This window comes from Electrona antarctica (assembly GCF_951216825.1).
Source record: "Electrona antarctica genome assembly, chromosome: 2".
Taxonomy (NCBI): domain Eukaryota; kingdom Metazoa; phylum Chordata; class Actinopteri; order Myctophiformes; family Myctophidae; genus Electrona; species Electrona antarctica.
The window spans coordinates 16,066,439-16,138,527 of NC_136807.1; the positions used below are offsets into that span (position 1 = coordinate 16,066,439).

General features: G+C 41.8%; 2 protein-coding genes across 4 annotated transcripts; both read right to left on the minus strand.

Annotated features, from left to right (window-relative positions):
• Positions 1-3,120: 3,120 nt before the first annotated feature.
• Positions 3,121-37,660, minus strand: LOC306942453 (acetyl-coenzyme A synthetase, cytoplasmic-like). Of its 3 annotated transcripts, XR_013792299.1 has the most exons (21): positions 37,493-37,660; positions 36,842-37,021; positions 33,200-33,395; positions 25,548-25,639; positions 25,226-25,329; positions 24,710-24,782; positions 20,309-20,384; positions 16,096-16,207; positions 14,795-14,836; positions 12,509-12,646; positions 11,501-11,671; positions 9,433-9,566; positions 9,065-9,197; positions 8,857-8,913; positions 8,342-8,422; positions 8,005-8,113; positions 7,312-7,380; positions 6,613-6,789; positions 6,424-6,498; positions 5,098-6,326; positions 3,121-4,986 (listed from the first exon to the last, which is right to left on the minus strand). XR_013792299.1 is itself a non-coding variant. In XM_079528347.1 (20 exons), exons 1-20 carry the CDS (start codon positions 37,527-37,529, stop codon positions 6,211-6,213), a joined length of 2,172 nt encoding a protein of 723 aa, XP_079384473.1. In that variant the 5' UTR covers positions 37,530-37,660; the 3' UTR covers positions 3,121-6,210. The 3 variants fall into 3 exon arrangements, 2 of the variants coding, with proteins under 2 accessions (XP_079384473.1, XP_079384474.1); XM_079528347.1 differs by having other exon boundaries at positions 3,121-6,326; XM_079528348.1 differs by lacking the exon at positions 14,795-14,836 and having other exon boundaries at positions 3,121-6,326.
• A 10,633-nt stretch (positions 37,661-48,293) lies between these two features.
• LOC306942484 (microtubule-associated protein RP/EB family member 1-like) lies at positions 48,294-65,576 on the minus strand. The gene is made up of 7 exons (XM_079528396.1): positions 65,350-65,576; positions 61,550-61,680; positions 58,517-58,662; positions 55,301-55,499; positions 55,044-55,153; positions 53,774-53,926; positions 48,294-50,813 (listed from the first exon to the last, which is right to left on the minus strand). The coding sequence occupies exons 2-7, from the start codon at positions 61,668-61,670 to the stop codon at positions 50,763-50,765; spliced, it is 780 nt and encodes a 259-aa protein (XP_079384522.1). The 5' UTR covers positions 61,671-61,680; positions 65,350-65,576; the 3' UTR covers positions 48,294-50,762.
• Positions 65,577-72,089: the final 6,513 nt, after the last annotated feature.

The following is a 72,089-nucleotide window of genomic DNA, read 5'->3' on the forward strand; positions in this document are numbered from 1 at the left end:
TTAGTACCGGTTGATGGCATAGTACTTATGCTGCGCACCTCTGGAACTGGAAGAGCTGCTGCTAGGAAACCCTGTCTTAGATCTAATGTCCACTTAGATTTACAACACTGTTATTTTATGTCCTCACGTTTTCATATTGCCCGTCTTAAAGCACTAGGAGTTGGAATTAAGATGGAAGTTAAATGTGTTGAAAACTGAATTCAACTATAGGAATAAATGTGGTCAACAATGTACTGTATGTGATTCATATCTGACAGTTGTTATTTTATTATGTTGGATAGTATAGCTTTTGAGGGTTTATTTTCACAGGGATAAGAGTTCGGATATGTTATAGGTTATAGACCTATAGACAACACAAAAAGATGTGGCTCTCTTTTGTCTGGTTAGTTCATACTGATGTTGACAACGTTCTGGGTGAAGACAATGAATACATGTGAGATGCAACGTGTTGTGGACGTGAGGCCGTAAGCAATGTTTTTATTCCTCACATCGTTTTCCATGGAAGGGGAAACAGATTGGGCTCTTGGTTCGAGTGGGAGATAAACTGGACATACAGTCTAAGTGCCTCTTAACCAAGGGTTGATTTATACTTTGTTGTGCGCAAGGAATAGCTCATCTGCAAGCTCACAGCATATTGTAGATGTGTACAAGGAATAGCTCATCTGAAGCTCACAACATATTGTAGATGTGTACAAGGAATCGCTCATCTGAAGCTCACAGCATATTGTAGATGTGTACATTGGCTATGTTTGGTGAGCGACTCCGCTGCGTGACCACTAGGTACAAATCAGGGCCAATAGCATGATGATGTCGCTTGCCAAAAATAACTGAAGATTATTTTCAGCAAGCCACACCATTGTACGATACATCATGAATTAAGCTTTAGAGACGAAAAGACAGGAGACACAAAACATTCCTACGTCAAAGCTGAACAATTTAAAACATTTTTGAGATGACTCCCCAAAACAAATCTACATAAAAAAATATAATAATAATAAGTCAAACTAAAAGCTTTGTCAGGCTGTAACTAATGGTCAGTGAACTATGGCATAGCAGCAGTGTCCAGCCATGTGCCATCATGGACGGCTGAGTGCAGGCAAGGTTTCATTCCAACCAGGGGCTTCACCAGGATCATTTCACATTGGTCTAATTAACCATTTAAGCCCTGTTACTTTGTCATACGATGGTGTCACGCAAAAATAATGAAAATTGTCAATCTACAAACTGTTTTAGCTTGTATATTGGCTATTTTTTTCCCATTAAATCAATTTAATATGGTACCAATGGAATTTCAAAATTTCCCCACAAAATAGATTAAAATCTAACTGTTGCATCCCTACTTGTTTGTCTCATTCTGGCTGAAGGAGCGTAATAACACCTGGTGTAGTCCCTTTAGTACAACTAATTATTAATACAATGAAACTACCTAAACTGCAATCTGGGAACACATCGGGGGGGGGGGGGGGGGGAGAAAGGGGATTACGCTAAACTGTAATGTAAAGTAGGGTTGTCACGATACCAGCATTTTAAACTTAAAAAAACTAAACTAAAAATACTTTCGATACCACGTAAAAAAAAAAGGTCCTAAGCACACAAAATATGATGATTCTTTTTCTTTTCATTTACATGAGAAAGTCAATAATTTGACTTGATGGAATACATCCTGAACTTATTTCAATTGTATATTTTGTCAGATTGGGTACTACTGTATTATTTTAATACTTTACTTTGAAGCAAACCATATTCCAATTCATACATAGGAATGGATGGACATAAAATTAACTGAGGTCAGACTGCTCCAAAAAGGAAGAAAGAAATGGTGCACAGATAAGCTACAGTACATAACATCCACAGATTGAGGACCAGGTGTTTTTCTTCACCGTTTCATCTGTGCAGCCATGGGTTGAACAATTTATTGTAGGTCTTTTTCTGTGTTATTTTTTTGTAGCTTAGGACTTATGATAATATATCTATTATTAACGGAATCGAATAATTTTAAACGCATAGTATTGCCTTTTGACAACCCTAACGGTCACAAAGTAATTTCAATCCAATATCGGCAGTGTAATGCTCGGTTGGAATCAATTCAAATAAAATGCACTCAGCCCTCCATGAGCCATGATTGGCCACCACAGGCATCGAGCAAAGAGGGAAGTAGGTAGAGTAGGAAGTAAATTAACGGTTGTATAAGTAAGAGAGAGAGAGAGCGAGAGACTGTAGTGTTTGTTATTGTGAGATATTAGTTGTACTGTTAAACATCTAAATCTTAGAAGAGAACCACTGTCTGGGACTGTCTTCATGAGGAAGAGTGAGGTGGTCGCGGCAGAGTCCGTGGGCTGCATGAATGAAGAGAGAAACTCACTGCATGAGTGAAAGCCAGGGCAGGATGACTATCCTCCAGAAAGACAAGGACAGGGTGAAGGTGAAAGCCAGGGCGGGATGACTATCCTCCAGAAAGAGAAGGACAGGGTGAAGGTGAAAGCCAGGGCAGGATGACTATCCTCCAGAAAGAGAAGGACAGGGTGAAGGTGAAAGCCAGGGCGGGATGACTATCCTCCAGAAAGAGAAGGACAGGGTGAAGGTGAAAGCCAGGGCAGGATGACTATCCTCCAGAAAGAGAAGGACAGGGTGAAGGTGAAAGCCAGGGCGGGATGACTATCCTCCAGAAAGAGAAGGACAGGGTGAAGGTGAAAGCCAGGGCGGGATGACTATCCTCCAGAAAGAGAAGGACAGGGTGAAGGAGAGAAGCCAGGGCAGGATGACTATCCTCCAGAAAGAGAAGGACAGGGTGAAGGTGAAAGCCAGGGCGGGATGACTATCCTCCAGAAAGAGAAGGACAGGGTGAAGGTGAAAGCCAGGGCAGGATGACTATCCTCCAGAAAGAGAAGGACAGGGTGAAGGTGAAAGCCAGGGCGGGATGACTATCCTCCAGAAAGAGAAGGACAGGGTGAAGGTGAAAGCCAGGGCGGGATGACTATCCTCCAGAAAGAGAAGGACAGGGTGAAGGTGAAGGCCAGGGCAGGATGACTATCCTCCAGAAAGAGGAGGACAGGGTGAAGGTGAAAGCCAGGGCGGGATGACTATCCTCCAGAAAGAGAAGGACAGGGTGAAGGTGAAAGCCAGGGCGGGATGACTATCCTCCAGAAAGAGAAGGGCAGGGTGAAGGTGAAAGCCAGGGCGGGATGACTATCCTCCAGAAAGAGAAGGACAGGGTGAAGGTGAAAGCCAGGGCGGGATGACTATCCTCCAGAAAGAGAAGGACAGGGTTAAGGAGAGAAGCCAGGGCAGGATGACTATCCTCCAGAAAGAGAAGGACAGGGTTAAGGTGAAAGCCAGGGCGGGATGACTATCCTCCAGAAAGAGAAGGGCAGGGTGAAGGAGAGAAGCCAGGGCAGGATGACTATCCTCCAGAAAGAGAAGGACAGGGTGAAGGTGAAAGCCAGGGCGGGATGACTATCCTCCAGAAAGAGAAGGACAGGGTGAAGGAGAGAAGCCAGGGCAGGATGACTATCCTCCAGAAAGAGAAGGACAGGGTGAAGGTGAAAGCCAGGGCGGGATGACTATCCTCCAGAAAGAGAAGGACAGGGTGAAGGAGAGAAGCCAGGGCAGGATGACTATCCTCCAGAAAGAGAAGGACAGGGTGAAGGTGAAAGCCAGGGCGGGATGACTATCCTCCAGAAAGAGAAGGACAGGGTGAAGGTGAAAGCCAGGGCGGGATGACTATCCTCCAGAAAGAGAAGGACATGGTGAAGGAGAGAAGCCAGGGCGGGAGGACTATCCTCCAGAAAGAGAAGGACATGGTTAAGGAGAGAAGCCAGATGCTGCAGCAGCTCAAAGCTCTTCTGGAGGAGGAGCTGCTCTGTGAAATCCTGTGTTCAGAACCCTACTCCATCGACGAGTCCTCCGTGCCCTCACTGGAGTAACTACAGGCCTTCCGCCGTCACATCGCAAGCCAGGCGGCAGAGAAGGAACGAAGGCAGGAAGAGTTTGTCGACCTCAAGATTCGACGGGAGGACAACTGGAGACTCTTCCTGGAGCTGGAGAAAAAAACCACTGATCCAGCGAGGTTTAACAACAAAGGAGGGAATCTGTACGTGAACGTGAATGAACACCGGTGTGTCCTACCCCGTCCATTTGAACTTCTGGAGCATTCTATGGATGACCTTTTAAGGCTCTACTACAATACCTTCTCCAGCGAGGTTTAACAACAAAGGAGGGAATCTGCTCAAGGAGGAGAAACAGAGGACAGAACTGCATAAAAGCCTGATCAAGCTGGAGAAAAAACTGAAAGCTGAGATCGACGCCTGGGAAAGCGTGCAGGGGCGTAAGTTCAGTCAGATGTTTCTCCAGTACGTGGCAGAGCAGTGGGAGCTCCACTGCATGGAGAAAGAGAAGGTAGAATGGCAACTGAAGAAAAACAAGCAGATGAAGATGGAGATGCTCTACAGGACGATGAAGCCGACGCCCACCAAGAGGAGACCGCTCAACAGCTTCACTCCCAATAAAACACGGAGACTTTTCCAAGCACCAACAGCAAGCCAGCTGTCCTGAACTCCACCATTAGCGACCATTGAGTCTACTTTTTTCCCTTTGAATTAAATAAAGGCATTTTTAACAAAAGTAAAGCCAAGGTCATCTCCTTCCTCGGTACCGCAACGTGTCCACAACCTTAACTGATACCATGTTTGAATTCATATTCATATTTAACTAACACTAAATCTACACCTCTCCTGTTGCAAATGCCTTATTGTAATGTTTGTCTGCATCTTCCACTGCAAACAATGTAAATGGGGAGAGGAGGGAGGGGGACTACAATTGATTCCATCAGCTTTTCTGTATATACCGTATGCTATGTGGGGTCATGGGCTGAGTATTTTGCACTTTGTATTTTACTGTATGGTTTTATTTACACTCACGCTGTTCCAGTCTTGACTGTTTGTATGCATGTGTATATAATGTAAATGTTTGAGTCTGAACAAGCAGTTTCTAAACTGTTTCTGAACTTGTTTTGTTTTTCTTCCAAGGGCTACCAGTCAGCCGTTTATCTATTTCTGCAGCCTCTTCCGAGTGACAGCATTATTAAAGACTTTATTAAACAAGCAGTTTTATGTTGTTTTTTTGTCGCTTTGATTGCAAATCTTTCTACACAATAAACCAGTTATTTTAACATTGAAAAAAAAGGGAAGGAAGTAAATTAACTACAGGGTAATTTCCTTAATACAAGTGGGCCGGTTGAGCTACTGTACGTGACATCCCTATTCAGAAACAACCCTCTGATCCTCTCTAGAGCACTGCATTTAATGAGGGCACAGGGGTCACAGCACGGCACTAAACTGAAACAGAGAGGTCAGTGTCCATGAGTGACACACTGAACCGTCTGCCACGGTTGGCCATGAACGAGAACTTCCTTCCGATAAATGAAAAGGCAGTGAAATGAAAACACAGTGAATTGTAACTGATTCTGCATCAGCTCTTTTTCCCACCACCAAAATAGTCGATCTACGAGATCACAACGCGGCGTGATGGGACGCGTTGTTGTGAGCTTGTAGATCGGCTAATTTTGAAATATTTGATGGTTTATATTTTATTTTTTCGGGTTAAAGTGGTTAACTTTTGGCCCTGTCTCTGTGGTCAGGAAATATCTGCGTTTGATCTCCATTTATTGGATTTGGATGGAATTGTATGGCAGTGGCTTACAGGTTTGAAATGTCTGACCTCATGACCTTCAAATCCTGAACTGTGAAATTCTGTGAAAGAGGAAACGTGAATGAACACCGGTGTGTCCCACCCCGTCCATTTAAACTTCTGGAGCATTCTATGGATGACCTTTTAAGGCTCTACTACAATACCTTCTCCAGCACAGCAAGACCTACAAGCAGTTGGTCTTGAACTCCTGGTGGATAACCAGAGTACTGCTGATCTTCTATACTACCAGCTGAAATCAGTGGCTGATGTAGACCTGGTGGTACACCAGGTGAATGTCATTAAATCCCTGATGGAATAGGAGACCAGCAGTAATACCCAGGACCAGAGCTAAGGGCTGCTTTCTGTACCCAACGCCTGAACCCCCCAAAGTTTGTTTAACACTCATCCTGCCTTTCTACCCATTCCTCATCTTCTTCCCTGCCTGCGTGAGTGCGTGTGCGTGGCCACTGGTTTGCAACTTCAGTCGGTTGTGTGGCTGTGGCGCCCTCCGGTGGTGTGACCAGGTCAACAGCGGTTCTGGAAGAGCTGCTCTACGACAGAGTCGTCGGCCAGTGTGGAGATGTCGCCAAGGTCCCGCTCCCCGCACGCGATCTTACGCAGCACCCTGCGCATGATTTTACCTGGAGGAGGCAGGGCGGGAGAGAGACAGAGAGAGTTATTCGATTTGTATAATTTGCACGGGAATGTTCCCGATGTGCTGACAGACTGTAATCTGACCTGATCTGGTTTTGGGGAGGTTCGGTGCATTCTGGATGTAGTCTGGTGTGGCAATGGCTCCGATCTTTTCCCTCACTGGAAAAGACCATGAAAAATGGTTTGATCAAACACATTTTACCAACCTCATGCAGTGGTTTGGTTTTTGCTATGCTCATTGTGTGTAAACAGACTACATTCACACACACGCACCTTGTCTCTTTAGCTCTGCCTCCAGTTGAATGTTGTAGGTGACTCCGGCAGTGAGCGTTACAAAGCAGTACAGACTCTCTCCTTTGACCGGGTGAGGTCTGCCCACCACCGCTGCTTCTGCTACAGCCTCGTGTTCTACCAGCGACGACTCTACCTCCGCTGTACTCAACAAATGACCTGAGAGAGAGAGAGAGAGAGACACAGAGTATACAGAGAGAACAGAGAGAGAGAGAGAATACAGAGTACACTATGAAATCCTCAGTGTTAACGCCGAGACAAATTTAACCAAATTAACCCGTACCTTTAGTCAATTTGAGTACATTTGTACACTCTCAAGTTACAAAATGGATACATTAATAACACTAGGAAGAACTGTCACTTACTATCCTTAATGCTTGTTAACCTAACAAAAACACTGTATATGCTTGTTAACCTAACAAAAACACTGTATAAGTTGATGTGGGAATGCCATTTAAAAAACCCTTTCTCAACCTAGTTTTTTAATTATTAGGAATTATGTTGATGAAAACATTACACTCATTAGAAATAAACGTTCTATCCTGCAGGAAGGGAGTGACACGGCCAGTTCCTATGGCTTTTTGGGGGTGCATGGCGTGGAAAGGTGTGGGAACCCTTGGTCCAGAGTCCAGACAAACGCATACAGTATGTAGGTCCGGTCTGTCCAATCAGGAAGCTTACCTGAGACGTTCAACATGTCGTCAATCCTCCCTGTGATCCAATAATAGCCATCCTTGTCTCTACGGCAACCTGCAGGATCAAAGAAGCAACAGTTACTATAACTAGACATTAATCATCAATAGACACAAGGATTCACTTCCATTCTGTCCTAAAACGGTTTCCATGACAAAGTGCGTTGTGTTGTTCTTGGATGAGAATGGACAGATTGAATTAGATCGGGTACAGGCTTTAGTTCCGACACTATTATTGGTCCGACAGTCATTAGACCGACAACCTACCTCCAACCCTAACCTAACCGCAAGCACTGGAGCAGTGCATGTTGGAGCGGTAGTCCGACTGTTGTTCCTGCATGTCGGAGTGACCTATAGCTAAGCCCCTCCCCAAACTGCTATGGTCCAATCTTTTTCCAGTGCATATGGCAGGCCTTGTTGACAGATACTGGTTCCAAATATGAACCAGTATTTAATGTGTAAAATCCATGATATTTACATTGGAATGAATGAGCCCGGCTGGAAAGTGTCTAAGTGGGAGTGTCTAAGTGGGAGAGGGCGGGGCTTAGCTAAAGGTGAAACCAGTAAAGAAAATCTCGATTTTCGTTTAAAAAATGTAAAAATAAGATAGAAGAGCGGCTCACATGTACGCAAATGTTTAATTTGGGAGCCTATCTTTTCTCATAGTCAGTGTTTCCCTCACCGTCTCCAGTGACGTAGTAACCAGGAAACTTCTTGAAGTACGTGGTCTCAAACCTGGCATGGTCCCCGTACACCGTCCTCATTATACCAGGCCAAGGCTGCTTAAATACCTGGACAAACACATACAGTAGTCACATTCTGGAAACAATTATTCTACATGGATTACACACCTGGATCTGCACTGCTTTGGCACAAAGTTGTATATACTGTATGCGTATGGACTAGTTGTGAGCTTGTAGATCTGCTATTTTCTGTGCGCACCAAATTATAACTCTAATTAACACGCCAAGAGATATAGACAAACATAATGCTGAGGTTTACAACACAATTGTCCTCACCAGGTATCCTTCGCTTGGTCCCTCCAGCTCCTCCCCCGACTCATTCAAGATGGCGGGCACCACGCCAAAGAAAGGGAAGGTCTGGCGCAGAAGAGGAAGAAACGGTTCCATCATTTATGGTTCATTCATCGCTGTCGGATCCTTTATGACATGTTCTGATCCTAAGACTTCTTGTTAGATTGGTTGAGGTGAGATGTTATCTTTCTGTGCTTTTGCCGTTTTACAGCATCACTTTAGCATTGTGTAAATAAAGCTAACCATAAAGAAACTGATAGTAGCAGACAAACTCTGAATGAATCATTATTCAAAGTGGCTCAATGGGTATAGTGGCCCAGGCCACTAACATTGCCAGGGTTGGGGCTTCTATTCCCAGCGTAGATCAATGGTTAGAGCAAGGCACTAACATCAAAGTCAGGTTGAGGGTTCTATTCAAATTGGAACAGCCTGTAGTAAAATGCAGTCGCTTCGCTGTGTACCGCAAGGCATTAGTGTACCAATAAACAGAATACACTTACAGCTGAGCCTGGCTTCATGGGCGTGGCAGCAGGCAGAGGAGTCAACACATGTCCACCCTGAGAAACAAGACAGACATCAGAGACAATTGAACCCTGGCTCTGACTGATTACAGAAGAAACAACAAAATATAACAATAAAGGTTTTAATCTCTAGAATAGTACAACAAAATATAACAATAAAGGTTTTAATCTCTAGAATAGTACTAACGGTTTCAGTCTGCCAGAAGGTGTCCACTATGGGACATCTTCTGTCTCCCACCACGTTATAGTACCACTGCCATGCCTCGGGGTTGATAGGCTCTCCTACTGTACCCAGAACCTTCAGAGATGCACGCGTATACCTAGAGAGAGAGGATAAGAGAAATGAATAGAGAGACAGAAAGAGATGAACACAAAGAGAGAAATGAATGAGGTAGAGATGACACAAGAGAGATGATACCAGGGAGAGAGGCGCTGCCATGCAAATCATGTTGATAACTGGAGAAGCTCTCTCAATTTACTCAACTCAACATTGAGTCAACGTTCAAGTTTGATGATCTTCGAAAGAAAGACAGAGAGCCAAACAGACAGTCTTACTTGCGTACAGGATCATTGCCATACTTCATCAGCATTCTGATGGCAGTAGGAGCGGTGTAGAATTTGGTCACATGGTATTTGTCCACGATCTCCCACATGCGACTCACATCAGGGTAGGTGGGCAGGCCCTCAAACTGAACACACACACACACAACAATAATAATAATACATTTTATTTATAACGCACTTTACATTTGAAACAAATCTCAAAGTGCTACAACAAGAAGAAGAATAAGAAAAATAATCTTAAAATAATGCATGATTAAATAAAAGGACTAAAATTAGCACATTTCATGGTATACTGCTAAAAGGATTAAAAGCACACCGGGCAACTAATGGTCCAACTGGCCAAATGCCTTGTTAAAAAGAAATGTCTTACAACACACACACACACACACACACACACACACACACACACACACACACACACACACACACACACACACACACACACACACACACACACACACACACACACACACACACACACACACACACACACACACACACAAAAGAGGGTGTGTGTTGGCAAAACAAACATGGTACTTTGTCATCAAGATGACTTCGCTGACATACAGTAAAGGACAAGGTATATGAACTACTGAACAGCAGTTCTTTGGTCCAATCTAGGCTTCCATGCTTATAGACTAATAGGATCCATGCTTATAGTACTAATAAAAAGGTGGAAAATCAACTGTGTGGATTATTGGAGTAGAGAACCAGAGCTAGAGAACTGAGTCATGTGAAGGTGTTGTGGGACTCATTTAAGCCAAACAGCTCATGTTTCTCAACTAATTAAATATATATGTTTTTTTAGATCATTGATAGATAATAATTAGATACTATTTATACTATACTATGTCTGTTTATTGTGCTAATCTCTGCCATATCTTTTGCTACATAATTGCCTTTGGGGGCCTGATGGATGGGAGATTGGTTATACAGATTTCCGGTTACTAACAATTGTGTGATTGGATAATTTCACCATCACATAATTGTGAGACCTAAAATAACTCATTTGAATTGCTTTCGATTAATTCTACAGCCACCCTAGTACCAGCAAGGGATGCATCATTTACAACCTGCACCTAATTGTGCATTATGTTACAGCCACAGGGGCATTCAGAATGTAGTTTTACAAAAGCTGTAAGCATTGGTTTGGTGGTCTCAGGAGCCACCTGCTGGCAAAGGTTCATAAAGAGCCAGGACAAAAATGATGTCAGAGCAATATAAATGTCTTAATGACATTAAGAGAGATATTAATGATTCCAGAGTGCTCAGAGGGCAGCAGCCTTATCTCCCAGCTACGTGGAAAAGTACTCTCCACTCCCAATGTTTCATCATCATCATCATCTAAATCTGGAACTCATGACATACAGTAATGCCTTAAACCACATATACCCTAGCTTCCCTATTCTGGAGGCGAACATTCGGCAAAAATAACAGACCTACAAGCTCACAATGCATTGCGACACGTAACTTGAGAGCTTGGACATCGGTTATTTACAGGCAAATAGATTTGGTGTGGAGGAGAAAATGAGCCCAGGGACCAGTAAAGTAAGTATATAGGGTTTAAAGGGGCATTCCACTCATTTTCAACATTTTACTATGTCATTAATATACCTTAGAGCTGTTGTGTGGAAATAATACAAAAGTCCCCCCCATTCTGTGTTTCCTAGAACTAGAGGTCTGAAAAAAATCATGAACATGGTGAAACACATCTTGATGATGTCATCAAGATGTGTTTCACCATGTTAATGATTTCTTTCATAATTACAGTTCTAGGAATGGGGGAACTTTTTTTTATTATTTCCACACAACAGCTCTAAGGTATATTAATGACATAGTAAAATGTTGAAAATGGGTGGTTTTCCCCTTTAAGTGGTTCATACTAGTAGTTAGATATAGAATAGAAGTAGTCAGCAGAAACTCATGGAGGCTTTAATTAAGTGAAATTAAGTTTCATTCATCAAGAACAAAATAATAATAATCACAGTTTTGTATTTCAAATCCCAATGATTACAGCAGGGTTTCAGACTACAAATCATCCCCGGGTCTCTCCACTCACCAGGACACTGGTGGCCCCGTTGGCCAGTGGGCCGTAGGTGATGTAGGAGTGGCCAGTGATCCAGCCAATGTCTGCAGTGCACCAGTAGATGTCATCGGGCTGGTAGTCAAACACCAGCTTGAAGGTGGTGGCAGCGTAGAGCATGTAGCCACTGACTGTGTGGAGCACACCCTGAAGCAAACAGATAAGGTTAGGGGTGTGTTTGTGTACACTCTGTAGATGGGACGATATGAAAATTACAAAAAGAATTGCGATGAACAATAATATCGCAATATCGTGTGTGTGTGTGTGTGTGTGTGTGTGTGTGTGTGTGTGTGTGTGTGTGTGTGTGTGCGTGCGTGCGTGCGTGCGTGCGTGCGTGCGTGCGTGCGTGCGTGCGTGCGTGCGTGCGTGCATGCGTGCGTGCGTGCGTGCGTGCGCGCGCGCGCGCGCGCGCGCGTGCGTGCGTGCGGCTTTAGTAAGAATGAGGTGTGAATGAAAATAAAATGAAAAAACCATTGGGTGGATGAAGCCATAAAATTAATGAAATACAAAATGTTTAAAAAACTCTAATGTCATGTAAACCATTTCCTGTTACCTCCTTGACTAAGATCATTCCTTATGAAAATGTGTATTGATATGTATTCAAGAATGTATGTAACCACTCAACCACCCAATAAAAAAATAATTATAAAAAAAAAAAAAAAAAGAACAATAATATCGCAATAATCAAAATATGCTTAAACATAAAAATGCACAAAAACCACATGAACCCCCAGCATTTGTATTTTGGTGGGGACATTCACCAAAAATATGCACTCTTTACAGGTCTGTTTTATCAATTATAGAGGGTTGTATGTAAGTAGTACTGAATTTGCAGCTCAACAAAAGATAATTCGTTCTTGTGTACGACGGAGGACAGTTTCATGATAAACTAAAATCTTCACGATACGATTATTGTGAGAGTTTTCTTATCACGAGAAACGATTATCGGCCCATCCCTATATGTGTGTGTAGCATGTTATGTACCTTAGGTTTTCCAGTGGAGCCACTGGTATAGAGAATGAATAGAGGGTCTTCAGAGTCACACCACTCCGGTTCACACTCATCTGATGCGTCACACACCAAGGTGTGCCAACACACATCCACCTCCGGGTTCCATGGAACCTGGTAGAATACACACAAACACATGCAATCACAAACAAACACAGATTCATGCGCACACACACAGACTCATGCAATGACACAAAATGCACACACACACACACACACGCACGCACGCACGCACAAATATTTGCAATTTGTACAAAAAATGTACAAACAGACAAGTGGCAGAAATAAACAATATAAGCATCAGAGAAGTACCCCCAAAAAGATCATTCTCAATACGGCCATGAAGGACCAATCATCAACCGTAGAGAATGCAAAACAGTCAGAACAACTAAATGTCTCTACCTTGTGGAAAAACACAAACTAAGAGTGAGAGAGAAAACGTTAGTTTGAAAATAGACATGCTTCTCTAGCTACTATCACTAAGAAGAACAGCTACTGTCACTAAGAAGAACAAAACAACAAGTGAAGAAAGTGTGACTAAAGCATCTAATCACAGTGATTGTGCACGAGAGCGAATTAGGTTGGACTGTAGAAAAGTTACAGACATACAAGCAGGTCATCGTAACTTATTCCACATAATGTCATCAGAACGGGAGCGAACATGTTGTGAAATCAGGGCTGTGACCAAAGCCTAATTTATATTTCATCGTATGACCCGTTGCTCGCCAAAAATAGCCTAACTACAAACTCTGCAATTTTTTGCGAGTGACACCGTCATATGATGAGTATACAGTAAATTAAACATAAGAGAAATACATTCAGGGGATAAGATACCAAGGGCAGCAGATTATGAGATCACTATAAGAAACAAGTGAGAGTTCAAAACTACAATTACTTTAAGTGGACGCTTGTTTAATCCAATTGGTACTTTATATGTGCCAGACAATATTGTTCAAACGCAGAGAGCCGAGTGGCTTCCGTTTGATTAGCAGCTCGTCCCAGTTCTGATCCCAATTCGCCATCGTTCACACAGAAATACATTTGCCATAATGCTGGTCTCAGGGTTAGAGGCTAAAATGTAACAGACCCAACTAATGATATTCACCTTAAAGTGTGATGGAGCCCCGTGTTCTTTCATTCAGCTAAAACAACAAGTACACTTTCTCTCATTTCAAATAGGGTTGTTTTTCTTTTTATTTAGTTTTCTTGCCATTTTTCACTGGCTTCAAAATGAGTCTGTAGAAACCAATGGGTGTGACGTCAGGGGACCCTTACCCCATATATTTTACAGTCTATGAGATAAACACCCTGTGCCAGAGAGAGTTTATTACATGCCAGGGAGGTCAGACAAGACGCCACATTCAACAGACAGATTATCTGGCTGCTGAAGGAGAACAAAGAACATGAGTTCACCTCCTACACAAATGGTGTAATGACCTAGTTTCCTGACAATCAGGGGTCAGTCACCTGTTTCTTGATACAAGGTTAAGTGAAAATTGTGTAAAGAGTAAGCCTTTGTACGAACACAGAAATATTAATGTATACAAATGTATGTGAATCGGCACTTGATTTATTTTATTTTGTACAAACACTAATATTATATTTTCTCTAGTCTAGGATATATTCTTGGCCATCCCACCAGGTGTTGAATAAATCCAGTGGGACCAGTGACTCAAATTAAATTGTATCCAGGCATGATGGTAATCAAATATGATGGTAATCGAATTCTATTCTTAACAAGCCAAGACAAACATGACAGACCCCTGATTCACTGTGTGTGTGTTTGTGTAAGGAGAGACATGACCAGATAGCTAGATAGTTAGCAAAGACACACACAGCTCCACCCTTGAGACAGCTGGACACAGGTTGCGTTACATTGTGTGCATGTAACACCTGGGACAAGCACAGGTGAAAATCAAACCCGCCTAAGCATATTTTTTAAACTCTACCGAGGAGAACATGAACATAAAAGCAAGGGCAAAGAAAGACAGGCGTTAGCTCCCAAAACCCACCGTAACAAACAGAATTCATACTGTATTCCATCAATCAGCAATTGAAATTTGGAAAAGATCAAGGTTTTCTTTTTTTTATCAATAGAAATGTTTTTTGAGGCAAACATTTTAACTTTTCTCAAGATGTCATGATTCAGTTTTCTGAAGCATACAGGAGTAATGAATTCTGCTTTCTGGAGTAGATTTCTACTTTTAAATAAATAGCTAAATGAGTTAGTAGGTTCTATGCAGGGGAGAAGTGTGAAAATACCTGGGGGACAGGGCGTGTTTTCTTTACTTTGTGCTTCTCCTGCTACAGGGATGGATGATGGATGGGAGGAAGGAGCAGTTAATAGGAGAGGAAAATGTCAGAAACCAAAAATCATGAAGAGAAAGAAGCAGGGCCACAATGTCATCTGTAATCATGACAATGAAACAAGGTTTTAGAAGTGCAACTTAAATAAATGAATCAAGTGGAGCTTCTCAATCAAGGGGTTAGGCTAAAGTCAAAACTCTTCAGCTATCACGTTTGTACATTTAGATCCATCTGAAAAGCTTCAGGGCACAAGCATGCTTATTTGCAAAGTCTTTGTGCCTTACAAAGGCGATTTTTCAGTAGTTTGAAGACACTTTTGGCTAATTGACTAATCAATGTGCAACATGAGAGATTTGATCAGGCATGGATACAGCCTGATCGAAGACATTCAATACAACATTTCCCAATACTAAGATTAAATAGCTTCAGGATTGTTCTGAAGTGAAAAGGGGTTCCAGTGAATGACTGGGAACTCAAGAGGAAAAAAAGTTACATTCATCGACCATTTACAGCCACTCTGCAAAGCAGGGGGTAATGGGAGCAAAGCAATGGTGAATTTTTGGGGGATAAAGATGAAAGCAAAATAATATGTAATGAAAAGGGGAATAGTTCCATTGTCAGGGTAAAGAGGTCTTCATGCACTGACTGTTGATCTTTACATAACACCTTCCCTACACATTCACATATAAGGTTGTTAGTACTTTTTATAGACTGGTAGCTGGTTTAGTTCAGCCTTCTTTTAATGTAGTCTGGCCTGGTATGAAATGACAGGTTGTTTGGTTCCCTCAATAGTCTAGAAGATCACTCAACCTTTTCTATTTCCAAGCACCCGCAGTTTGACACGCGTTAGGCCACGGACCCCCATTTGAAATTATGTTTATCTCTGGGAACCCAAAGCAACACTGTAAAATCAACAGTGTTGATTTAGGTTAGGTAAGAAGCTGTGTAAAAAAGGAACATTCCATTTCTAGACCCTCTGAGTTACTAACCCATTTGGTTCCCATTATAGACCCCTGGGGGTTCCCACATTGAAAACCAGTGGTCTAGCTCCTCGGACATGGAGGGACACTAGTGGGCGTAATACTGTGTGGTAGGTTTACTAGGTTATGTTGTCTGTCCCTCCACATCACACACACACAGGTCGACAGGTCCTAGGCTCTCTCTTTACACTTTATGGGACATTTTTTACACTCTCAAGAGTTCAATTAGCGCTAAAAGATTTACAGTTTACCGTGTATTTGTACGTGTACATTTACCTGCATGTCTGGGCAAGATCTCTTAGCAGGTGGAGATTTGGAGCCCTGTGGAATCTCTTCTGGCTCTTTAGAGAGGTGCTTCAACATAATGCACCTCTCCACTGGGAAACCCCTGGCGGAGCAGAGAGATGGAGAGATACCGTATTAGTGAGAGAGGGCCAGGAAGATTGAGAGATTATAAAATACATTTGTTGCTGTCGGAAGGAAACCACCTAACTCAATTTTTGAAGTTTAATTTTTTGCATAAATCAGTGCTATTGAACACCCTTTACGTCTGTGTGTTGACTTGATTAAAACAATATTGAACCAATGAAAAGTAGTAAAAAGTGCACCAACTTTGATGAGGCAGTATTGCTTTGTTTTCAAAATATAAGGTTCTTCATTTCCTGAAAAACTTTACTGACCTCATGCTTCCTGGCCAGGGGGAGGTAGTTTAGAGACCAGGATTACTGCATGTTTTTGTGAGGGGACACGGGGAGAACATGCAAACTCCACAAATAAAGGCCCTTTCGCCAACCCCGCCTCGGGTATGGGCACTGATGACGCGGAGGAGAGAATACGCCCCCAGCTCCCACAGCGTCCCCAGCGGGAATCGAACCCAGGACCTTCTAGCTGTGAGGCGACAGCACTACCGACTGTGCCACCGTGCCTCCGTGATATGCTTGTTCCGATTGGTCAGCTGCCGTATAACCCCTAGGGCAATAGAATCAAGCAAAAGCTGTATCTCCTCCAGGAGTTCCACACCAGGGACCTCATTCACACACAATGGCGTTTACGCTCATATCGTGAGCGTACAGGCATTTACGAGGATTCCCACGTTACGTGGGAATTCATGGCCATGGCCATGAACTTGACGGCCGTTGGTCGTAAACTCTGCTCATTTCGGCGTCAGCTCAGAGGGTAGTGTACTCGCGATCAAGGCATGCGTATATTTATTCAGAAGGCTTTAGTCTTCATGCTGAATCAATTAATAGTCGCCAGACCTCAAATTAAATATGTAGGGTGTGTCCCCAATATTGGTCAGCACATCAAAAAATTATAGCCTATATAAAAGCTGAGTATCACGCATGGCTTGCGCTTGTATGCCTATATGCATGCATTCTAGAGGCATTGGTCAAGCCTATAGTCCTATACAGAAACTGCCCCCGCGGCCGAAGCCTGACACCTTTTTATTTATTTATTAGGATATTTCTAGCATGCGCGGCTCACTCTCAGCAGCCCATACTCGCAGTATAACACGTTGTGAGCTTGTAGATCGGCTATCGCGGACTCGCGTTGCATGTTAAAAAACAAACCCATAATAATAATCAGAACACTTAGGTTATCTTACTGTACAAATCCAACGTTGTTTAGTGTGGTATAATCCTCCTGCAGTAGGCCTATTTAAATATTTTTTGTTACGGAGCTCCTCTGATTCAGTTCTGTGACTGTCAGAGCCTATGGTATAGCCTACTCGGTGTGTGTGCAGCAGACGGACAGTCACTAGGGCTAATTACCGGTAGGCCTATATAAAAAATAGAAGTCCACATTATTTAATGGCATCAGCGCGTGTGCAATTCATAGTTTTAAGCCAGCTCACCTTAATTCATTATAATAGGCAACTGTAGCTGTACTACAGCTGCTGTAGGCTACTACTGCTGCTGCTACTCCCACTCTGTTGGAGAATCCCAGCAATACAATTTCTTTCGCTGGGGGAGTTAGTTGTTGTTGACAGTAATGTTATCTATTTATTTAATTCAAGTATATTTCTCAAATTGTCTTGTTGTATTTGTAAATAAAACCGCTATAGGCATGTAATAAACCTTGGGCACAGCTGCTTCAGCTGTGCCTGCCCTTGCTTGTATATGCTCAGGCAAGGATGAATAATCTATATCTAATCTACATCAATATAGTGTATAGCATATATACACTAGTAGGCTCAGGAACAGCTGTAGCTGTAGTACAACTGTAGCTGTAGGCTACTACTGTAGGCTCAGCATCAAACTTCCATTAGGCTATGCCAAGTGCCAACTAACGCCAAATGTCCCGCGAATCATTTTAATATGACGACATCATCAAATGAATTATTAACCAACTTTAATACCTCTGACGAGGAAGCATACCGTATGAAATAGCTTGAAGAAAAATCTTTATTTCAACAAAACCGGAGGAGGGGGAGAAACGTTTTATAGGTTGAAAGAGATTAGATCATATTATAAGAGTATATCCTGTGCGGACATTCCACTGTTTTCTTCATTAATTGTGATCACTTTTTGGGTCCAGCACCGTATTTCAAAACTGGGATGTGCATTAATCAATGCATTAATCAATGCAGCTCTGATAAAAAAAAGTATTGGATATCTTTTTGACCTCTGCAAAGGCGAGGGTATTATAGGTATTTGCCAAGTAGGCCTATAGGCTATAGCCTTGAGCTTGAACTTAAATCAATAAATTAACGAGTTGGTTATGAGAGTAGCCTATACTTTATAACGTTCAGTCCGTTGACATTGCTGTCAAAATCAACCGTTCTACAAGCTCATGCATTGCGGAGCACCGCATTCACTGGATCAAGTGCATTTTGCAGGCTGACGTATTTCAGATATTCAGATATTTCCTGTTGCCTTATATGCCGTGGAATGGGCGTGGATGTTCCATTAAACCAGGCGACACCAGGCAAATCGCTTGGGAAAGAGGCGGAATGAGATACACGGGCGATCCGCACAAATTAACTGATTACACCACCTTCGCTGAATGACACATGAGCTTGTCGCAGCTTGATCGGACTCGGATCGCATTTCATTTACACCTTGTCGTATACTGTATTTCCGTTGTGAATGAGGACCCAGATGACCAATGAGCACACCTTGGTGCTCAATGAGGACCCAGATGACCAATGAGCACACCTTGGTGCTCAATGAGGACCCAGATGACCAATGAGCACACCTTGGTGCTCAAGGAACTCACCATGACCAATGAGCACACCTTGGTGCTCAATGAGCACACCTTGGTGCTCAATGAGCACACCTTGGTGCTCAAGGAACTCACCATGACCAATGAGCACACCTTGGTGCTCAATGAGGACACCTTGGTGACCAATGAGCACACCTTGGTGCTCAAGGAACTCACCATGTCAAGTATGACAAAGTATGACAAGTAAGGCAAAATGTAGCTGCCAAAAATCGTTGCTTCAGATATAGTGTAGGATTCTCTGAGTTTATCCAGATATAGTGTAGGATTCTCTGAGTTTATCCGTTGCTTCAGATATAGTGTAGGATTCTCTGAGTTTATCCAGATATAGTGTAGGATTCTCTGAGTTTATCCAGGCACAAACAAACCAAACCATACAGCAGAAAACAGCAACCTTCAGTTCTGACAGTTCAAAGAATGTTCACATCATGTTCCGAGTCTCTCCCCACTCTGTTGGAGAATCCCAGCTATACCTCCCACTCGGTTGGAGAATCCCAGCTATACAATTTATTTCGCTGGGGGAGTTAGTTGTTGTTGACAGTATATACATGTTATCTATTTATTTAATTCAAGTATATTTCTCAAATTGTCTTGTTGTATTTGTAAATAAAACCGCTATAGGCATGTAATAAACCTTGGGCACAGCTGCTTCACTCAGGCCGATATGCCTGCCCTTGCTTGTATATGCTCAGGCAAGGATGAATAATCTATATCTAATCTACATCAATATAGTGTATAGCATATATACACTAGTAGGCTCAGGAACAGCTTCTTTCCTGTTGCTGTCTCCCTGCTGAACTCTGCCCCTCAATGACACTGAACAATGATACCCCCTTCCGTCCCCCCTTTCCATCTGAACTCTCATGCTCACACCATACATACACTAGCATGTTATGGCTTATGGCTTGTGTGGGTGGGTGTGTATATATATGCATACTCCTTATTTATATTTATACTTCATTGCTTATTTTTCTATTTATTATATACTACTGTACATACTGTACATTCGTCAACAAGTGTATTTATTCCCATTACTGCATTACTGTATTGCACTCTGGCTAGACTCCACTATTCATTTCATTGTCAAAGTATTGGTATACTATGTGCAGTGACAATAACATTGAATCTAATCTAATTGAATCTAAGCATATATAAGCACTGTAAAGCACATCAAAAGCATGGCCATTAGCCCAAATTGCCTACATATACATAATACAGTTAAGATCATTACATGTCTGTCTCTGTGTGCCCCGCGCAGCCAGCTTACTTGTCTTTGCATTTCTGCAGTGCCTCGTCAGCTATCAGCTTCAGAGTGATCAGCTTATCTCCTCTATAGAAACCATCTGAGAGAGAGAGAGACACAAACACACACACACATGAGAAATGGGGGAGTGCAGAAAAGAAAAGAGAGTGGACAGAAGAAAGACACAGAGCATCAGAGGACTGCCACAGGGCCACTGAATCAGCCTTAGTAGTCATTCCTCTCTCTTTGTCTCTCTATGTATGGAGCTAATCCAGATACAGACGCTCTGTGCATCAATCCTAAACATTGTGGATATATGTGGTTCTCCATATTGATACACATTTATATAGAATGTTTAAAATCATGAAATACGAGTACCTTACGGTTACGGCACCCCCATACAGAAGATGCAAGATCAAGTTCATTGATTTATTATTAGGCCCAATTTTATAACCGATTCATTATCCATCCTTGGTGAACATGGCAACCAAACTGGTGTGCATAGTTGAGTCATCGACTTTCATTTGTGGTGTCTGAGTGGCAGTGTGTTTCAGTCCAAGTTCAAGTTGTTTTGTGTTTTCAGCACCGTCCGGTGGACAATTTTGTAATCCAATGACACGTATTCATCCTAGATTACAATTGGCTATTGGGCGGGACCACAACCACAAAAACAACGACAGTCAGTCAGCTCCATATATGGGCACAAAAAGGGGCATGGCCATAAAGTATACTGATGACATCAGCGATCTCCATATATGGGCATAAAAGGGACAAGGACTGACAGATAGTGATCCGGTTGTCCAGAAGCCAAGGAATTTGGATACGCCATGACACTTTCATGGACGCTTTCATGAGTGGCAAACCTCGTACCGGAAGTTCCATGGCTGGACCAGCTCGTGAACAAACATCATTTCTGAACAATTGCGCCCTTTGTCATATAATATAAAAATATAAAAAGATGATATTTCACAGTTTGTTTTCTAATAACTTGCTTTTCGATGTGCACAGTACATCATTTTATTTGAGGATCTAAACAGCGGTACTTTGTGCTCTTTAGATACCTCTAGAGGCCAAGGCACTTTGGATAATAACATATCCTGTGTAAAATGTACAGTGTACACATCGAAAAGCAACACAGCAGACAATATTATATGTCTTATACATGTCGTTATATCATACGTCTTGTGACTTTGGTGTTTTTTTTTTATGTTTTTTTTGCGGCTTTCGCCTTTATTTTATATTTTGTATAGAGGGACAGACATTAGGCTGACAGGAAATGGGGAGAGAGATGGGGGAGTGACATGCAGTAAAGGCCGTCGGGATCGGGAGTCGAACCCGCGGCACATATATGGGGCTGACTGACTTCAAACTCGGAACACCCAAGGACTAAAATAACTAAAAGTTTCAAGTGGCCTTGAAATCAATAAAAAGATATGACATGTCATTAACACTCAGTGCCACAGGACACCTTTGGACACCTCTCCCTTATCATAAAGGGAATCTTTCTAAACTGTTCCTTCTATCTGTCCTCCATCTTACTCCAGTTGTAATTTCAAACGCAACCACCATTAAAACAAGAATGACTCAGACTCAGACTCATAACTGCCAGGTGTAGCGCCCGTTTTCGTTCGTTTCCAACATTCTTTTGTTGGTTCACTCACTGTTTTATGGCGGCTTCCCTCTAGCTCCAGTTATCTCATAACATCAGCTTCTGTTGGCACTTGCTACACATTGAGGCGTTCAGAGCGTTGTTTTTTTATGTCATTCAGACTATGGGCTTAGAGGCAGCCTAGAGCAGCCAATCATGAAAAGGTGTCCATTACAGTCATCAGTATGTAGTCCAGACGCTTTTCAAGCACCTGGCAAAAAACAGCTATATAAATTATATTGTGGATATAAAAGTATTAATATGATTGGTTGTAAGTAAGACTCTTCAGTCAAGATGTTTAACTGACTGACCCTGCTGTTTTTATAACCTGTTGAGGAAGTTGTGTCTCATTCATAAAAAGAACGAGATCCTAGTGAGATTCCAGGTCTGTATCACCATCCAAGCTCTCATAAGCTTCTTTACAAGGTACTAAAGTCCCGGCTGGCTGTCAGGAGACCAGTCGCAATGAATGGACCCAGCTAGACTAGATCACTATCAGCTTACTGCACCTACATGACTGAACAACACTGTGTGTGTGTGTGTGTGTGTGTGTGTGTGTGACTATACTTGTGGGGGCCAAATATCCCTATTTGTCGGGGTCCTCAAATGAGAAATGATTGTTTAATGGATAACCCTTTTTTGTGTGTTAGGTTAACGCTTCATAGTTGGGTTTAGGACTATTTAAATGGTTAGGCTTAGAGGTTAGGATTGGAGCTGATCTACAAGCTCACAATGCATTGAAGTATAACTCAGACTTTATGGTTAAAACTGGTACTTTAACCGTAAAAATGTGATTTGTAAAATAGCCTTCCTAGCCTTAGTAGCAGAGGATTAAGTGGTCCAGGCCTAGAGGTTGGCTCAGCCACTATAAGCCTGCTAATCACACGTTTATTACTGCTTACAACTCAGTCAGCACCTCATGTTACACGCCTCAACCAGCCTCGGGCTCAGTCACAATCACTTCCCAGTCTGAGGTTTATTATGGTAAACTGATCTAGTGACAGGCAGCCAGGAGCACTCTGTCTTTCAACTTGACCTCAGTGTGTCTGGTGTCGTGAATCAGACACAGTATATGGCTGCAACGTCATCCAGTCCTGTCTTTCCAAAGTTCCAGTGTACTGTACATCTATGATGTCAGCACAGCGGTATATAAGCTGAACTTGACTAAAGGTGTCTCTCCACAAAAGAGTGCAACAAACTAGAATTTAAGTTCAGCACAAACCAGTCGGTCAATGAAACATTGTTTTTGCGCATGCAAAGTAACCTGCAGTGCTGCCAGGTCTGCTAATTCTCTATTCTATTATCAGCGACTTTGGGCTTGTTTTCCTGTAAAGTCGCTTGTAAATATTCATAGTTGCGGGTTGCGTTTGTATGGGCTTATTTCTGAAGTGTAGTTTGGCTTGCGGTCAAGATTATTTTTGAAAATAGTTGATGTAATTACTAATAGGGCTCAAGTGGTGAAACCGGTCACTTCTTTTGGACTTGTTTTCACAGACCTGGTCGCTTGTGTCACTCAAACAATCTGGCAACACCGGAGTCTCCAATCCGCACCAAAACAAAACACTTTTAACCATCCCAGGGCTAACGCCCGGCTTAGCCTGTCGGCCCCGACCAAACAAGTCTGGTTGGCGATCGACGTCCGAGAAGTCCCGACCAGGTCCCGACCTGTAGATAACGCTGTGCTGACGATAAGTTGTTGGCACTTGGCAGGCGACGCATTGTGAACTTGAAGATGAGCTATTTTTGGTGACTGTTCTGTGACAAAATATCAATTAGACATATGGAACTAGTGCATTTCTGAAGAAACACCAAGTGTTGGAGGCAGCTATCACTGCTCTCCTGGCTGATTGAGAGACTGCCAATGAAAAATCATCTGATCTATTCCAACAAGAAGAATGTTGTGAAGGTAGAACCAAGCATTCTGGGTATTGTAATGTGTGCCATTTGGTTCAGCGACAGTACCTGCAGGGATTCTGTGCTCAAACACACACACCAACAGTAATTTGGTTGAAAGCATTGATCAGATGATCAGAAGAAACAGAAAGATCTGTGTGCCAATCATAACAAAAGTGCTTCACAAGAACAATGTGGGTCTAACAAATAGATTAAAAACATAAGAATAAGACGAATAAGAATGATGATGATAATAATAATCATTTCTGTGACATCATACAAATAGTGGCATGAGTTGTGATTTTTAGAAGGGACATACAAACCCGGTTCTAAAAACTGTGCTCTTCATTTATGAAAACACTGGCCACCACATGCTTTGTGGGAGGCCAGTGGGCAGGATCAGATGGTTTGGAGGAGCAGTAAGCTAAGAATCACTGCCGCTGAACATAAAGAGCATCAGCAGCCATCTCTTTTTTTAAGGTAAAGGGTCAAAATATGACTTTTAGAAAATGTTGCAGACTAGTATGTTCAAATATATTAGTAATGTGATCATGTATTTATGCTGCAGGTAGTGTAGCACTTCATCGTTTAATTTATTGATGTACGGTTTGCATTTATGTATATATTGTTTGTCCCAGACCAAGCACCACAATGAAATTGAGTGTGTGGCCTGGGCCATGGCTCAGTGGTCCAGGCACCTTGGCTGGTAATCCAGTCTGGCAGTGTGCCGCGGGTTCGACTCCCGATCCCGACGGCCTTTACTGCATGTCTTCCCCCCCCATTTCCTTTCAGCCTACTGTCTGTCCCTCCATAAAATAAAGGTGAAAGCCACAAAAAAAACATAAAAAAAAAGAAAATTGAGTGTGTGTGTGTGTGTGTCTCACCTGCTGTGATTAGCAGTGAACACTGGGAGTCCATGATCCTCTCACAGAGAGATTCAGCAGAGAAGCCTGCGAACTGGAGACATGAAAGCGCACATAGGAGTAGGACTGTCATGATCATGAAATTGTGTTGAATTAATGTTTTTTTTTCCTGCACTGAATGTTTGGCATTTAGGCTTTCATAAAAACAAAAATTGCACAGGGACGATATAACAAATAACTGACAATGTCTGGTACCAATAATACAAATAATAATGTACCCAAAATAGGGTTTCGAACCGAAAATGTATCAAAACCGACATTTGGAACATCTCACTGACTTAATCTTGCTCACTTTGGATAATTCAGTTAATGATTTTCACAATGCTTGCATTCATGAACTGTGCCGTGACGTGTCATGAGTTATGTAATTTTTTTTTTTTCAAAGCACTATTAGGCAGTAGGCACGTTAGTCGCTTCCCTTGTGAAAAGCCCGTAAGGATGATTTCAGATGGTTAATTATATTTCACATTAGCTGACCACTATGGAGTGCACGGCTCCGATGCGGACACAGGCCAACATGGCCACCACGAGCTCCACCACCATGGGCATGTAGATGGACACGCGGTCTCCCTTCTTCACTCCTGAAGACATACAATGAGCAGAGGGACAGACAATACTAAAATAACATATATTTGTTATAGCTTGAAAATGTGTGCTTAACATTACGACAACAGTAACAGACGTTTTCATTGGAATTAAAGCAGTTTTACCCATGTACTATACACTGTAAAAACCTCAAGTGTTCATTTATGCATTAATATGTGTAATATTGCATTATCATATGACAGTGCAGACGTACCTTGTGACTTCAGGACGTTGGCAAATTTACAGACCCTGTGGAGTAGCTCTCTGTAGGTGACTGTGAGTTCATCTCCAGGCTCATTACCTTCCCTTCAAAGTAAACACACAAACACATACATTTTATGAGCCCCCTTGTAAGCCAGGCAGGTACCTTCGAGAAAACATTTACGGTACATTTAAACACTCACACACACTTTCCCTCTGGGAATCAATAAAGGATTGTACCATCTTATCTTACAGCACATGCCAACCTGTAAGTGTGTATTCTAGGTTTATCTGAAGCTTTCATCCAAAGTGACTTTCCTTCCAGACCCAGTAAGAGAGAGAGACACACACACACACACACACACACACACACACACACACACACACACACACACACACACACACACACACACACACACACACACACACACACACACACACACACACACACACACACACACACACACACACACACACACACACACACACACACACACACACACACACACACACACACACACACACACACACACACACACACACACACACACACACACACACACACACACACACACACACACACACACACACACACCAGTTTGAGCATTAACTCTATCTCTACCAAGGGCTGTTCCATACGGACCCGCTCCCTTGGGGACTGTGCTTTGATGTCCAGGCCACCCTCCCAAGTCATCTATGTAAGCTCTATCACTTTCCAACTATGGGAAAACAAGTGACGTGTGAAACATGTGATCAAAGCAAAGTTCCGCCCCCTTTGTTTTCGCAGGGGGGGGGGTTTCTATCGCTCGGCTGGAGACGCCCGCACACTGTGGACAGGCTAGTTAGTCTACGCAAACGCCGTGGCAACACTGCTGAGTCCCAGAGGCCTTCAATCCCCGACCCCCAGTTTCGCTGTACCCGGGGTCCCTGGGTCTCTTGGTCCGTTAGTAGTGGAATGGTAATGAAACAGCCGGCACCCACCCAGCAGAGAACAGATTAATAGTTGGCGATTTAAGACGAGTTGAAGAGGGGCGAGCGTATAACGTTCCCACTTCTCCGTTGGAGTAGTGGAGCGGTGATCCGAGCTATGAAACAGCCATGAAACAGCCTTGAAACAGCCCCCCCGTTGGAGTAGGAACGGTGATTTGAGCCATGAACCAGCCCCCCCCCCCACCCATCATGTCGGCTTGGCCGTGGCGATCATAGATCTATGGTGGCGATTGAATAAAGGATGAAGACGGACGAGGCCCACGAGGGTATAGCTGGCTTCCCATCTGTTCTGTGGTGAGAACCATAATATTCTCGCATCACAGTTTTATATGTAAAATGATGGATATTTTTTGCCGTGTTGTTCTTTTTTTTGTTGTTGCTGCTGCTTATTACTGCAATCGGTCGTTTGGTCGGTCGGATGTTCAAGGCAGAGGGAAAGCAGAAAAGCGAATCCTGCTACGATAATAATGTGTACCGTTTACTATGCTTGCTATGCACTTTATGTAAATACATTTATTTTGGTGGGTGGCGGCTATTCAGGCATAGGGTCAGGTGCAAGCTTGGCTCCATCCATCTTCGACCGATTATCCGTAGTCGGGTTGCGGGGGCAATAGCTCCACCAGATGTATACTACACAAATAAAATCAATGCTTTTATGCTAATAATTGCGTATTTCTGTAATTTAGATGCCGACAGGCCAGCTGCATCTCGATGGTGGTGTGTTGTCCGGTGACAGCCGTAGATGGTGAACCATGTCCTCGGTGTGAGCTGGATGCAAACAGTGAGCCAGTCTCTTCATTGAGCTCTTCTTGACAGATGAGCTGCTCCAATGCATGTTTTGAAACCAACCGGACCCAGTATGCAGGCTGTACATTGCACAGGTTTACACTACACACATTCCAGTTCTATTCATACTAACATACAATGCCAATGTAAGTGTGTGTGTGTATATATCTATATATATATATATTTATAGTAGGCCTAAGACATTTTGATTGATGTGATTTGTGGCTAAAATAAAAGAGCTGTGCTGTGCCAGTTCAAATCAGTTATTCCTGTTGTAGCTATATATTCTGTTCCCCCTGTTGTATCTATTCTCCCAGGTTTTGTTTTGTTTGATGTTTGTTTCAAACACCTAGTCTAGGTTCTACTATAGCGACATATGCATGCCATATATCAAATTAAACCTGAGGTTGTCGAGTGTAATTGTAAAAAAAAAAATCCAAAAAAGAAAATGGCATTATCAATATCAGCCTCTACAATGCAGCATGCATGTCAAAATACTGCGGTATTTTGTGGTCCCAAGCCGTCGTTGACTTCTGAGAACTCTGAAATGGCACATGGTAGAATTATGTTCACATAGCAATAGCGGTACAATGTCTAGGGATGCATGTTTCTCAAAAATCTGTTTCTCTCAGAAACAGATTTTTGAGAAACATGCTGAACAGGCTGAAGTTGCAAAACCATCAATTGCGTTCATGTACTTGGCTAACACACACAAACACAAATTATACAGTATGTGTCCTCAAACAAATTTGTTCAGAACAGATGTTCACTGCACAACCAAAGAGACACTTTCCTAACTTGTATGGTTAAGCCAAGTAGTAACATTGGTGGCCTCAAAAATCACAATGTCTGTCTCTTCAATGGACTCAAAGACATGCATGCATGCACGCACACAGACATGAAAAAATCTCACTTAAGTACAGGCACACAGACACTTGCTAATGACCGTGTCCTGAGCAGACACTGTCGTAGATGCGCTGTGACACTGTCTCTTCTTATTATATACAGCACCATCTCCCTGTCTATCTCTGTCTAGAGACAGAGAGATGAAAAGAGACGAGGGTGGAAGTGACAGCCAGGAAGTCTAAGGCAGAGAAATAGAGACAGAGAAATAAAGCTATAGAGAGAGTAATAGTGATTGATTGATTGAGTGAGTGAGTGAGTGAGTGAGTGAGTGCGAGACAGAGAGAGAGTGAGTGCAAAACATTAAAAAAAACTAGAAAAAGTGCCCTTCTGGGCACAGGTCTCCACCTGTGTGTGTGTGTGTGTGTGTGTGTGTGTCGCGGCTTGGCCTGTTGTAGCGCCACCATGAGGGTGATTTGAAAACGGTCAAGTGGCATTTCTTCCAAAGCCTAGTGGGAATATGCATGCACAGTTTCACCACAATCGGACGCTGCGTTGAGTAGTTGTGGCGATTTGTACAAAACGGGTACAAAGCGGGCTACTCCTGAAAAGTTTAGAAGCCAATCGTAGCCAATGAGGGTGGATTATGAGAAATCAAACAAACCCGTCTTGATCACATGACTATGGAGTGCATGTGTACCGATTTGCGTGAAATTTGGATAAAATCTGAAGGAGTAATATTAGAAAATGTGTTTGACATATGTCGGCCTCCTGGTGGCGCTATAAAGAGCTGATGTGAAAAATTCCAGGAAAAGGTTTTTCCTTGGCCTCTAGGGAGTTGGCATACAAAGTTATCCACAGAGCCGTGCAGTTAGAGGTAAAAACACTTTTCAGCCAGTTATAGCGCCACCATGAGGCTGAGTTGAAAATGTTCATATGGAAGGTTAATTTCTTTCCCCCACACCACGCACATATCCCCCCTCCCAACACAACAATGGTCCCCAGGTTAATTCTCAGTCAGGGTAGTGGTCCCCAGGTTGATTCTCAGTCAGGGTGGTGGTCCCCAGGTTGATTCTCAGTCAGGGTGGTGGTCCCTAGTTCATAATCAGTTCCAAACCCTTGCTCTAGAGAGACTGTGTACCAATTTGCGTGATGTTTGGACAAAATCTGTAGGTGTACTGTCCAAAAACTTGTTTTGCACAAAGCGGCCTCCTGGTGGCGCTATAACAGGCCGTTCTGGACATTTTGGGGTAGAGGTTCATCGTTGGCATCCAGGGAGTGTGTGTGCAAAATTTGGCATCGACCGGGTTAACGGTGCCGGAGATTAGCTGGTCACGGACGGACGGACGGAGTGCAAAACATACTCTCTCCCCATGCCTTCGGCCTGGTGGAGACAATGACAAACTAGGAATTGGAGAGGGTCAATGATCATTGCATGTAAAGAGCACAGCTCAACTGTGAGACCGCCTTGTTAAATGTGCATGTGTGGTGTTGTTGTGCAAGGCCTACAGTGGCGTTCACGCAGTCTCCTCAAACAAATTTGTTCAGGTTCCAAAAAGGTAGTCATAAAAACAGATTTCACAAATGTTGATTTCAGCAGCAACAGTAATCCTTGCAACTTTCTACAGCCCTGTCCAAGAACACCAGTCAACACCCTCGCTAAGAGAAAGCGAGTGTCTCTCTCTCTCTCCAGGCAGTGCGTTTGTGTCCCAGTTGGAATACGTGTGCATTTGTGTGTGTTTGCCTCACAGCATGAGTATGTACTCCTCTCAGCAGAGACAGCATGTGTACCACACACACACACACACACACACACACACACACACACACACACACACACACACACACACACACACACACACACACACACACACACACACACACACACACACACACACACACACACACACACACACACACACACACACACACACACACACACACACACACACACACACACACACACACACACACACACACACACACTTTAGGTCTTAAATAATATCTAAGTCCACCACCATTAACCAGTCATTATCTCGACCACACTGCAATAATAAATGAGGGCAACCTCACTCTTCCGAGAATAAATGAAGATTTAATTGAATTAGACACCACCCATTATGTAGCCTGAAAGAGCCCTATAGTTTCTGGGCATAGAGCGGCGGACCATCGCCCGGCCGAGACAACCAGGGACTTCCTATTGGTTCACCAACCTATGTGCCCGCCTCCCCACCCCCCCCTCTGCTCCCGACTCCACACTGCGGAGAACACTGACATCACCACATTTGGAGTGACGCCCCTCTACACTCTTATTGGTTAGCGAAAATCAAGGTTCACTCCGCTCGTATGCCAGTTCTCATGCATGTCTCGCCCACACGTTTTTTCTCCTTTAAAACAAAACGCCTGTGGTCTCCCGAAGCTAAACGTTATGTAACCAAAATTAATTTCCTAACAGCACTCATGCCAATTTCCGGCTGTTTTGAACAAAAGTGAAGCCAAATCATGCTAGGAAGAGATGTTTTCTGGCCGATGTGAAGAAATGTTGAGCCAAATCATGCTAGGGGAACAGATGGAATGAGGAAGAGCAATCATTTGACCTTTGTCTAGAGAGTGCTTCATGCCGTATTTGTCAGTTGCTGAAAACCATTCGTAGAGTCTGTGCGCACATCTTTATCAAGCAAACACCTGCAAACTATAACACTGTGACAGATAGTTAACTGGAGCAGTCAGGTCAAGTGAGGAGAGCAGAGTTCATCTCGGTGAAGTGGCTTTCACACAAGCACTGATAATCTTGAAGTTATTCAGACATTAACCGCTGGGGCTGTATGTATGAAAGCAAATGTCCAACTTACTAGGACCTGACATGAAACAGACTTCAAGCTGCCAGCTCCCTTGTGTTAATAATTATAATAAATGGACGAGGTGATAGCTGGTGAATTTACCTGAGTGCGTTGATGACATGACAATTGCAATGCATGATAAGGAGAGGATTTTCTACATCCCCATAGACATTATAAATATGTTTTGCACCCTCTAGTCAGTATCAAGTAGGTGAAATGTCTGCAAGGCAAACATCGGGCAATGTCCCAAACTGATGCCCTGGACACCTTCCAGATATGTGGGTATGGTGGGCTGCTACATGTGGTCAACAGAGTGTGTGTGTGTGTGTATATATAGATGTGTGTGTGTGTGTGTGTGTGTCCTGTGAAAAGTCATAAGAGAATGTGCGGCTGGTTGCGGCAAATGAGTATTGAAAAGATATTCAGAATCAAATAGCCCTATATTGGAAAAAACAATACATTTAAAAGCACTTAAAAATGCAAATGTTCATGCAAATGTACACCACTATCCATCCATAATCCGTTGTTTGCCTACATTCACTGTGCTGGAACACTGTGCTGCACAACTACATGTTTTGATGTGGTTAAAATACGCATCTCCATAGCAATGCCTCATTCGCTTCCAAGCGAGAGAAAGAACAAGCACTCTGAGCAGAGCGCAAGGACATTCAAGTGTTTATTATGAACAGTTAGGCCTTTACCTCCTATTGTGTGAATAGCAAACAAAAGGATTGCTGCTTCCTAGTCTCTAACAACACTAAAAAAAGATAGAAGTTGCCTGTTTGGGTAAACAGCAAGCTAACTCCAATACCCTCAGAATATTTATTTGACTTGACCCAGGCAATCAAGAAACTGCTCATGTGACATGTCAATGGCTACAGCGCGCACACACACACACACACACACACACACACACACACACACACACACACACACACACACACACACACACACACACACACACACACACACACACACACACACACACACACACACACACACACACACACACACACACACACACACACACACACACACACACACACACACACACACCATAAAAAGTGACCCATTAATAGAGCACTGCTCTGTTAGCACTTAGGCCAGGGATAGATGGAACAAAAAAGACACGGACAGTCTCTCATGCAGACACAAAGACCCTGAGGACATAAAGACTGGTTCACATTACTAAGTGGAGTTAGGAATAAGAGCCACTTTCTATTAGAAGTAATCTTGCCAGGAGCAGACAACTAAAGTAACAGGCTAGAAGTGTAGAACTGGGGACCGAAGGTTAAACCACACAAGAGGAGAAGGGAGGCATTACATAAAAGCTCTGACTTTGACAGCAATGTTCTCAAGGATAAAATATAGAACTTATAACTCGTACTTTGTATGAGAGAACTTGATTGAAGAGACATTGCATAACACTGACATTACTTTTAAGAATTTAAAGCACACCGAACTAGTTTTTTTGTGTCCATAAAATAGCCCAACCTCCTAGAGAGCCCCTCTGTAAAAAGAGAAATACTGGCAAAACAGATATAAGAGAGTGAGAGAATGAATGAGGATGAGAGTGTAAGCGATGAAAGATAGCAACACTAGAGGTGGCAGAGAGAAAAGACAGAAAGAGAGATGGAGAGGGGGGGCAATAAGAGAGAGTGCGAGTCTGGAGAGAGATGACAAGGGAATACGAGTCTCTCAGAGAAAAACAGAGAGGCAGAGATCAAGCAAGCCATAGTAGACGGAATAGGTTATCAGTTATCACGTGAAACGAAACGAGCGATCCCGTCTTTCACTGGTTTTGGCTTGGGAATAGCTTACACTTGGCAGGTACTGAGTGTGAAGAAAAGGAGGGAATGTGAGTGAGAAAGAAAGACAGAGGATGACAGTACATCCATTCATAGTCTTCTCCTCTGTTGGCATTCCATCCCATTGTTCTGCAGAGGCTCCCCCACACCGAACACAGAAACACAATGAGACCAACCAGAGACAGAGAGTGGGGACCCATTTAAGCAAGCATACACACCCCACACATTAAAATCCTCAGTGTTAATTTAACTCTCAGAGTATACACTATCCATTTATAAACAGAGTCACACATGGATGAATGAACACTGAGGATATTGCCGTGCACTAAACAGGGTCAGAGATGGAAGTGGTCAAGCACAGTACTGGCCCCATTTAAACCCACAGCTCCCACACTAACCAGTAGAAGGCCACTTTGTCTCCCAGTTTCCTGTCGTGGACATTGCGGTCCAGGAGGTTGTAGCAGATGTTGGTGCAGGCTCCCTCCATACACTTAATGAAGATCTCTCCTTTGGTCACGTCAAAGTTGTAGTCCAGCACGCTGCCTGTGTGTTTCGTCTTCCAGAAGAAGTCTTTGGCGATGTCTCCCCAGAACTCTGGAGCACAGGAGGGAACAGCGTAAATGAGGATTTAGAACCATTGCTTAATTGTGAAACGGAGGACATTTAAGAGAAAACATGAACCTATACAGTATACCCATCTGAATATATGCATGGGTAACAAACTACTGGTCCTGGAGAGAGATTAGAGGTCATCATGCTGCTGTAGTAGTAGTATCAAAGAACAGAGTATATATCGTATCAACACATTCAGTAAGGAAACCAGTGAGCAGTGACAATTAGTACAATAGTGACAGATAGGGCTGGGCTGGGCATGGGCGGTATGGATACAAATATATAACAATATTTTTGACCAAATACCTTGAACTCACACACACACACACACACACACACACACACACACACACACACACACACACACACACACACACACACACACACACACACACACACACACACACACACACACACACACACACACACACACACACACACACACACACACACACACACACACACACACACACACACACACACACACACACACACACACACACACACACACACACACACACACACACACAGTAAGATTTCCTTGCCGTCTCAACAAACAGGGAAACAGGTTGGATTACATATCCAATTGCACTGTTTAATTCATAGCCTGCAGAGTCTATCTTAAACTAAGTGTTTCGTCAAATATGTTATTATCTTTGTAAACAATCCAAATAATCTTTGCCTCAGGCTCAAATCACTCCACACCCAAAACACTCGTATTGTGAAGAAGAGCACTACAATCAGTGTCAGAAGTTGATAGTGATACCATGCATGTACACTCACAGTACGTTTTAACAGCGGGCGACAGCCAGACCAATTTTCCAGAAGTGCATTATTTGTCAATGGGACCCGGCAACTACTGGCGATAGCTGGCAAACAGGCTATGGTCGAAAAGAGGGCGGTGCAACGTCGGCCGAAAAGATGAAAATAATTTATAATTCATCAAAAGATGAAAATAATTCATCTTTTGGGTGACTTCGTCCGGCGATAGCTAATGAAATTCAAGTGACGCTTGCCGTTGTTCTCCCGCTGTTAAAACGCACTGTCACAGAAACTCACTTTATTTTCAGAGTACGTCATCTACCGTATAGACAAATTCAGAAACGGGTCTCATGGTCGCAGCTTACGTATTTCCTGTAGGTGGAGCAGACATAGCTGCGGGGTAAATCTGCACCTCTTCTACTACAGTGAACTGTAGAGTGACTGAGGTTAGTCTGCCTCAAATGTTACACTTTTACCTGCTTTTTACTAACACTAACATTACAAAGATGCCCAGAACATCGGGATGAACCTGTGTAGTTTATGGCTGCTCCAACAGTAGTGTCAAAAACGGAATGTCAAAATATCCACCGCAGTGGCTGAGAGCAGAGAGTAATGGTTGAGACGAAGCAGTGAAAGATACATAACGTCAGTCTTATCCAATACCCAATCTTTCTGTTTTATGAACACAAGGCTGCTGTACTTTATACCGCATACTAAGCATTTAAAGTATGAGGTATAAAGTACAGCAGCCTTGTGTTCATAAAACATAAAGATTGGGTATTGGGTAATACTGACGTTATGCATCTTTCAGGACCTTTCACTGCTTCGTCTCAACCATTACTCTATGGCTCTGCTCTCAGCCACCGCGGTGGATAGTTTGACATTCAGATTTGTTTTTTTTGGGAATGTTGCCACTACTGTTGGATATAAACTACACAGGTTCATCCCGATGTTCTGGGCATCTTTGTAATGTTAATGTAGTGTTAGTAAAAAGCAGGTAAAAGAGTAACGTTTGAGGCAGACTAACATCAGTCACTCACTCTACAGTTCACTGTAGTAGAAGAGGTGCGGGTTTACCCCGCAGCTATGTCGGCTCCACCTACAGGAAATACGTAAGCTGCGACCATGAGACCTGTTTCTGAATTTGTCTATACCGTATAGTGTTTCTAGCTAGAGAACAAAACATAGGCCTACTATATGTCAATTTGTATACATGATTGTGCTTATACTATATACGTTTGGCTTATATCTTTTCAAATGGGGGTCAGCAGCAATATACGTATAGGCCTACTGTATCAATGTGTGGGGGTAAGGGTAACATTAAGATATTAGAATGATAACTGATCTAGTCATTTCCATTAGTTGCAGGCTCTTTAGACATTAAATCTGAGATGTTTTCATCTGAATATTAAATCTGAAAATACACACGTTCATAATTTTGCACATTTATAAATCAGAGCATACAAATAATCAAATGGAACCATGCACACATAGTTATTGCGAGTTGTGACCGAAGGTCAGTCCGTCCGTTGGTCACGCCTCCATATATGGCTGCCAATCCATCACGCCTCGAGTCGTGACATCTCGTATAACATCATGGAGATCCTTAGATCTCCATATATGGATCTGACCTCGTGACATCACGTCACGTGACATCATGGAGACCCTTAGATCTCCATATATGGTTGTCAGTCCATCACGTTTCGTGACATCACACCTTGTGACACGACATATGTCAATATGACATCATCAAACCCTGACCTCATCTAACCATACATGGAGAAGACTGGATCATCACTGAGCTCTGGAGCCGGCCAGGAACTCTACATCTGACCTCAAACCCTTAGATCGCCATAATGAGCTGACCTGTTCTGACATTCCATATGTTGATCCTTCCCCACCCGTGACTAACTATTTTGAGGATGTCTTGTTTGTCTGCTTCGGTATATACCATTGACATTAGAGTAAAAAAAAATCCAATAAACAAAACGTCTCACACACACACACACACACACACACATACACACACCTTGTGGCAGGTGCCTTGCATTGCAATAACCTAGCTGCTGGCAGTTCTGGGTTCAACGAGATTTCCCAGATCCTCTTTATTTCACTATACAGTAATAGTAATACATTAATACTCATAATCATGTATACATTAAAGGACCACTTCACCACTTTTCAACATCTCTTCATATAATTGGTCCTCACTAATGTTCATGATAAAACACCACCATTTTTTCCTACTCAGTCTGTGTCTCATAGGAGGGCTTTGGGCAGTTCGGACACCCGTCCACCAGTGACATCATCATTAGGCAGATTTATTTTTAAACAAGATTTGTTTTAAAATATATTTAGATTTGTATTATCGTGAGAACGATGGCTTCAACTTTTGCATTGCAACTTTTCAGGATAAGAAAGCCTGCCGTTTCTATTAGCTTGGATTCACCATCGATGATGTCACTGGTGGACGGGTTTCTGAACCGCCCACAGCCTTCCTATGAGACACAGACTGAGTAGGAAAAAATGGTGGTATTTTATCATGAACATTAGTTAGGACCAATTATAGGAAGAAAAGTTGAAAAGTGGTGAAGTGGTCCTTTAATCATCCATGTCTTACAGAGTTACATTTACAGTGCAATAACACGGAGCCACTCAGCACTCACCATCTGGGCTGTCAATGGATTTGACATAGAGTTCTTTGTATTTGTCAAAGTTGGGGACGTGAGACTCCTTTTTCAGGTCCCCCGAGGCGTGGAAAACGTCCTCCTTCGGCGCTTTATCGGGAATCATCTCGTATTCAGACACTGACTGAGTCTTTTCAGATAAATGTGTAGATACCTGATCTGTGACGAGAGGACGAGTTCAAAATGAGCCTATTGAAATCGACCAATAGAACAATAAGAACCAGGCTGTTGTCAGAAGACGTGACCGTCGTAAAGCGGGACAACAGAGAGGGACAGATGGTGCGGTTACACCGATATAAAGCTCGTAACTAAGTTCATTCACACTTCCTTGTTTTTTAAGATGCTGTCCTCTCCCGATGCATTTAATTTATTTAAAGAATAAAATAAAATGACTGATTAATTCAAATCAAAAAGTCTTTATCCCTACAACTGCAGCCGTTTTGTTGACCAAAGAAAGCGTATTCCGTTTTGCAGCTCCTCCAGGCGAGTACCTGACTGTTTATTTTTCCAGTTATGTGTGTTGCACACACACACACACAGGACAAGCAAGCACTGTAGTCACAGTGTGCAGGCTAACCGGCTAAGCTAACAGAGTCAGGAAACGAGAAATGCACTTGAAACCAAACCAACCAAAGCGCACGCTTTCAAGACCACAGGAAGAGAGCATTCGTGCTGCAGGTTTATGGACGTCCTCGGTGGTTTGGGTCACCGGTTTGGGTTTCTCCTCCTCTCCAGTCCTTTTCTATTGACAGCAGGGACAAGGAGAGAGACGTGCATGTAGTAGCCCAGTAGATTACATCCCATCCTGTGGAGGGACCGCCGTGTTGTGATTGGCTAGTTGGTTCAAATCAAATCAAGCTTTATTTCACATTTTAAACAATCGAACCAAGTGTACCACCTAGAGTAGAGTAGGCCTATATATTAACCAATGCACCCACATGGGCAAGGGGCCAAGGAAGGGCAACTGTTGGTTTGTAAAATATTCAATCAAAACCCCCAAGGAGAAAATACTATGTTGAAAACAAACAGGCTAGTTATGCGCGGTACAGAATAATTCGGACAACGGTATCACCGTGACAACGCAACAAACCCCTTGGCCCATGGGAACTACACTTCCAGCATGCAGCGTCCCCCAATGGCAGCGTCCCAATAGCACTCGCGCCTGTCTGGCCCGGTCTGGCCCCCATTTATTGTCCAATAAGATCAACTCATAAGTCACGAACTCACAACGCTATGTACAGTATAAATATGACAAAATAATAAATGCATGTCGAGTTGCAGAAAGTAATACAAATAGATTATTAACAAAACAATAAGTGCACCACACGTTTTGTGCAATAAAATAGCCTACTCTTTTTCACGGTCAAATCACTTCTCTAAGCAAAGAGGTGACGCGAGGTTACCGTTCAACTGGTTCCATTTGATTTATGTTGTAGACCATTGACCTCTAGTGGACTATAACGTCTATTGCATTTTACAATGGTTAGACAACAATAATAACGGGTAATAACAATTATTCAAATTATTATTATTATAGTAAGCCTATTATATATCATCAAGGCAGAAGGAACATATAATATTATACTTTATAGCACACTGATGAATGTTGATAGCCTATCGAGAAATGTGTAAGTCTTTTCAGTTCTTTTTCTCGTTTGTTAATCTAAAGTGATCACATTTGCTTGTTTTTTTAGTTAAATGTGAAAAGGGTAGGCAAAATAAGCCATTGCTTTAGCCTACAACTAACTACAACACCTTTTTGGTCTTTAATACATTAATTTTGTAATGATCAAAATAGACCACCACTACTGGTATGGTATGGAAAGGGCTGGTGCATGATGGCCTCTGCATGGCACTGATCCTATACGAGCCCTAGGACCTCAGAGGAGCATGGTGGTGAAGGAGCCATACAGGACCTCAGAGGAGCATGGTGAAGGAGCCATACGGGACCTCAGAGGAGCATGGTGAAGGAGCCATACGGGACCTCAGAGGAGCATGGTGAAGGAGCCATACGGGACCTCAGAGGAGCATGGTGAAGGAGCCATACGGGACCTCAGAGGAGCATGGTGAAGGAGCCATACGGGACCTCAGAGGAGCATGGTGAAGGAGCCATACAGGACCTCAGAGGAGCATGGTGAAGGAGCCATACGGGACCTCAGAGGAGCATGGTGGTGAAGGAGCCATACAGGACCTCAGAGGAGCATGGTGAAGGAGCCATACAGGACCTCAGAGGAGCATGGTGAAGGAGCCATACGGGACCTCAGAGGAGCATGGTGGTGAAGGAGCCATACAGGACCTCAGAGGAGCATGGTGAAGGAGCCATACGGGACCTCAGAGGAGCATGGTGAAGGAGCCATACGGGACCTCAGAGGAGCATGGTGAAGGAGCCATACGGGACCTCAGAGGAGCATGGTGAAGGAGCCATACGGGACCTCAGAGGAGCATGGTGGTGAAGGAGCCATACAGGACCTCAGAGGAGCATGGTGAAGGAGCCATACGGGACCTCAGAGGAGCATGGTGAAGGAGCCATACGGGACCTCAGAGGAGCATGGTGAAGGAGCCATACGGGACCTCAGAGGAGCATGGTGAAGGAGCCATACGGGACCTCAGAGGAGCATGGTGAAGGAGCCATACGGGACCTCAGAGGAGCATGGTGAAGGAGCCATACGGGACCTCAGAGGAGCATGGTGAAGGAGCCATACATGACCTCAGAGGAGCATGGTGAAGGAGCCATACGGGACCTCAGAGGAGCATGGTGAAGGAGCCATACGGGACCTCAGAGGAGCATGGTGAAGGAGCCATACGGGACCTCAGAGGAGCATGGTGAAGGAGCCATACGGGACCTCAGAGGAGCATGGTGAAGGAGCCATACGGGACCTCAGAGGAGCATGGTGAAGGCCCATAGAATACATAAGTGAGTGCGTCACCATGGACTCAGGCCATACAGGACCTCAGAGGAGCATGGTGAAGGAGCCATACGGGACCTCAGAGGAGCATGGTGAAGGAGCCATACGGGACCTCAGAGGAGCATGGTGAAGGAGCCATACGGGACCTCAGAGGAGCATGGTGAAGGAGCCATACGGGACCTCAGAGGAGCTTGGTGAAGGAGCCATACGGGACCTCAGAGGAGCATGGTGAAGGCCCATAGAATACATAAGTGAGTGCGTCACCGACATACTTCCAGATATAATAGACACAGACCAATGTGGTTTCATAACAAATAGGCAGACACAGGATAATGTCAGGCGTGCACTATTCCTGATAGACAATATGAGTAAGAACAATGCTAAATCATTAGCAATTAGCCTGGACGCGGAGAAAGCGTTCGATGCTTGTCGCTGGGAGTTTCTATACATGGTACTGCAACGCCTTGGATTTAAAGAACAAATTGTAAACTGTCTCAGATCCCTGTACTACCAACCGACTGCCCGAATCAAAATAAATGGCAGCCTGTCAAACACAATCAAGTTGGAACGTGGTTGCCGCCAAGGCTGTAACTTAAGCCCCGCCCTATTTGCACTATTCATAGAAGCACTCGCTCAAACAATAAGGGAGGATGACTCTATAATAGGAATTTCAATGAAAGGATCAGCCTCGGAACATAAAATTAGCCTATATGCCGATGACGTATTGGTGACACTTTCCGACCCAGAGACCAGTCTGCCAAAGCTCATGGCCTGTCTGGAAATATATGGTACATACTCCGGATACAAACTGAACATGGACAAAACCCAAGTCCTTTCATTTAACTATTCACCCCATGAGGATATACGAAATAAATACAACTTTAAATGGAGCGCAAAAACAATAAGATATCTGGGTATTAATATACCGAAAGACCTGACAAATATCTATAGTGAAAACTATGATCTCATCACAAAAGAAATACAATCAGATTTGGACAGATGGGCCCCCCTGGTGTTTGGTATGCATGATAGAATAGAAGCCGTAAAAATGAATATCCTGCCAAGATTACTATTCCTCTTTCAATCCTTACCGGTAGAAATACCAAAAAAACAATTTGACAACTGGAATAGGGCTATCTCCAGGTTCGTCTGGAGAGGTAAGAAACCCAGAGTACGTTTCAAAACATTACAGTTACCTAAAGATGAGGGAGGTATGTCTCTCCCATGCTTAGAAGACTATTATAAAGCAGCACAAATAAGATACTTAGTCTATTGGTGTAATCCGGAATACGATGCAAAATGGAAAGAAATTGAAATAAATCAATTGGAGGTCCCCCTCCAGGCAGTACTGGGTGATAGGACTCTCATGAGGAAACACTCAGGAGAATTAAGTAAATGGACGAAAGTCCCTCTGAACGTCTGGTTTAAGGAATGTAAGGACCAAAAGATAAATAAAGACGTACAGAGATTGAAATGGATAGCATATGATACAGATTTCAAACCAGCCCAGATGGATGCTAGATTCAAACGATGGATTTGGGATGGTATAACAACATATTGTCTGATCTCATCCAGTACAGGCCTGGAAAGCTTCCAATATCTGAGAGACAAACACGATTTAGAAAAACAAGATTTTTATAGGTACCTACAGCTAAGGCACCATTTTGATAAGAACATAAAAACAGACAAACCTCAAACTGACCTGATTTACATCTTTACTGAAGCTTATAAAGGCGAAACCACCAAAAAACTGATATCAAAGCTATATTCGAATATACAATCTGCTAAAAATCACTCCACAGCTTATATCAGACTTAAATGGGAAAAAGAGGCAAATCTAACCATCGCAGAGGAGGACTGGCTGAATATATGTGATATGATATCCACAACCACTAGTTCTGGCCTATGGAGAGAATTCTCATGGAAAAACATGATTAGGTTCTTCATTACACCGAAAATAAAAAGCCTACAGAGTGGGACACCGGAAGCAGGCAACTGTTGGAGAAAATGTAATAGTGCAATGGCTGACCACTTCCACGTATTCTGGGACTGCCCGATAATACAACGATTCTGGCTAGAAATAGTATCGGACATTAACACAATATTGGGTTTTGAGATTGAATTTGAATTTACAAAGGTTTACCTGTGTAACATACCAGAGGACCTTAATACCCCAGATAAATACCTTCTTAAAATATTGCTAGTGGCAGCAAAAAAGGCAATAACCAAGAAGTGGCTGGATAGAAGCCCGCCTAAGAAAGGAGAGTGGACAGCCATTGTACGAAACATATACGAAATGGAGGAACTTACTTTCGCAGTTAGGATATGTACAGAAAAGTTTCACAGATACTGGTTGAAATGGATATTATACATGGGAATAGACATTTTGTAAAGGATCTGTATGAATGAATAAGAGGTGAACACTGTCATTATTCTGTCATTAATGATGTCATTATTGTATCTGTTGTGCTCAAGTTTTTGTTTTATCTGTTTTGTCCACTGTTTACCCTTCGTTTCGTATTTTATTTTATTTTTAGGATTCTCTGTTTTCCCTCTGTTTTCTTTTTCACCTTCCGTCATTGTTTTTCATAATCTTGTACATTGATTTAATTTAAACAACAAAAAGAATGGAATGCCGATGTATAGTTATCATGAACCCTGTAACTGGGAGCGAACTGACTAAAACGGACTGAAACTACTCAAAGAGGGTTCCCCTACCCACCTGGAACTGTATGACCCGTAACACAATGAAAGTTAATAATAATTAATGTAACAAATGACTTGTAACAATTACAAAATGTTTCAAAAAAAAAAGTGAGTGCGTCACCATGGACTCAGGCCATACAGGACCTCAGAGGAGCATGGTGAAGGAGCCATACTGGACTTCAGAGGAGCATGGTGAAGGAGCCATACTGGACCTCAGAGGAGCATGGTGAAGGCCCATAGAAATGTATACGTGAGTGTGTGGATCCAGTCAGTCACCCCAGCATAGCCTCGGAAACCCATGCGTTTTTATTTCCAGCAGGCCTCTTGTTAATATTAACTAATCACTAGTATTCACCATTACATACAAAGCACTATAGCGGGCCAGGACCAATCAGGCCCTGGCCCGCTACCTCTCATTGAACGCCATGTCCCCACCCGCTCCCTCAGGTCAAGCACTGCCAACCTCCTGGAACCCCACAAGTCCAACAAGCTAAATTTGGGAGACAGGGCCTTTGTAGTGCCGCCCCTTCACAGTGGCCCTTCACTCCCAACTCACATCACACCAGCACGTTCAAAAGCACACTTAAAACCCACCTTTTCAGACTTGCTTCCCCTACAATGCTGGCCTACATAAATCTTCACCCCCCACTTTTTGTTTGTCTACCTTAATTTCTAGTTTTTAACCATTGTAACTTTGTAAACTAGTTTATTTTTCTATTACAGTTTTTATTCTTTTTGTTCTGTAAAACAACTTTGAGTACCTTGAAAATTAGTATATAAATCATATGTAGCTTATTATTAATATTATAATAATATTCCATTCCATTTGGTTATATTTTGTACAATCTCTGAGTTGCATGGATAAATTAATGAACACTGATAATTTGACTGTGGCAACCCACAGGTCATAAAGACTTTTGAACTCTTGGAAACAGTGATGTGGACAGACTGCAGCTGTAGGCCTATTCAATTAAAACTTTATTCCATACACTCAGTCGGTCCATAGAGCACAACTTAAGCAAATATTAGACAAAAGACATAAATGAAACAGTTACGCAGCCTGGACCAGTACCGGGCACAGCTCATCCCATTGGATTGATTATCCTCAATAATACGGGACTCATCCAGGCAAGAAATGAGTGCCAAGAGAGCCAGAGATTTATGGATTCCACAGCAGGTCACAAACAGGTGACTGGCACTATATGCCATCTTAATCTATAACTTTAAGTAGAAATTAGAATCATGTGCCAAATAAAAACCCTTTGTGTGAATTTGAATTTGAATATGTGATCATGATGGAACCGGTGAGTTTCGTGTTCAATAAATAATATATTGAATATATCAGTACAATAACGATAGGCAAGTCTAGTCATCATCATTCATTCATAACATAAGCCTAGGCTACTTGACTTGTGAGTGATGGGTTGGTGTTGGTGGTAAGAGCATAGATGAGAACAATACACAGCAGGGGGCGACAGTGTGTCTGCAATATATCTGAAGCAGAGGGAGAGTAGAGAAGGATAGAGGCGGTAAAGAGAGTAGATTTAAATTTAGACAGATGGAGAGGAAGAAATAGAGAAAGGGATTGAGAGCTTGAGACCAACCCAGATGAAGAGAACCACAAAATAGAGTCAGGAGAGAGAGGATGAGAAATGTACTCTGATGAACTGCACTTTAAATTCCATCCAATTGGTGCATGGCAGACATTTAATTTTTGATAGAAAATGTGTTAATCTCCTTAATGGTTTGTGTGTATTACTTCACTTTAGTTTAAAATGTTTCTATTGAGTTTTTATTTTATTTTCTTTCCACTTTGTGAGAATTACAATTAACTGTCCTCAAATGAATTGCCCAGTTTGGGACATACAAGTAAACTTGACCTTGACCTCATATAATAGCCCACATTGATCTGTGAATGATTATCTGAGTTTCATCAACTAATACAATAATATAATTTAAGCAGACGTCATCTTGATCTGAGTGTTCTATAGGTTGTACTTTCGTTCTCGCCATGACTTATCATCAGCTCAGCAAGGCACACAGCAACATCAGACAACGTATACTAGCTGTCTTGTCTTTGTGTCTCTGTGACAATGGGGGACATTGATCTAAATTCTAACCAAAATGATAGAGTGACATTCCAGGGGCTAGCCGCTGGGGCCAACTGTGATGTCATAGCCATGGAATTCTGGGTGTCTAGGCCTAAGCCTGAAAGCCACACAGAGAGGGAGAGAGAGGGAGAGAGAGAGAGAGAGAGAGAGAGAGAGAGTTGGAATAGGACAGACAGGCATGGGGTGTGAGAGGGTGTGAGAGAGAGATTTGAAAAATGTGCTGCTATTTAGCCTATTTGCATTTTATTACAACATTTTGTCTGCTTTGTTGATCAGATGTTTGTTCGGGTGTCGTCATAATTATAAAAGTTTAAATGAACCTAACCCTTTAAAATTCTGGAACATTTGACGTTACTATCTGCAAACTCAATTCCCATAGCCTACAGTGAAATTAATTGTGTGGAAACAAACTGGATATGAGGAACAAAGTTGATGTGGAAATACTGATTTATTGTTTGTAAGAAACTTGATTCAGCAAAGAGTATTTCTCAAATTTCAAATAATGTAAAAAAAAGAAAGAAAAAAAAAACGTACACAGGAAGTAGACAAAATGGAGGCATATGGCACTTGGCCCACAGTGTATAAGAATCGTGGCACTGATTGGTTTAATAAGGAAGGTCGAGTGAGTGGTCAGGGGTCAGACAAGCACCACAGTAATTTAAAACTTATATTGAGAATTTGAAGATTTTTCCATTACACGTCTCACGTCTGTAGAAGATCAGAAGTCATTACATTCATTTACCGTATACGGTTTTGTTCATCAAGTCAATATTACATTTTCTCTCATATGGATACAGTTCCAGTAGGCACCTAAACCTTGTGGGCACCTCGACGTTAAATTGGCAGTTTAAAAAAAAAGAATAAATGTATCCTTTAGAAATTTGTCGGAAAGAATGTAAAGTATACATGATTTTAACGTGCATGTACATACAGTTATCAGACCTAAATTTACCCTTCAGCTTCTCATTTTATCCCACACATGACTGGATATCACAGGTTTTGTACTAGCAATGTGTGTAGCATTTGTTTTAAAACAAAATATAGAATATACAGTATATGTTTTTTAAATGGTGCCCAGTATTTTCAGAGGCCCACTGTTGCGGCTACTACTCATACAACCCATAATACCCAGACAGGGAATTAGGTAGGTCATAACAACCAATTTATTTAAAGATTTAAACAACCTGAGCCAGTCAGAATGAGGTGATGACGAGATGATGTAAGCAGAACAATCCTCTACGAAAATAAAATAAACACTGTATAGAAACAAGAGTTTATTACTAGCAATTATATTTAGTATTTTGTCTTCTGTCTGGTTGCCTTTTCGCCTAATCAGACACAAACAGAAAGCCAACAATATATTTAGTGGAGAATGGGAGGTAACATGCCAATGAGATGGAGCAAACAGGACACGAGAAACGAGATGTGTCCACCCCTTGCATTACATAATAAAACTCTCCTTCACTTAAGATGAACACTACAATGACACAATCTCAAATCTGAGATGCCTGAGGAAGGTCCCTAGTGACCGAAACGTTGCTTCATTAAATAAGACAATACTCTTGTGCCGAGCAGATACACAGTGTGCGGGTGTACCTTATTGCTTTCTTTACAATCTCAAATCTCAAATTTCAAGTCATTCCGGTGTCTCGGAAGCATCAGGGACAAGGATTATGATGAGTGTCTTTCAATCCAATTGATTATCACCTCAGAGGATTTAGTGTGCTAAACTAGTGTAGTGTGCGTCAAGCCAGTGATGTCAGTAGGATTTGTCTTGGTAATACAATAAAAAAAAAAGAAACTAAATGAAAGTTTCCCCAAAACAACTAATACCAAAGGTTTCCCCTCAAAACACCATATGAAACTGACATGGGTTTCCAAAATGCAATTTCATGTCAAACATGTGACCAGACCAACGTTCTGTAATCACAACTACAGAAAAGGAGAATCTAAAATCTGAATGTGTTTAAACAACTTATTCGGTTTTAAGGAAGTGCCTCAACCAACAATCAAGAGGGAAAGTCCAGCTTAACATTAACATTAACATTAAGTAACATTAACATTTTTGTCAATTTTGGAAAACCCATAACCACGGTCTTAATAACTAAAGTCACCATATCACAATGAAGTAATGAAAGCAAATTTGTGCTTTTAAAAAAAAGAAAGAAAAGTTCAGTTTTTAACAATCTTTTAACCACTGTGCCCCCCCCCCCCCAAAAAAAATGTTAGCACAATGATTATCTCAGCATCAAAGTTAAACTACACATTCTAGACATTTTTGAATAGAGGCGATCTCCAAGTTGAAACCCAATGGAGGTGTCTATAATCATGTTCTCTCAAGGCAACTTACAGAGTTAAAGAATGGTGATCTAAAATAATACAAAACAATAACATCCAGGCACCATCTTTATATATGTTTTGCATAACATTCAATCTTCCTGTTATGTCATTTCAGTATTTCTTTCTTTAAGGCTTGCTGCTTGTGATAGCCTTTTATTTTGGTACCAGACTGTCAAACCATTTATATACTCCATCGTACAGCGGCGTCACTCGCTGATATGAACCGATTTTTAAGTTTGAAAATCTGTTCTTTTGGGCAAGCAGCACATATCTTACTATGGAGTAAAAAAACACAATACAGAGTCAGTTAATTCTACAAGCCTACTGTTGTTGCTAAAGGGGAATATGTTGCTAAGTAACTGGTGATCCTATTCCAGCTTAATAATACAACAGTGGATCTCAACGTTGGTCTTCGGGACCCCAAGTACTGCTGATTGCCATTCTATCCAGCCATCTAATCACTAAGCTATACCAGGGGCACCATGGTGAAGGTATGTGCATTCTCGTGGATTAAAACTAACGTTACACTCACAGTTGAGAACTACTGCTTCATACGTCAAGAGTATATTAGTATATATGTTTCAGTACACCACCATGCAATGGAGGGCCTCATTGGTCATTACATGTTGGCAGTAGACAATTTATGTAGTGCTAGAAATCTTGAGAATGCAGAAGGTATGACCTCAGCATTACTGCTTTAATCAAATACGGTAGGTAACATGGTATAACATTTGCAGTGGGAATTTCTTTGTGAAATGCCATTTGCTGTCTGATTATGTGCCATTGTAGGGCCCGTACTCTATGGAGTACTTAATTCCTACCAAAATATTTAAATTATACTTTGCTATAAGACAGTGTCGCCCGCCAAAAACACCCTATCTGCAAGCCCACAAACGCATTGCATCAAGTTTGTAGATCTGCCATCTTCAGTGAGCAACACAGTTGCACAACAGAGAATATATTGAGCATTATTAATCTGCCACACACGGTAGGTGTGCAAATTAGTAACATGAACTGATGGGCTTTAGTTACCAGCAGTACTTTGACTCCTAGTTCAAATGGTGTATTTTACATCAGTCTGCAGCCAATAAGTCTATTCTTAACGTTTTGATCAAACAAGCCATTTGACAAGAGCCAACAGTCTCCAGTCAACACTCATGAGCATAAAGTCATTACCATTAGCCTATGCATTTAATTTGTCTTAAAACTACAGCTGTGAATGCTAGCGTAACTATTTGTATGACAGCTAGAAGACCTCATCAATGGTTCGTACAGAGTAAAACCTGAAAGACATTAACATGTTTGTTTCAAACCATTTTACAGAAGGCATGTCTGTTTCAAACTAAAACATCCAAGATCCACCCAGAATACCTCCAATCTCTTTTATTTTCTGACTTCTGTCCGCAAAAATGTATAACCATATGAGGACTTCCTTACAATACTTTAAATCATAGTATACAAACATTTGCCAAAATAAAAAGAGAATAGTACAACAAAGTCACTTATGAAAAACGTGTCATTAAAGAAGTGTAGAATGTTTTTTTTTCTTTTTCTTTTTTAAACCAGGAATAAGGCATTCGATAAACAGTCAACATCTCTGTCATCAAGCAACAGAGACAGGCAATTTCTAAAAGGAGATGGAGTTTGAGGGTCCTTTTGTCTCTAGATTACACTCATAAAGAAAACGTTATTTTCAACACTTCTCATTTGGGGTGCTATACATCTGTGCAACTGAAGAACAATGTCCTGTACACGTGCCTTACATATGTTCAGATTTATGTAACAAAACTTGCAATTATTATTTTTTACTTTTGTTTATATTATTATTATAAGGCAGGTAGGTAGAACTTTAAATGTCCACAGATTGGTATCACTTAAGTTATGTAACAAAAACACAAATGTGAAGTGGTCCCCAATTAGAAACACAATAAAGTGTTGAAAATTACACATCAGTTTTATTAACAGTGTCAACATAATGTCCTTAAATCCACAGTACACAGCTTTCATGTTAAAATTGGCCAAATATTAGGGCTTGGAAATAGCAAAGGAGTGGGGGCGGGGGGATATACACTCTTATTCAGTGTGTATTCCCAAAGAGGAAAACAACTTTGGTTTGACAGATTGGCAAGTCATTGATCCCATATCATTATAGGATACATGACAGCCTTGAAAAACAAACATACCAAATCCAGCAGTTGAAAAGTCATGGAAGCAAACTGACATCGTTCTCGCCCGGTCACAGTGGCTGTTTGGACCCCAAAGCGAAGCGGTCACATATTCTTACCATTACTATTTTACCAGCCAATATATTTTCTCCAATATAGTGGTTGGTTATCTGCTACAGTGGCTGTTAGGGCAGACAAGTCTGGTGGTCAATTCTCACCCTGTTCGGCATAATTCATGGTAATGTATATTAAACATATTTTCAACAGAATGTCATTCAAACCTTTTTCAGTTGAACATATTTGTCAACCAACACTTATAGAAAGGGTCACTTAATGCAGCCAGTATAAAATAGCCTTTAGTGTTGGTTAAGAGGGGTTTATTAAGGGTCACTTGTATAAAACCGTGCATATGCCTTAAAACAAGCACTCAAAGAGACGACAGAACATACAAAAAGATCATTCTTGATCTTGCAAATACTTTTCATTAAACATTGGCATATTGACCAAAAGGCTGCTGTCTGGAAAGGGTGGCTAAACAAAACAAAAAACAAGCAGTTCTTGGAGTAAACAACTGCACATTTAAGAAAGAACCATCAGCAACAATCACAAGTCTGACATCTAGAACAGCAAAATTGGGGGGGAGGTGGTCCACAAAATGACAATATGTGGTAGACAGTGATAATGTATTAGGCATAGTGAGGCGGGGCCTTATGTATAAAAGGTGAATGTGTGGCTGACGGCATGTCAAACATACAATGAAAACAATGACCACTCAAAACCTAAGGAGACAAAAAAAAGATAAAGTAGTAACTAAGTGTGAAAATGGGGGGACAGGGAGATAACAGACAGTTTTTTCAACCTTCGTTTGTCAAACAACCAAGACAGTGGCGCCAGGCGTCGGGACAGAGGCAATTGGAAGACCTACTGCTGCCTCGACCCAAACAAAACCATTACTAAATGTCCCACATAATATATTACTTTTACTGACACCATTTCAGTTCCTGAATCTATTGGGCTCAAATGGCTCAAAAGAAAAAAACGGGACACAAAATGGCCACCCACACAACAGCTGCAGCTGGGAGCGGTGACAAGCGGAGATAAATAATAAGTTAGTTTGGGACAAGTCTTCTTGACTTCAGACGGACAAGTATGGTCTTCAGAGGAGGTTCATCACAACTGATTGGTTTCTAATTGATTTTGCACTTGAAAACACACATACGCACTCTCACACTCACACAGAAAACATTTTGTTTTGTTAAAAGTCCAATATTTCAAGAAACCAGATATTATATAATCTGGCTTTTGGGGAGGATTGGGGTTGAAGGACAGAGGGAATGGGTTGTAACTGGAAACTTCATACTGACAGGTGGAGTGTACTGGGATGGAAAAGGCAGTGACTGTCTGCAATTAGTTGATTGCAGAGTAGGGCTGGAGCTTCCTATAAGATTTAACTGCAGAGGTTCAGGACACTGCAGGGGACCACATGTTGGCATCAGAGGTTTTCCAACTGGGCTCATGTGTTCTCAATCAAAGGTGGGAAAATAACACATGGATGTGTTGTCTTGGAGGCACCAGCTTGAAGTTTATGGGCATTACAGTAGGGTCGAGGAGGGTTGGGAAGGGATGGTGAAACTGTAGAGAAATAGGGCTGGTAGACCCTTTACTAAGGGGACTAAAACTCCTCCTGTTCTTCTGACTCAGCATCTGGTATCACAAAGCCCTCCTGTGGAGAGAGAGTGAGACATTAGATATTGAATGAATGATTGAATCAATAGAGAGAGGATATGATATGAGCTGCATCATCACTCATTACAGAGAGGTTAAAGTCGGGGTGCAATGTTTCAGTCTGAAACCTGTGTTTCTGAACCAGAGCGTTGCATCCCCTCAGGCTATGGGACATAGCTCCGCTAGATCCGCGACTCGTGGACCGTGGAGTGCGTTTTCAAGTAATAATAATAAAACTTTATTTGTATAGCACCTTTCATGACATGAAATGCAGCTCAAAGTGCTTTACAGAGCAATGGAGAAAAAAAGCCAGGCATAAACATTAAAAAAAACAAGAGCAGTAATGCAATACAGTGAGGACATGAATAACAAAAAAATTAAAAGATCAATTAAAAGCAAGGTTGTAGAAGTGAGTCTTGAGCTGCGCTTTAAAAATGTCTACAGAGGCTGCCTGTCGAAGGTACAGTGGGAGTTTGTTCCACGCCGGCGGCCCCGGTAGAAGCAAAACGCTGCTTCCCTGTATTTTTTGGTTGCCATTTTTTTAGGCAAAGCGAGCAGGCCCGCAGTGGAAGACCTTAGGGGGCGGTTTGGGACATATTTAGGCAGGCAGTCATGTAGGTAGGAAGGTGCGAGACCATTGAGAGCTTTATAAACAAGTAAAAGAATTTTAAAATCAATCCTAAAAACAACCGGAAGCCAGTGCAGTGAAGCCAAAACTGGCCAAAAAGTGAGAAACAGACAGGCAGCAAAGCATGTTTGCTACTATGTGGTTTATTTCAAACCTATAGAATCAGCTGTATTTGAAGGAACGTGCAGCAATGGGAATCAAACGGGTGAATGAAATCAAGATTCTTTCAGGCCACGTTTCGTCATCATGCAGCACATTTCCGTTATAAGGAAGTAATAAAAATTGCCTTTTTATGGACTTTTGATATATAAAAAAAACAAAATTTAAAAATGTCTCATTGTTTGGCATCTATTCTTAGGTATGCCCATATGATGACCATGGATATGCTCTTAAAGTGTGAAAAACCTATTTTTCCATTTCATCTTCACAAGACATTCAACACATGGCTCTAGACATAATCAATCTGGGGATATTGCCATCATGAATCCTTATACAACTCTGTCAGGTACTAAAGGGCTCAATGTATTACTTTTTTTTGTGCGCTGGAGGTGAAAAAGACCTACATGCATAGTCTCAAACTTTTATTTACATTCATTGTGTCAGTGATAACTTAACCTAACCATAACATTACCTATACACCATTCATCTGCTCGATGACAGTTGAGGAGCGACCCCAGTCCCCACATCCATGTATGAAATCCATTGTACTCTACACAGCTAGCCCTAATAATTTATATCACAGAGAGCACAAATCTAGGTCAGATCAATTATATGCCATCACTCTAATGGAGGAGGTCTGACACATTTTCAGCATCATAACATTTGATGGGGAGGTAAGACTGGGCAATCTCCTCCCAGCTGTTCTGGACTTTGTTTTTGTTCTTGTGGTCAAGGCTTTTATAATCTTAGAGCTGAATATTGATATCCAAGGACTTGTTTGCAAAGCTGATCTGAGCAATCAAAGAGGTAGGAGCGCACACCAAGAGTAGGGAGGTGCGGACTGCGCTGCGGACCACGGATATATTTTAAAAAGGAAAGGAGAGGTTGCACAAACTCGTAGTCCCGATGCCAAAAAACTTTTTATTTTACCAACGTTTCGACAAACAGGTTGCCTTCTTCAGGGTATAGTTTCTTCAGGGTATAGTATACCCATACTACGAGTTTGTACCATACCTCTCCTTTCTTTTTTGCAAAGCTGATCTTAGCATCTTGTCATGTGCTTGTTGTTACAGTGCATGCATAATCTTGACACTGTAGTTTGTCCTTCGAGTAGACAGTAAAAACACTTGACTGGGATACACAATACAAAGTCTCCAGACTAGTTTATGCGTATCTACTACAAACATGCTAAACATTACAGTCCAATTAAAATGCAGGACTAAAGTCCAGAGGCCAAGCCAATTTGCTCTACTGACAGTTTAAGGAATCAAAGACTCAGAGCAAACAGTCAGAAACTCACAGAAGAAATGTTTGTGTTTTTAATTTACAGCAGCAGCAGTCTGAGAAACGGACTCGTTTCAGCTGTTCCGGCCCTCATAAGTTGTGTTGTGTTTATAATTATCAATGCTGAATCTTTTATGAGTGTGGACTGTTTCTTAACACATTTTGTGCCCAAAACGTCTGTGGACGTCCTGGGTATTACCGCACGTGCATAGCCCAAGACGTCTGTGGACGTCTTTGAAAAAAATAAATATATATATATATATATATATATTTCTTTCTTTTTTTTTTAAATTAAAAAAACACTTTGTTTTTTCGCCATTGAGAATGCATTTGGCGTTTAAATTAAATAACTCAGAAACTATAAAACATTTCAAAGTAAAAAGTTCCAGCATGTGTCTCCACAGTCAGCTGAATTATAAAAAATGTGAATGGATTTTCTAGGTGAAAGTGATTTTGGGCAGTTTTGCGTGGGCTCTCAATGTGTTAAGACAAGAGGCATTACAGTCCAACAGGGGTTTCCTCTCCTCAGGGTGGGATGTGGGAATGATTCTTGCGTTAGATAACTACACGCTCCATTTAGCACATTTATGGCAATGCATCACAACCATAAAGACAACATATTTTCCATATAGGGAGAAATTTGCTTTGGGTTATAGTTTAAGCATATACTATAGTAAAATAGGACCACTATCACTTGATCACTCATGTTTGTAGAGTAGTAGAGAATGTTTATGAATTATGATTCAAGAAAGAAATGAATCCCATGACTAACAAGGGATTTGAACTTACGGATGTAGCATACAGAAGGACTAAGGATTTTAACTTATCTGTGAAATACAGTTAAAAGAGGGAATGTTAGGGTTAACTTGTTGTGAAGTTGAACTCACATCTGTGGCGTAGAGGATGTCTATAATCCTCTGCAGGGTGGGGTCTCCCTCCCCTTCCTTCTCCTGGCAAATCAGCTCAATGTTCCGCAGCTTTCCAAAATAAAAGTCCCTCTCCTTCTCCATGTCCTGGATGGTGGATTTCAGCATGTCCACCTGAAGATAAATAAGGTTTCAACCATTTTGCAGTGCAGAGCTCCCATTCAAAAGTTATAATTTTATATAAATGGGACATTGGTGCATTTATATAGCGCTTTTCACCAAAGCCCTTGGCAATTAATCAATATTACACAAGAGGGTATGCTTTACTATTATTAGAGGCACAACATTATGTATCCAGGAATGCTCTCAAAATAACAGCCTTTTTGTGAGCGTTATGTCCATTTCCCTGGAAATACGTGGGGGTCTGTCAGTCAAGAGCCAATTTGAGCCAATAAGCTAAATAAGACACTTGTGACTTCCCAAACAGATTAATATCACACATAGATAAACAAAAATGTAGTCCTCACAATCTCATTGTAGCCTAGATATCTTCTGATTTGTTTTTATAACAGATTTAACTTCCATGTCTGCAAGCTTCACATGCATTTATAAACTGTAGTTTATACGTTTTACTCTTGTGTACACAAGACGTAACAATATAGTAAATCCTTGAACCATGTAGTGCTGTGTGATTACAGACACCATCTCACCAGCACAGCTCAGTCACAGTCAAATCAACCGAGGTATGCCGCCGTGCTTATTTGAGAATGGCTGGAGAGCCTATTTTCGACCAATCAGGTTAGTTTGCCAGAACAACCTGTTGTATCATGCATTACATTCACACAGAGTGACCGGCGGCGGAAGAATCCATGCAAGTCACCAACCTGCTTATCAGGAGCAGTTAGTGTTTCAGTGTCTTGCTCCAGGACACTTCGACGTGCAGCCAGGAAGAGCCAGAGATCGAACCGGGAACATTCCTGTTCCTGGGCGACCGATTTACCTCCTGAGACACTGCCGCGCCTAAATATTCCGGACCGTGATATTTTGTTTAAATTGTGGTCTGTGGAATTCAGTGAGCAGTATACCAATAACAGCTCTATAAGTGGTAATAAACTGTCGCGAAATGCTTAACATGTAAATCAAAATATGTAGTGCCATCGTTTAGTTGGTGCGTACCCCAAGACATACAATGAATACCTGTAAATATGTAAGAGTGCAAAAAAACCTAATGAAATATAAAATGGCCCTCTTGTCTGAGGAGGAAAGAAAATGGCTATTTTCAAAAACTGACCTCCTGCATCAGCTCTGCTTTATCGTCACCGCCCACTCCCATCCCTGGCCTCCTGGCTCCGCTTGCGGTCATCTTGGGCGCAACCTTAGCAACAGGCGTTCTCTGAGGAGCTAAGGACAGAGAGACAGTGGTCAAAAAAGACAAAAGAAAGGATGTAATGTGTTGAGAAGGTTATGGGACACCATTCTCCATTTAAAATAACTGTAAATTAAGCATCTTGTAATGCGAAAATTGCATGGCCAATACTGTGAACTAACCTTGGTTGAGTATCTTCTTGGGGGGCTTGTTGAGGGCAGACATGGGGGCGCTTGGGGGCATGGCGTCCTGTCCCTGCCGTGCCTCACAAGGGTCATAAGGTTTACCGTCATAGTTGGCATCAAAGAACTTCTTAAACCATTGCACATACTCAAAGTTGTCCTGGAACTTCCCCTTCACCAGCTTGTCCACTGGAATGATCTGTGAACAAGAAAAGGGAGATGAGAAAGGAAGCAGAAGAGCAGGATTGGACCATTGGGTTGGGCATTGTATCGATTTATGTTCTCATCCATTTCACATATATTTTACTCGTGGTACTGCTGTACTTAATAAACTGTAATAAAATATTAAAAATAATGTATTAAATCAATTGCCGTTAATAAAAGATATTTAAATATATATAAATATTTCTTGAATAAATTGCCATTTAATGTTAGAGTACAGTACCGAGTACAGTATTGCATCCCAGGACCCCCGAAGGGTGACATGATTGCGTCCTCTCTCAATTTAGTGAGTCTAAGGATGCAGTCTGTTAATGCCATAGATGAAAAGACTGAAATTGACTGAAACTTGATACATGGAAAGCAAATGAACACAGTACTGAATAAACATGTAGTTTCAATTAGTTGAATAATATTGTTGTTGTGCAAGAAGCGACACACACACACACACACACACACACACACACACACACACACACACACACACACACACACACACACACACACACACACACACACACACACACACACACACACACACACACACACACACACACACACACACACACACACACACACACACACACACACACACACACACACACACACACACACACCTGACTCAAGTTCAGACGTCATGTTAAACCCCTTCTCTCCCTCTTTTTTCCTCCCAATTTATTAGTTATGCCAATTCCCACTCCCTGACCCCTACAGATGGTTGTGTTGGAGTTGTAGACAACCACGTCTACACATTAAGTCACCAGCCGCATCCTTTCACCCGACAGCGAGGGGTTTTACCATGAGGACACGTGTGCAGAGAAACATGACGCCATCCCTCATAGTGTCACACCTCGATAAAGAGGAGCCCTGAACAACCTCTAGGAGTCGGTAGTTCAGTGACAGTGATCACCCTCACCACACAGCTTCACAAAATGTGTTTCAGAATCAGAATCAGATTCCCGGCCAAGCTGGTGGCACCATGGAAGATTCTAACCCCCTTGCCTCTGTGGTGGTTGCCGGGGACTTTACCCTTCCATTCAGCCGGATGCCCACATTCCCGTCTCTCTCTCTCTCTCACACACACCCCGCTTTGGCAGCTAATAAGTAGCTGAGACCCAATTAGCAGCTTGCAGAGCTCTGTGTGAAATGTCAGCTAGGTTGCCAACCTACCCTCACTACTGGCACAGGGAAAATAAAAAACATTCTGCCAGAATGGTAGCCACACACAGACACTCATGTTGTGGTCAGACACATGCATACTTGGTCACCGACACAACAAAAATGTACAAATCGAGCGTGCATGCATGGCTGCACGCACACGCACGTACATGGCCGATAGTGTACATGTGAGGTAGACATGCATACACGTCACATAAAATATATGAAAAGGAAGGGGTAGAGTGGAGATAATTAGAGCAAAGTCGACAGAGTACATGGAGCCAAGGCCAGGCAGACATGGGCGACAAGCAATTTATCACTACTTAATCAATGTATTTGTTTTCATGATTTCCTTCATTAGATACATCTACTATATAAAGTTCAAGTTGTGATGGCCGAGTGACGTCTATGGCAGGTCGTACAACTATGACCAACATAAATCGGCATATGCCTGTAATATGGAGACATTTATATGGAATCTTTAAGGGAACGAAACCGTTGCTGAACAATTCAATTTGATCAGCTACAGATTCCATTTGTAGGCAGTGGCCAACCTATGACCCATTTACTCTCTCAATTTCAGTGACCTTAACCATGTCGACAAATGCAAAAACATTGTGATTACATGGCATACTACAGGCTGCAATTTGCCAGTCCCATTTTGGACATATTATAGGCAAACATTTTTCAATGTTAAAAAATAAAAGCTCACAATGTGTCTTCACACTCATGAGCCACCGAGCTTGTAGATCACCTTATTTTTTTAACAGGTCATTAATTATAATTAAAGTAAATTATTTTCATATATTGAAGTTTTATTAATAAAATAAACAAAATTAAAAGCTCTAGAACCAACTACAGAAGACCAGTGTAGCCCAAAATGCGAAGGTTGAAGGTGTGTAAACCAGTATTTAACCTTCAAGTGTAAATAGATTCTGTAAGTGTGGTTCCTTGTCGGACGTGTGTGATGTAATGTGTGGTTGTGGTTTTGGTTGAGGACTATCGGCATCACAGTCAGTGGCGCCAACAGAATTTTTGTTTTTATTCCCAGTTCCGAGGGGAGTGACGCAACCCTGACCGGATAAACAGAGGAATCCAAAGCATGATATAAAGAGATGACACAGAGCTGTAAAAAACAAACAGAACACAACATCTAGTCAGGTCAGAACCCATGACCTGACAAAGGAAGCCCTGCTAGCAGAGAGGATCAGTCCATACAGAGTCTGGCTGAACGCCAGCAGTAGAATATATTGTTACGTCAAGGATATTAGGCCGGCCGGGACCCAAATGCTGGGAAAACAGCTGCGGCTGGTGAACTTTAGGAAGGTCTCCATTTCGTCAATCCATTCAGGTTCTATATTTGCATACTTTATCAGACATATTGAAGAAGGTGAGCAATGTTGAATTAGAGATCACATTCTATTTTTTGCAATCATGTTCTTCATGATAAGCTGGGACCAGCTCTCGGTTTGCACTTGACATTTTTGGCCCGACTGACAAATGTGGCTTATATTAGCTAGTTGCAGCTAAAAAGCAATATTCAGGTTTGATACCAACAGAAAACATAATTTTAGGGTGTATTAACCAATCTCACTGATCTCCAATGTGTAATATTTGGAGATCAGGGGCGGATAGGAGAGAGGAAAGGAGACAAATAAGATTTGCATATTAGCACTAAAAGTAAGGAAGCTGCTATAATGTGTAGTTTGCATGTTAGCAGCAGTAAGGACGGAGGATGTATAATTTGCATGCAAGGAAGGGGATGGTACAGTGTATAGTTTACATGTTGGTAGCATTGTGTCCTACAAAGTTATGGGAGCAATATTCTTGACAGCTTACTTTGTCGACTCCCATCTTCTTGAAGGAGGCCTGCAGGAGTTTGAAGTTGTGAATGTACTCATGCTCCAGTTTGGCACCGAATTTTACTTTCTTCAGAGGCACAGAGTTGGGAAAAAGCATGTCCATGAACTGACAGTAGGCACCACCTACACAAATGAGACAAACCGAAACATAGGCTCATTAAAAAAAGAGATTTAAAATGAGATGCAGACTTTGCAGAGCGAGAACCACTCTGTGGTTGTTTTATATGGTATGACCAGTGGGGATTAGGGCAGCTATGTGGATGTCCACTTCACTTGGCACACCCCATTATGTTTTGAATAGCCCCACAAAATATCATGGACAGATGTCTTTTCCAATCGTCAGCATGCAAAGGCAGATTCAGTTATTGTTACAAAACAGGACAACCTAATATTATAATACAACCATTTTTCTTTTAGTTGGCCTAGTTTGGGAGTGGGACTAAGATTTTATTCCCCCCCACAACAGAAAAAAAAATAAAACATAAAAGGTAATTTTATTTAGCACCAAGCCATTTCACTCATCCTTTTCCAGCCCAACATTGGTCATTAACCTATCATTCCTCCTTTTGGAATGAACAGACTCTCAATAGTCTACACTACAGCAGTGAAACATGATCCTATCCATTTGTTGGGAACTGGCGACTGATAGCCGTGTTAGCTCACTAGGCCACTACATCATGACAATGTAATCTGCTCCCCTGAGCGTGATGTATTCTGATTTCCTCTAGACCGAAAAATTGGGACAGACATGATACAAAAAGAGAACATGCACTCATTCAAATTGTGGTAGAAATTACTTTTATAAAAATACCTTTTATTATGACATACTGATCTCAAAAGAGAATATCTGATGTCTATTATTAGCGTCACATGACACCTGTTCTGACAGACATTGACAGTACCAAATGAAAACGCATGAAGTCATTTGGGTCCTTGGTTAACCAAAATGACAGACATCTACTCCTTTGACGACGATGATGTAATCTCTTTGTGTTTTTCCAGTAGCTGTTCCGTTTCCTGTCCAGGACCACACAGGGACAGACATGGTTCAGTGACAGTCAAAATCTACTACCACCCTTGAAATCTAGTCAATGTTTAATGTTACATTTGCAATTCAATAATTATAATGACTAAGGAGAATATTTAAAGACATTCAACAAAAATAAATATGACCACTATTTGAAAGACACCTGCATGCATGCTCTACTACCAGGGCTTGGTATAGTTGCAGGATACCTTTAATCAAACTGGAAAGAAATTGAATGCAAATCATTAGCTTTGGTTGGTGAAACTCACTAAGGTTAGTCCTACTTTCCAGGGCAAGTATAGTTTACTTTCTGGATGCCCGGAATGGCAAGTGGGTTTTTGCTTTTTTCTCCACACTTTAATTCTTTAACATTTTTATTTATTTTTGGAGTGTTTGACACCGAGGGCAACCCCTTTTGTTCATTTACACAACATGAGCCATCTGCACTCTCTCTTCTCTGCCAAGCAAAACATGCACCAGCTGACATACAGCAACATAAGCAAGTGCGTGAGTGGAAAGGAAAGTGATTAACAGACATGTTTCGATCATTCTATCCTGACCTGCTGCAAGCAACAGTGAACTGAGAAACAACCAACAATGTCAAGTTTCACCCTTCAAATATTCATGCAATATGTCAGTAGTTAAGCAAGTGTCCGTTCCCTTATTTACGACCTACCGCCGGCAGTTCATTTGAATTGGCCTGGTTTAGTCTCGACGTGATAGGCAGGCATATCTACATATTAGCAATTTAGCATGATAAAACAAGACCTGGTATGTATTTTTCCCTCAGTTATTTTGCATAGTGACTAGCACACGCGTTCCACCAGTAATGGTGACCCCACCACATGCTCTTGCACACATTATCCGTTGGGCAAGTAGAACTTGACCTATACTTTCCCAATGTACAAGTGATTTTGAGATCTCCGTTTTTGTTGTTGTGAATACACCAAGATGCCACCAAAGGCGCACGCACATTCCTGCACAAATCTTTATTTGCTGAAATGTCAGGCCATACAATAGTAAATGCTAGCTTTTCATCAGCTAAAAAGCATTTATATTGGAGGCAGCAGTAGCTCAGAAGGTAGAGTTGTCGCCTGTGGGAATCATTCAGAAAGGTCCCCGGTTAGATCCTTGGCTCCTACAGGAAATGTGCCACGTTGTCCCTGAGCAAGACACTTGTTAAATCTGAGCGAGCCACTGATGGGTCAGTGCAGAGAAGTCATTTCTTTCCCCTTAGGGATGATCACTACAAATCCTCATTCATATTTTGAACTGAAACCCTACTTGATAGCAAGCAGGCAATTCAAATGCAACTCATGGCATCTTCTATTTCTAACTAATCCAAGATAGTTATCAATCTCTGCCCGAACCCGACCCGACATTTTTGGGTAGGGCCCAAAATGCATGATAAATAGTCGGGCTGATTTTTTTTTTTTTATATAATATAATAATAATAACAATTCTTTGTTTGTGTAATGTATATGAAGAGGGCTGAGCTGGTGAATGTTGGCAACTAACTAGAGTTTAGGCTACTATTATGTGACTTCACTGGACTGGTGGAGGAGGAGCAGCAGCAGCGCACCAGAGAAGTGAGAGAACGGTGGTTGTTGAACTTGGCTGGCCTCTGGTTTGCGAACCAAATGAGCTGCTTACAAAGAGTGTTTCACTGTTGGACCTTTACACATACAAGCATTGCACAACTTCCTCCCTCTCATATACAACATACTGTCAGAAGGGAAGTTGTGGGTTTAATACGTTTTCATTATCTCTCATCATCTGGGTCATCTGGAGCTTGACATTTGTTCTGCACAAGACTAGTATGGACAGACACACCCACAGACACATAGCCACACAGACAGAAAGGCAGCAGTACACAATAACTATATAATACTGTAACTATAACAGTATACAATAACTATAGGTTACTGTAAATGCATGAATGTATCTATTCCATTTACAAGCTCACGCTCACACACTCCTTACCTGTACATAGCTGTTCTATTTTGGTGAGGTTGAGTTGTAATGATTCATTGATCCAGGACAGCATGTCATGACGACTTAAGTTCTCACTGGTCACTGATGTCGAGTACACGTTCACCGCCATCTTTTAACAACTGTGGACGCACAGAAAAGGGATGATCTTAGGTTAAGGGATAAAAATCGGAATAGTTTGGCCTGGGCCGCGGTCGAGTGGTCCAGGCACCTCAGCCTGACAGGCTAGCGTGTCGCGGGTTCGAGTCAAATATACAAATACCCTACAAAGTCTTGCATTCCAATTTTCCTCCTGCCGATATATCATATATCGCGCTCAAATTTCCTACAGTCAGTCTCAGTTCCTACCCGTGAAGGCGTGAACATTGCCCATTATGTTCGTTGCAGCCAAGTAAAGCTGGAGATGCCAGGAGTTGAACCAGGTGCTCTGTGTGATGACTGAGTGTTTGCTAACAGGACCCCTCTCATTGACACAACGTATAGATGAAAATGAGGACTTTATTTTATTGTGCATGTAGTCAAGTCGAATATTGTATAAAATTTGCAGCACACAGCACAACTCAATGTGCATTAGAGGAACCGTATGTTTACCAAATATGCAAAGTAGTCAAATCTTCAAACAAATGAAAGAATACATAACTCATTCATGATCATGAAACAATAGGAAGTCAGAGCAGTGTTGAGATGTTGGGATATGAACTCAGTTAGGATAGGGGGCAGATATTTGTTTAAATCAAACATTGGTTCAGGCAACCGACGGCTGACAAGAAGCATGTTCCTGTTCAGTAGTAGTACTGTACAAATAAACACTGTAGTGTAGGTAATTGTTAAGTGAGGAATGTGTTTGGTGAAAGGTCAAAGTTCAGAGAAATGTATGTGTTAATATTATATAAGTTTTAATTCTAACACCAACAATACAGCACCACCATTAAACAATTAATGTCACAGCCACAGTTTGGGAACCCCATGGAACATTAGTTACCATTATATGAGATGCTATCCATTTATCAAATCATCACAACCTGATCAAGCAGGTTTTGTCACTACTCTCTCACTAGCAGAGGCAAGAAGTGCTACAGGCACAACCGTTAAATCAAATGTCAGAAGAATATCCTGATGTGAATGCAAATGTTTAGCTCTCAATTATTCTCCAGTTTATTGGGGTATATGTATGTACTGACTGACGTCATCAATAAATACACTGCATCTCTTGAACTGTTCTTTGTGTGACTGAGCATGAGCGCCAATGTTAAAATGTTTTATTTAAAATGGAAGGGCTGGTGCAGCACACTAAGAAATATATGAATATGTTCTTATCCTATGATCTTGTCATAATGTGTGTGTGAAGTTAACCATGGCATTGATTGGTGTTGGTCCCAAGTTAACCTAGGCCTATCACAATTATTACCTGATCGCAGTTATTCAAGCTAATCACAATATTTTTTGCTTAGTAGTCAGAATCGTTTCCACTCAGCAGTATAAATTAATCTGCTGAAAATGGTTCTAAGATTTTTGCAACTCTTCAAATAGTGGAAATTCAAATATCAGATCTACAAGCTCACAACTTGACACATGTCACACCGCAATTTATTGTAAGCTTATAGCTCTACTGGGTCGCACACAGGCTATCGAAAATGAATTATTGTGTGCAACAATTTAACATTTTATAAAGTATAATATTAAATATATCACTGACAATAGTCAATCTACACAAGCTCACATTTGGGCCCAAGAACAGGGACTCTAGGGTTCATGTGGTTAAAGTTAAAAATGTAAACCATTTATTTCACAGACTGGAGAGAAGCAACGGTAAAACAACAGAGTAGCAACGGTAAAACAACATTTTAAGGAGTACATTTTCGGAACACACCTTTAATACAGGGCGATTTCACATTTCAATTACCAAATGTACTCAAACATAAATAGTTAATGTGTACTATATAATTGTCTGGTTCTCAAACTATTTAATTTCAAGGATGCCGAAATTAATATGCATTTGGCAGCAAACTCATTTTGAAAATATTTCCTGCCGAGGACTAAAGAGATTTTTCAAAAAAGAACAACATCTACTAGCGTTGTGTGAGCTTTGAGGACCACTGACTTAAGGGTTTAAGGCAGCAGTCACATGAATACCTCCTGTGCACATGCACACTCACTTGTGTTGACCCATAAAGACACTTAAGGCCAAGACATGGATAATACCATACCCGAGTCTATTACATAGACATACACCTTACACGTTTTTTGTAAGGTTACTACAGGTATATTAAAATAGGTAAAAACTTATACAAATCCAGTACTGTACACATAGAATCGGATATGAATGGGGCTCACCATTCATTATGGTACAGTTTAAAGACATGTGCATAATGATGACAGACTCCATGTTGAGGGAGTAGTCGGGCCTGTATAGTTTACACAGCAGGAATTTATTCAGAGTCATTGACATTGCTCATCTCTCTACTGCCCTGGGCTGTAGTGTAGAGGCCAGCTATTTCCTCAACAGCTGTATGTGATGGCTGAGGGGGACTTTACAAAAATAACAGTTGTCTCAGGTCCATTGAAAGACTCACATCAAGTTGTGTATTACATACGATCAGGGTATCGTATGGGTGGTAAGAGTATTCAATGTCCTGTGCTGAGATTACACGAGAAATTCCAGGCAACCTAGGGTGATAATGGCAATAATGTGTATAGGATGCATTCAATCAAATGCCCCATGGCTATGTTATCGATGTTCAGTGTCAGTTGTACAGTAGTGGTAGTAATACAGTAGTGGTGATTAAACACCAGGAAAGGCTGAACACGCAACATCGTTAGACGTATCCACAAGTCTACCGGCCTAGGATTGATCCAATAACTATTACGAAAACACATTCTACGTCAGGACAACTCTATGTCAATAAATGTTATAGAAGAATGAGTGGCCAAGCTAGCAGTTAGCTCAGTTGATACAGCAGTAAGACAGACAAACTGCGACGGGCCTCCTTTCATCAACTTGCAAGCTAAGTCGTTGGCCTACTGGCTCACTTTAGCTACCGAGTTAGCAAACTATGTCAGTAGTTAACCGGTTGTTGTTTTTTTTACCCTTGTATATTATTAGCTAAAAGGGTCGGACGACTTTGAGTTGGACAACATCAATCGCATCCTTACGAGTGAGTGGCGGAGCCGCGGAACACCACTAGTATTCAAGCTAAATGCTAGCCAGTTAGCCAACGAGACCAACTGACTAACCGTCCTAACTTTAGGTACCAGACGGCGGACTATGTTAACGTTAGCTTATATAATGAGAGAAGGAAACTCGGTCGTTTATGTCATGGTGCGTGACGTGGGTCGGATTGATCTCCCAACATTAATCACCAGTGGGATAATTCAACTGTCCATCTGAAAACCCCGCCCAAGTCGCTTCACTCGGGCACCAAAACGGACGCTTCCCCAGTTACACGAAAAAGGTTGACCCACACAATTCAGTGATTTAAGAGGTCGCCCTGGTCTCATTCTTGGCGTTGCTAAAACACGTTTAGATTTAGAACAGAAATCGGACCCGGGTGGGAAATAGGTTAACATAACATTTCCCACACGTGTCATGGCAATTCGGTCTAATGTGTAGAACACAGGACAAACAAATCTGGAGTCACAGTATTGGATAGGTCACAGGTTGCGGTGTAAAAGGCCTATACATTCTGCGCCCTTTCGCCAGCCTACCAGACGAGCTAACACGGCTACTAGCCGATTCCCATGCCGGTAATCGGCAAATTACATTCCGCTAAAACAAGAGCCGTGGCACGTACCTCGATTTAGATGTCTTTCACAGCTCTCGGAGTGGATAATAATTTAATATTGTGACGCTATAACATCCAAACTCGACCCTCAAGCTACAGATTATGTGAAGAAGTGCTGGTCTTCGGCTCTTTTCTCTGGGCACACAGTGGGCAGCAACTCCCTTCTGTTCTGAATCTGAACTTGTCTGCCGGCAGCGGAAGGAACTAGGAAGGGATTCTCTTCTAGCGCCGAACGTTACCCTTACGTATGATACGACGTTAACACGTAGAACAAATACGTCAGTACGTAAATATGTTGACGGAAACGGTTATTGTGTTCAGTGTTGCCATGTCTGCTTATTTGTAAGCTACTTTGGGCTTGTGTTTCTGTAAAGCTGTATGTAAATTTTGGTAGTTGCGGCCTTTATATATATCTATGGTTGCGGCCATGGTTGCGGCGGGTTGCGGTTTTTTGGTAACCTGACTCCGCCAGATGGAGGCAGCATTGAGTGGATTGATTGAAGTTTTTTGCAGTCTGTGTTACTGTTACTGTGCCTGTGGGCGACACACTGATAAAGCATTACAGATGAGAACATAGAGACGTACAAATATACACTTCTATAAATAACAGGGAATCATGTAAGGAGGTCAAAATGGAAAAGAAGCATATACAGTAAGGGGGAAGGGGTGGGGGGACTCAGATTTGACGGGGGCCTGCACTCTGCAGTTTCGAATTGCAGCCGTTTTTGAAGGAGTCAAGTGATTCGCATGTTGGTAGGGCGTTCCACATTTTAGTGGCAAACCGTGGCATACACAGTGCATGCACAAACAATGCTTGTTGGAGACCGCTTGTTTAATAGAACGCCGTGCGTGACGGCCGGGGCATCCGCCGCGTCCTCGTCTTCTTTCAAGACCGTGCTCTTCTTTGGGTGTTTTAGGTTTCTATTAAACAAGCGCTCCCAGTCCCTGGTCGCACACTTGGAGCTCAGAAAGTAGCTCATAACATGTCGACTCTACGGTGGATTTTTATGAAACAAAAGCTTTGCAGATTGAAAGAGGATAATTCAAGCTTGGCCTACAGCTGCAATGTTGGTGAGTTTAACGTCGTTTAATACTAAGCAGATCGCAGATGCAAATTGGATGAATGGGGAGTCAATGGAGGGTATTGCAACTCTAGATTCATCCCATTATAAAAATAATCTAGAGTTGCAAATTGCTGTTAAAGGTTTGTATCAACAGTCAGAATATCAATTCAAGATGACAAATACTACCACGTACCACCAGTGTATGACAGCACAGCACTGGTTTATTGTGCTGTTGGTTTATTGTGCCATTGATTTATTGCCAACTTTTCCAATTAAGGCCCTAAATAATTGTGTTGTTTACTACTACTACAACTACTATTACTACTATAACAATTAGATATTATTTCCATGTGTCATAAGTTTAAGTTAAGACTGACTGCATTCAGTCATGCTGTTGTGTTGGTTGGAAAGAACACTGTCCTTTCCTCCACGGGTCTCATCTGTCATGGGCCACGACGAAAATAAAAGCCTGGGTACCGAGGCTACGAGCTACGAGTCTGATCTGTCCTCTTCTGAGACAGAAGGACGAGGTCTGTCACTCTTCTATAAGTTACAATTAGGCCAGTAGCAGTAATATTACTTATACACACACAAGACGTAACTGTAATGTTTCTTTACATCAATGAAGAAGCTGGGATTTTCAATATCACTTTGTTCTTGACTGACTCAGTCTCAGACTCTGACTTGACTCTCAGTACTTGATCTGTGTGGTCTTGACTGCTGTCTTGCACTGCCACCTATTGACCAAATTGAACAAATATTGACCAAAAGTATTACTGTTTTGGAGTGAACACAGAATACAGTCATACAAACTAGGTTTAAAAATGATATACAAACACTGTGACAAATAAAACAATTACACTAGTGGGCAGCACAGGCAGGAAGTTAACAGGTCTAGTAAAATTTAGAAGTCTGTATAGATTATACATTCAATTAAGCATGCTTTATTAACAACACAAGGTAACATAATGAGATAATGAACTCTAAACACAAACCAATGGCACTTAAACTTATACTGTATAAGCCTTAGGCCTATAGCATAATGTTGGTATAAAATTATTTATGTTATGGACATTCAGTGACAGTTTCGCAATGGACGTATTGATCCTATAATCAAGGCTTTAAATTCTAATACAGTCAATGCTTGGGTTCTGCTCCTTCTTTCCTTGTAGACAGTTGTGGTTGGTTGTGACTTGTGAGGCAGTCGGATGCAAGAGCCAGTCGGAGAAAGGGGCGAAAATGCATGGCTTCCCAGTAGACCCTGAAAGGAGGAAGAAGTGGTTGATTAATGTGAGACGGAAGTACATGACCATGTCCAGAAATAGTCAACAACAGAAAGTTGTGAGGTAATGTGAGGACACTGTAATAATGTTGATGTGTAGTGTTGTGTAAAATGATCTAAAAATAAACAATGGTTACTCTATAGACTACAGGTACACTTTGAGGCAGATCAGTTCAGGACAACAAAAAAGGGTCAGAAAAGGCTAAGGGATGATGCAATCCCTACTGTATTTGAACATCGTGCACCAGTTAAAAGAAGAAAGCCACCTGCAGTTTAGCCTCGGTCCCAGGCTTACTCATCTGCGAAGAGAAAAGCCTGCAGTTAGAACTACCACTGTGACAGCACCTGTGGATGTAAACTTGATTATTAGGGAGCACAATTACACAGCTAAAGGATATATAGGTAGGTATATGGGAACATCTATTTGCAGCCAGTTATATTTCATAGTACTGACATTAGTCTTGTAGGTCCTCTAATCCTAACTGTGTGGCATGTATTCTTTACATCCATTTCAGAGATTGAATGTGAAAGGGCTACATCAACTCCAGTGGAATTTCATCAAGCACTGAGACTAATATCAGTTGGGCAGTTTCTGGCGACAGTAAAAAGTGGGAGCTACCAGGATGACGACAACAAGTTTGTAGTCGATTTCCTGGACACAGTGGAGCCCTTTTTGATTGAGATTCAACCAGTTGGGTTGAATCTGAACTAGGTCATCAAGGTCTCTGCCTTTCCAACTGCCTTTCCAACACCAACGTTTCCAGTACATGGCTGCAAAGGTTTAGAACATACATTATTAGTTACATCTTTAAGAAATAGCGTTAAAGTTACATGAAGTTATTAGTTAAGGTGCTGCTGTAAATTATTTAGTTTGGTTAAGACTAAAAAGTTAAAGCTCTCCAGTATATTCTGATAGTAATTATTGCTATAGTGCATTTGTTCAATAATAGGCCTGTCTCAGTTACAGAACCACTGTACCAGTGGACTCCTATAAGTATCGGTAGGCCAATCAGAGGCAGGCTGGGCGTTACCATGTCTATGCTCAGACGTAGAAAAGATATACGAAGTTATTGAATAAACACTGCTAATTATTGCCATGGTAATATACAGTATAGTCATCATTAGCCGTACTTTCTTTCTTACAGACCTCACCCTTCTGTCTCAGAAGAGTGACAGACCTTGCCCTTCTGTCTCGGGAAAGGACAGATGAGACCTGTGGTCTTGGGAGAGTTGTAGGCGGAGTGCTGGATGTGGATCCACTGACTGAGCTCTGACTGGCACACTAAAGGTGTTTTTCTTCAGCGACTGGATGAACCTAAGGACTGGATTAGGACAGTGTTCTTTCCAACCAACATCATGACACAATGCAGTCAGTCAAGTCTTAACTTGAATTTCGGTGTCTGTATGCAAACAGAACGGCAACCATACCATATTACAGCATGCCGTGCAGCCGTTAACCACGTCCACAGATATACTGTGGCTGAGGCACGGCCGCCATGATGGCTGAGTTCTTCTCAAAGTCTCCATCACCGGTTCCTGTGCTGACTGCTACACTCTGACAGCTAAAGAGAGATAGACACTATTAGACAGACAGGGAGGCAGGTTAAGGGAGAAGAAAGATAGAAAGATAATTAGAGTCACAGTACTAGTGACTCACTAGTACTACACAATATTAAATTAACAAAATACTGTGATAATTTCCATCATTTATATATCACTTATTACAAGTCATATTACAGTAGTTACCTGGACACACTTGATGTTTTTCTGTAAACTCCTTCCAGTCATCCACAAAGTAATACTTGTGGATGGCAGTGAAGAGAGTGGACTAGAGAGAGAGAGAAACTAGAACTGCACTCTGTCGAGTGCCTACTTACTTGGCACACAAGTAGGCTACTAGTGCGCAAGCAGAGTGCGCAAGTACTGTCGACCGCTACGAACTTTCATATCTCAGCCTCTCTGTAAAACATTGAAATTAAATACTAAAGTTGGGTTATAACTGGCTGTCAATGGTGACGTAATTACTAATTACGATATGTTTCAATATTGGTTGGGTAACAGGTAACGTATGTATGTAAGTTGTAAGTTGAAAGTACTATACTGTGGTCGGCTGGCTTTTTTATGCCGGACGATCCCCCATGGGAGAAGCTCCTCGTCAGTCTTGCCATCCGTCACCTGTGCTGCTGAACCCAGTTTGTAGCTAGGGTAGTGTCTGTAGGCTGTGGGCCTTACCTGCTTAGTTCGAGGTTTCTTTATTTACTGTGTGTTTAAAGAACAGACCAACCTAGTAATCATTGTACGCAAACCGCTGTCAAAGTATCCCAAACCCTTTGCCTGTGTCATAAGAAGGGAAGCTGTATGGTAAGGGTGTGCTGCTATTTTCTTTTGTTGCCCCAGTTTTGACCCATTGTTTCTGTTTAGTCAGGGAGCCTAGATTGTAATTTTCTTTTTGGTGTAGTTTAGGATTGTTTCTTTTCTAGGTAGGGTTGGGGGGAGTTTTGTTTGTTATTTTAGCATTGGCCACCCTGACGACGTATATATGCACGCTTGCCCTATCTCTAATTACTGTGAAGCCTTTTTTTCTCAATAAATGTACACCTTTTTTTGCCTGAATTGGTTTGTGATCCTTGACAGCCACACATATATTACTCCTTTGGAGCCAAGACCCCATATAGGGTCTTGGCTCTATGCTCGGAGGTATATATACTAGATGTTGATGGTGACGTAATTAAGATATGTATCAATGCCGGGTTATAACTGGCTTTTGATGGTGACGTAATAAAGATACATACAGACAATTACCTTTAATTCACCCGCCACTGAAACATATCCTAATTACGTCACCATCGACAGCCAGTTATAACCCGACATTGAAACATATCTTAATTACGTCACCATCAACATCTAGTATATATACCTCCAAGCATACGCATAAAAAACTCCAGCACGACCACAATACTTGCGCGCTCTGCTTGCGCAAGTAATAACAGGAGTTGGGGTACTGTAATTGAAAGGTCAGTTTTTCTCCGCACCATAGCTGTCAACCACCACGTGTCCCTGTATTGTCCTGAGGAACTTAAATCTAATCTCTAATCTGCTTATTTGTTACAGGTAAAATGTTATCATATTACTCATATCATAAACTGTGTTACAAAAGTGATATGGGGTTTTGCTCTACTTGAGCAAATAAGCAATAAGCAACTTGACTTGTCGAGCACAGATCCTGCATGCCATATGTACACGGATCTATACATTTGGGGCCTGGGCTTCCTTTGTGAGAGCCCTGAAGGGGGTATTTAACACGTTCTTTTCTAGAAATATGTCTGCCTTTTAAGATTACATTCTGTAAAAAGGCTTTTACACTGCATGTAGAGATGCATTGGTATACCTTGGGCAAAGCTAGAGCCATCTCAGAAAGATGCTACAGAAATATGACACAACCAACATGTAGGTTCTACTGGTGTCATATTATATTATTTACTCTGCAGAAAGAGCACCAACCCACAGCCAGGACACACTGCTTCTCGGGACTGATTACCGAATCTCACTGGGTTCTGAATGAACACCAGGTTTTGCACCTGGTGTGACCCCACCCCAGGCCAATGGGTTATTTTCGTCTGCCCAAAAGAACAGATCTACAAGCAAGCTAACAACGTGTTGCGGCACCCTCCCCTGATGGAGTATTTCCCCCCCACTGAAGCCATTTTGACCGCTAAACCATATAACTCTATGGCTAAACTCAACTGAAGGGAGAAAGGTTGTGTTTTTCATTTGTGCAGACTACAGACCAGGCTTGTACATAACTGACAAAATGTAAACTATTTAGGCCCATATTAATTTACAATCATGTGCAGTCAATGCAATCATCTAATCTTCTGCTTCTGTATTCCTTTAAAGGTAAACACTTGCTCATAAGTACCCTTAATTTTAAGTGTTCAATACATTATTTAAGCATTAATTCATCATTAATTATTAATTTGTTTAATGTTTAAGAAACTATCATTAGTTAAGCATGTATCATCATAAAACTTCAGGAATAGTTTATAATATTTGGAAGAAAATCTCTCTCACACACACACACTTCATATATTCCTTATGCACAAAATATTCCAATAATGGTACGTGTGTGTGTATGTACAGTATATATATGCTATTTACAATGAAAACATTTTCCCACTTGAGAAATAAAATACTTTTTATTGCCTTTTGTCAAGATTCCATATAATATATTTCATTCAATCGGACTTTGACATTTTCCACAGGAACTTTTTCATGTTAGCTTTCACCAGAAACATGATCAAAGATTCCAAAATAGATTTCAAAACAATCTATTTACAATAATTTGTAAGAAAGTAATACAATAAATGCACGAAATCTCTGTATGCCTCATTGCCTGTCTGTCT

What these genes read in the sequence shown, in the direction of transcription:
- LOC306942453 (XM_079528347.1), bottom strand. Translation starts at nt 37,529, where the DNA reads ATGCTCTCTTCCTGTGGTCTTGAAAGCGTGCGCTTTG. An exon ending in GGCAATGATCCTGTACGCAA is followed by an intron (nt 9,198 to 9,432) that starts GTAAGACTGTCT and finishes CTCTCTCTCTAG; the next exon opens with GTATACGCGTGCATCTCTGA. An exon ending in GGCAGAGCTAAAGAGACAAG is followed by an intron (nt 6,499 to 6,612) that starts GTGCGTGTGTGT and finishes GGTCTTTTCCAG; the next exon opens with TGAGGGAAAAGATCGGAGCC.
- LOC306942484 (XM_079528396.1), bottom strand. Translation starts at nt 61,670, where the DNA reads ATGGCGGTGAACGTGTACTCGACATCAGTGACCAGTGAGAACTTAAGT. An exon ending in AGAAGATGGGAGTCGACAAA is followed by an intron (nt 55,500 to 58,516) that starts GTAAGCTGTCAA and finishes TCTTGTTCACAG; the next exon opens with ATCATTCCAGTGGACAAGCT. An exon ending in AAGCAGAGCTGATGCAGGAG is followed by an intron (nt 53,927 to 55,043) that starts GTCAGTTTTTGA and finishes ATTTATCTTCAG; the next exon opens with GTGGACATGCTGAAATCCAC.